Source organism: Haliotis cracherodii, unplaced genomic scaffold, assembly GCF_022045235.1.
Source record: "Haliotis cracherodii isolate W230 unplaced genomic scaffold, xgHalCrac1.p SCAF_22, whole genome shotgun sequence".
In the NCBI taxonomy this organism is placed as follows: Eukaryota; Metazoa; Mollusca; class Gastropoda; order Lepetellida; family Haliotidae; genus Haliotis; species Haliotis cracherodii.
Genome location: NW_027266278.1, coordinates 10,486,640 through 10,558,728, shown reverse-complemented (window position 1 = coordinate 10,558,728; position 72,089 = coordinate 10,486,640). Strand labels below are relative to the sequence as shown.

At 39.6% G+C, this 72,089-nt stretch overlaps 1 long non-coding RNA gene and 2 pseudogenes across 2 annotated transcripts in view; 1 reads left to right on the top strand and 2 right to left on the bottom strand.

Annotated features, from left to right (window-relative positions):
- The window catches only part of LOC139471229 (uncharacterized), a 19,879-nt gene extending 15,411 nt beyond the window's left edge, over nucleotides 1-4,468 (bottom strand). For both annotated transcript variants that reach the window (XR_011653824.1, XR_011653823.1), the window contains exon 1: nucleotides 4,384-4,468. This is a non-coding gene — a long non-coding RNA (uncharacterized lncRNA). The remainder of the gene's footprint in view (nucleotides 1-4,383) is intronic.
- A 17,522-nt stretch (nucleotides 4,469-21,990) lies between these two features.
- LOC139471476 (uncharacterized) lies at nucleotides 21,991-54,105 on the bottom strand (annotated as a pseudogene).
- Nucleotides 54,106-54,279: 174 nt separating this feature from the next.
- On the top strand, nucleotides 54,280-70,785 carry LOC139471475 (uncharacterized; annotated as a pseudogene).
- The last annotated feature ends 1,304 nt before the right edge of the window (nucleotides 70,786-72,089 follow it).

Genomic DNA, 72,089 nt, shown 5'->3' with positions numbered 1-72,089 from the left:
TCTGAATACGTCAATGTGTCAATTTCTTGTTCTAAAAAGTACAGGTATAAGTATTCATATTCGACTTCTTATCATTTGTATTTGTAAGAATTTTTAAATTTTCTTCCGCCTGTTGTACATTACATTTATGGTCGTAGTTTGTTGACTTTGCTAACAATATTATACTGAGCCCCAAGAAATGTTTTGAACATTTGATTGCATTTTAAGCAATTTTGTGCCGTTTCGACAATATTCTTACCAACTAATGTAACAGTGGCAAAAGTAAAAAAAAAAAAAAGATGGCGGATGTAAAATTTCGGAGTTAAATCAGTACTTTTAAAAAATCGGGAATAGTTTCTGCGCAACCTGGGTTCCAGCCACTAATGCCTAAGTCCACTTTTGCCTACAGTTATTATTGCCTACAAATAAATAAAACAGTGTGGAATAATGCCTACACAATGAAAACAACATACCCATGTTAGGAATGAACTCTTTGAAATTTCTTTGAAATCATCAAATATCTGCTGGTGTATATACTATAAGAACTAATGCAGTGATGCAGAAATGATGCACTGATAGTAGGTGTCGCTGAAAATCACTGGTGCATGACTTTGTTTATTGTAGGCCGTAGGCCTTAGTGGCTGTAGGCATTAGTGGACGAAGACGCCACCTGGGAGCAATACTGCCACAAACGTGCAATGTCCCTTTCCCCATGTTGAAGCATATTGAGAAAAGCATACCTTTGTACTTATTATCTTTTGTAAAACATAAAACATTAATACAACATATATCCCCGTGTTATGGGTTTTCGGACGCTGAATAAACATTCATAGTTTTTTCACACAAACAACTGTAAAACATCTCATTCACTTATGAAAGACAACTTTATCATAAAAAAAGTCATTATTGGATTATTTACAATTTCTGTGTGACGACTCCCCCCTTCACCCACCCCCTCCCTTTTTAGTGCAAGTATTCAGGATAGAAAACGTATGATGTCCGGAAATGATCCCATGATTGTGTGATGAAGAATAATAAAGGCATGTTTGATGCTGAAAACTCGAAAACAGGACAATCCGCAACGGTTGTCCGGCAACACGATATTTTCGGAGTATTTTAAAAAAAATATCTTTCATTATATTTTGAAGAGGATTTTTCCAAGGACTGCCGTTTTTTAAAAAAACGCGATTTTCCGCGTTCCGCCTAGATTTGACATTATAACAATGTTTTCCCTACAATTAAACCGACACCTCAGAACAAACCAAATTCAACACTTGAAATTAATAATAAAATAGTTTTCATCCTCTGTGCAATCCACACTGTTGGCTAATCTGCCATGTGCACGAGAGCATGTTACAAATCACATCGCGGCTTCCCGTACAAACGAATCCAAGCTCAGCACAAATTGATTTCAACACTTTCAAAACAGAAGTCACCGCCAAACACCCCCGACAGCTTATCCTCTCTGTGCATTTGACCATAAAGTCTACTCACATACCAAGCACCGCGCCAGGAAAAGTACCAGACGCCTCAATCGCTTACCCGTCAATATCATTGCAAGGAGAGTATGTACTCCCGCTAACAGTGTGGAGTACTAATTAAACATTCCAGTAATGTTACACGCCACAATATCATTTTTTTCTAATTTGCTGATACTATTTTGCACATACAAAACAATTCTCCTCCTCTACAAACATATACAAAGAAACACAGTGCTCAACTTTAAACACTTCAATTTGCACATATATATAATAATTATACACAAATACATAACAATTATCTCCCTTTAACAATATAAACAAAGAAAACAAATTTGGATATACCATATATACAAATTTGTATATTTTTGTATATGTCGTATATACAAACTTGTATATTTTTGTATATATCATCATTCCAATCTAGTATATCCTTTGGAAATATCATCTTTCCAAAGGATATACAAGCTTGTATATATGGATTTTTTTTTGCAGTGTCTGAATTTGTTGAAACTGATGAATTTGACAACAAATTAGGCTAAAGTCACCACTGCCATAACAATTTCTGCCTTGTGTTAATCGCTTGCCGGTCCAGTTACGCGATGCCGTTAACTTGAGTATGAAGCATGTACACTGCTGACAGCAGAATATGTCACAAATCCCCTTAATTATAGTAAACAATGTAGCATACCAATATATCTTTCTGTTAGGTGCTTTTGTGTGAATGAAAGATGCTATATTTCTATTAAGTTTCTTAAAACAGACTTTTTTTTCACTCATATGACTTTCAAATAATTATTTTGTCCCCTCAAGAACTGACTCCTGGCTGTTATATCAAAACTGGTTTGCCATTTGATATTGTCTGAACACTTTTTTCAGCTTTTAGCATGTCTGATGTTGACTGGGGAGGTATATGTGCACTCATGCAGAAGAAGTAGAAGTTTTCACATCCAATTTGGCATTTGGAGAAGCTGATCTGAAGTCCGGAGTTGGCAGTGTGTGATCGACAACACTTGTTTTGCCTCGCTGCGCTCTATTACCTAGTAGAAGTTGGAACTTGGACATGTAGGTACATTTAGTACATTAAAGAACCCCAGTGCACTTGAGGCCCCTCTGTTGCTCACTATCAAGTGCAATAATAAGATCACCCTCATGCTCTAGACATTTCTCACAGTGATCCCTTAATGCCTCACTGTGCAGTGTTTTAGTTTGCAAACATAAAGTAAGGGCTATACACCAGTCCCAGAACCTGCTTAGATGAAAATAATATCCACTGACTCTTTTTGAATGTAACATTATGGTTCTGAAATCATCTGTAAAGAATGTGAATGTGTTCGACAATACTAAATTATCTCCCCTGTTTAGTAAAATGCATTGTATCTTTCATTCCCCTATAAACCCATAAATTATTGGAGAAAAACACTATTTTGAGCTGGTATTGCATGACATTGTTAATTGTGAATAAAAAGAATTACATTTATGTCAGGATAAGCTGTACATTTTCAAAATTATATGCAATTTTAACTTTGTTTCATTGAAACTGGCAAATAACTGATATTAGCAAGTTTAGCCACCTTGAAACATTAAACAGTAAGTATGTTTGATGTCCTGTGAGTATTTTAAAGTCTTGATTAGGTGCGATTTATGTTGTCATACGAACTATGTATCCTTGAATCAGTCATGGAATGAAATAACAATAAATCAATATCTTTGTCTTGTTTGAAAGGAGTATGTCACCGTTATGCTTTGCTCTACTAATGACTGGGGAGTGCCTTGGGAAAATATGGATTGTGTTGATTGTACTGCATCATAAGATCCCGATTTACGTGATTGATATGTCATATTTCCGATACACACACTCCATATTCCCTCCTTTTTCCCACATTTCTCTGTGTACTGCAATAACCACATTTGCTCAAAGTGTCCAAAAAAAGTTATTGGCACAGTCATCATTAAACACAGAATATTTCAGAAATAAAGGGGGCAGTCGGGTAGCCTAGTGGTTAAAACGTTAAAACGGGTACATGGGTACAATGTGTGAAGCCCATTTCTGGTGTCCCCCGCAATGATATTGCTGGAATATTGCTAAAAGCGGTGACAAACCACACTCACTCACTCACTCACTCAGAGCTATTTCGCTACTGTGAAATACATCCCCACCAAATGCTTAAGCTTCCATCATCAGTTGGTGCAGAGATATTTCCTTCTCATTTGTCATGCATGACTCCAATTCCTCGGAAATAATGAGAGTTAAAAATGTTAAGTAGCAGAATATTGTGTTCCCTTTTTTCATTCAAGGATCTAAAGGCTAAGGTAAAGTGGGGTATCACCCACCCTAACTCAACTTAACACTAAGTATGTGTTATCCGATACTAAATAACTATTCTTGAGACATATATATCTTGTCTCTATGATAGTATTTTGTGTTGAACAAAATCTGTAATCGCATTATTCTATGTGTCGGCTCCATCACTTCAACAGGTAGACAGGACAGATCCTTATATGGAAAGTCACGTGGCCATACACGACGTCAGTTCTCACACATCAAAACGACAAAAATGAATATACCTGTACATGAACATGAGGTCAGTTCCCAACGTAAAACTCTCTCCCCCGTCCCATAAGGCGCAGGGAGCAACAAAGAAGGAAGTAATACTGCTTGAACGGTTGCCATGTTTAGTGAAGGACGAAGTAATGTTACTTGAGCCGATGACGGGTGTCTACATGTACAGTCTGTATTGTTGAATTATGATCGGCGCGTTATGATCTGTTTCCCTCCTGTCTTCATTTCAATTCAAATGTGGAAATTTCACAAACATATCCACCTGGATTACTGGACTGTATGGCATGGTTAATCATAGTATTATGGTTTACATCTTTTCCAAACTTGCAACAGTATCATCAGTAAAGACTAAGCGACACTTACCAGCTGTCACCAAGCACTGCCTAAATCCAGTACCAGCTCTATCTCTAAATGCAGCACCGCATTACACCAGTTGCTTCCTTTATTCTGTTATCCTTCAGTTACAATATGTCACATGACCAGACCGGGTGGGCCCAGCCCATACCGAATAGAAATACTTCCCCGTGTTTGTGCAATGCAACAGACAAAAAGCAGAAAACACGTGACGTCCTGCTGGCAACAGATAGAGAGAGGAAGTTCATTTTCTATAACAACGAAACTGTGGCTTAAGCTCACGTACAAGCCAGTACAAAGAACAATCTTAGACTTCAATCAAATAAACTTGCAAATGTATCATCTGAAATTGTTATGACTATGCCTGTTTATAATGTTCTGTACTGAAATAATCAGCTATTTTATTAAACAGAGTTCACGTTATATAAGTGACTGCTGTACATGTATGAATATGTGTGTGTGTGTGTGTGTGTTAGTGTGTGTGTGTTAGTGTGTGTGTGTGTGTGTGTGTGTGTGTGTGTGTGTGTGTGTGTGTGTGTGTGTGTGTGTGTGTGTGTGTGTGTGTGTGTGCGTGCGCGTGTGTGTGTGTGTGTGCGCGCGCACGCGCGAGCCCACCAGCCCTTGTTTGAACTCCTTAATGCCGAGCACCAGACAGGGTAACAACCAGTACTGACTTTTAGCGTTTTTTGGTATGACGGGGGCTGGTGATGAAACCCCGACCCTCCGCTTTCCGGGTAGACGCTTCACCACTAGATCACTCTGTTTGTGTTGTTATTATATTCCAGCTTATCCTTGTTGTTTTAAACTACAGTCAAACACAGTTCTGTCGAAGTTGAACGTACATGAATAACACACAACGGTTATTAACTGTATTATTACGCAATACTTTCCAAAAAAACTTTACTGTTCAGCAGTTCATACAGCGCTTGAATCAGAACTGGTAAAACCACAATCATTACAACCACCACCACTACAACTACTTCGGCTTCGATTTCAGGGGGGTAGTGATGGGGAATCATACAATGTTAACCTGTATAGTGAGTGAGTGAGTGAGTGAGTGAGTGAGTGAGTGAGTATGTATTAGTCAGTGGTAAGGTACTGACCGTATCCATCATTGCAAATGTGTTGAGAACCCTGCAAGACATCACAGGCCAGATAATGGACATCTAAGCTTCACTCACTCGAGAGAATACAACATCTTATGACCTATTGAGGACCGGTGCAGATAGAACCGTCGACCAGGACTTTTCACATTAGACTGGTGTTGAATTTCTGCATCCCGTTATTGGCTTGGAAACAGGTACGTGACTTCTAAACGGTCGAATTATTGGGGTTCCAAAGCCATTATCTTTTCCCCTGGGCCTTCTTGTTGAAATAGATCAAGAAAAACGTAGGGAAAACTTGCATGGAACAATTTGTCGCCAGTTTTACAGTTATGTTTTGCATCTTGTATTTTTGCTATTTATAACACATAATTAACTATTTTTGTTCACAGAGTAACTGGTAAAAAAATATATACAAATGGTCTCGGTTCAAATGAATCCAAATGTGCAATATAACATTCCATGTATGGAGGTTGGCAGGAAAGTACAAGCTATCGCTGATAGCATTCAACTTCTCTTATCTATAGCTGTACAGTTTCCTCAAGGTAATATAACATATCATATCCCTCTCTTCTGGGTAAAATGACCGTGTTCTATTCATGAATCATATTTTTCCCCTGGTACACAGATGTACATGAGATCATGTGTTGTCAAGGCACGCTACGAACATATACGTCAATCTGAATACTGAAAATATATTTCTTGTACAAAACTGAGATCAAGTCGGGATTCTAGGTTAGAATTAGTCTCTGCCCGGGATTGGTGGATCAGGAACTGGATTCTCTGTTCCAGACTGGATTATCAATGGGTCACCGCCTTACACTGAAATGTTGCTAATAAACATAACATAAACTTCGGACACAAAAATGCATAAAAGGTAAATATATTTATTAATATTAATCATGAAATGTTATCACACCTTTCCATTGATTCGATGAAAAATGTTGTTTTCCAAAAATGGAGCTTATTTTCCTCAGAAGCAATTATTACTGCTATGTATGTCCCCCAATGAATTCTGTTGGTCATTCTATCGGACAGAAAAGCTGAACTATTTTTCAATTGTTGATATATCATATTGTTTGTTCAAATGTTCAGCTTTAAATGTTCTCATCAGGTTGTGAAAAAGCAATTTCAAAACGGGTTTGGAGTTACTTCCCCGTTCTCAATATACCCCACACAAAAGTTTGTAGAAAACTCGATAAAGACCCGTCACTATTAATCATGAAATCACAAAGTGTTTTTTTCCCCAAACAGAGCTGATTTTCCTCATAAACTATTATTGCTGGTATTTATTTCCCCCAATGAATTCTGTTGGTCGAACGTTATCATTGTATCGCACTGAAAAGCTCAAATATTATCTTATTGTTGATAACTCTATCCCCATGTTATGCGTGACGACGTGGCGTTATCAGTGTTTAGGCGTTAGCTTGTATCTCTACTTTTGAATATATGAAAAAGGCCACTGTCAGAAAATGTACATATTTTCATAGTGTACTGAGTGTCTCCTGGTACGTTTTGATCTAAGCACACGTTATATGGCACATGTTGGTTATATCCGTTTGGTCAGTTGGTTATATTGATATTATTACGAACGCTCTTTGTAACTATAAATGCGATTATTTATCTGGGTTTTGTGGGGATATATAGTAGCCCATTGAGAAGGATGTTTGCTGATACACTTCTTTGGGTTCTTTACATTGCGATATGACTACATAATCAAGAAATCGAGTCACGCCAAATAAAATGTTTCACAAAATTGATTAAGTAAAAATTAATGTGAAAAAGAGTTTTTCCGTTATTCTGAGTCCGCGATAGAGATCAACACTTGGGGATTCCGAATCACAACTGGTCCCCAACAACCGCTGCTGTTTGTTAGAGGCTTGGCTCTGTGACTTGGTTGATTGCCAACCATCATACCCCGACGTCACTGGACGTTCGACATAATATTAGCCACTGGGTTATCTAGTCCAGACAAGATCATTTACATGTACATGCCACCGTCATATAACTGTAATATTGATGACTGAGGCGTTAAGCAATATTCATGCAATAAAATAAAGATTTAATAACACTACATTCTTTTGAAGAAAAGTTCTTTCACGACAAGTATTCTTGAAAGGTGCTGAATTCTTTGTGACCATGTCCATTACTCAACAACAATAAGCCAGCTGTCTATCGACCCATAACATAACACAATGTTACGATGGTAGCATAGTTAATACAAGGTAAATGGATTTGTGTTTGTTTGTCGATTACGTTTTCTACAAAGAGCGGGTTGACAAACAATTGACGACACTGTTTAATGATGCACTGAAATGAAAGCATATCTCACGCTGTCTGTGTCACTTCTGATAATCACGCCCGTAAGATTGCTATGTAATTGCAAAATGTAACTACACCCTTGACATTAGTTTTTACTTGACAAAATGATAATATATGTTTATTGCCCCTCCCTCAAGAAATCACATGGTCCGGCACACTTGTTAAAGAGTTCCACCTAACAATACACTGTGACACTGTTAGTGTGTCAAGGATGAATGAATAAATATTGCTTTTCACATCATTTGCAATTTTCCAGTTCTTGAAAGTGATACTTTGTCATGAGGTTAATTGTATTGGCATTGATAAAAATTAGGATCCCTATAGCGATCGATATTACATCCTTGTATGTAAGTTAAAATACGAATGGTTGTCCTATGTTCTTTTTTGATAAACAATGGCAGGTTATGCTCACAAACTTGTTTAAAACTAAATCAATATGGCAATTCAGGTGAGGTGAGGTGAAATAGGGTTTAACGTCGCGTCCAAGATTATTGCACTTATATAGCGACGTGCATGCACGTGTGTGCGTGTGTGTGTGTGTGTGTGTGTGTGTGTGTGTGTGTGTGTGCGTGTGTGGCTGCTTGTACTAGTCCGATCTGATGCCGATTTACAGTGCTAGCACATTGAGATACCATGTCGCAGTTTAACATGGATACCCCACACAGACACAGTATACTCCGAGCCGACCAGTCTTTGTTTTAGCCCCTTAATGTCGAGCGCCAGACAGGGTAACAACAAGTACCATCTTTTAACGTATTTTGGTATGACGCGGCCGGGGATCGAACCCCGGAGCTACCGCTCTCCGGGCGGACGCTTTACCACTGGACCACGGAGGCGGTCCTTATGGCAATTCAGATGCTGATAATAAATATATATGAGTCTACAGACAATATCTACTTTCGTTTCGTTTTTTATTTATCTGTCCATCCCTTCTTGTGACACATGTTATTGTAAATGAACTATTGTAAATATATTTAAGAACTTGCATTTATGCTGTTTAAACTAATGAAAAATATCTTTTCACGTTGTGTGAGCGTGTTTAAATGAAGCTCAGCTGTATGACAACATATGATTATGGGAGATACGTTGTTGAGTCATCACGAGTCTTTTTTTAATATGGGAAATGTCAATGTACTGTCAGTTAATCGGTATTTGCCGAGCCTTTGGTGAGGCAAATACCGATACATGGGACAAGGAAAGAAATAAATGCATTAAAAAAACATCAGAACTTGTCGAAATCTTACATATAGTGCGTAGTTATACATGTTATAACTCCTTCTTGGCATATTCTTTAGTTGAGAAAAAATGCTCCTTGGATTATTTTTAACAAAATACTTTGCCGAATAATTGAAACTTTAATAATGGTAATTACAACGCTTTGGTGTTATTTGATTATATCTCAGATATAAATTCACTAATATTTAGCCTTCGAATCAAACCCCACTCTCACTTGGTGAGAATGTCTCGCGGGAAGAGGTCAGAGTATTCTTTAAATGGTGTCACTGTCACTTTCAATGATAATCTTTTGTCTGCAACCGGGCTTTGAGGTTCAACGATTAATCGTTATGCTTTCACCAGTAATGTTGCCAGCAAACATAGTGTTGACACCATCAGAAACATTAATAATTTAAGACCGCTGACTGTTTTGTCTACTGACGATTTGGAGGGGCCGCTCTGATAGACGGGAGTTTCATCAACAAGCTGGGATGTCACAGTGTGGGTGGGATAAAGTGTTTCGTGAAATAATGTTGAATATTTGCCTTGTCAGAATTAATATGGTAGTTATTGTTCACAGAATGGATGTTTTTTGAGACCATCTTCATTATTTGATTTGGCGGAGCATATTTGTCAACTTTTGCACAAGGTGTTTCGATATTTGGTGACTGGCGGCATCACATATCTTTCTTGAGAGAGGAAAATTTGTGTTTCCCAATACGACAGGGGATACACCACCGATTGCAAGGTTCAGGCATGCCTAAAGTGTTTGTGTTAAAGGGGTCGTCGTCTCGACAGAAGTCGAGCGGACGCGTGGAGGCATACAACTTATACACCTGCAATGGGCACCGAGAGGGATCAGCAAAATTAGACCACATTTTGGTACTTACGTCGCGACCATCACGAGTATTCTCACCAGACCTAATCTTTTCTTGTCGCATGGACAGTTCAATATATTCTTGATCGTCTCCATCAACATGCAAGGTAATGTCCCCCCGACACATATTGTAGTGAGCATTGACACCTCTTTACCTGAAATGGATTGTGTTGTAGAGCCATAGACAGTTTATTATGTTCACTGGATTATTGATTCCAATGGATCAGGACTGCCACTGGATCTCTTCATCACTAATCTGGTCGGCTCTCCTTGGTATGTTGCCCCGCTCTTTTTTTCTATGGTTAAGCTTTCCTCCCATTTAATGCCTCCCGTGATCGTATATATGCTAAGGATGGCGGGAAGGAATACTCATACCGCTTCGTTTTAGTGCTCTCTCGATGCTGCTCTTAAACCCCGTCAGACTGTTTGGTTCAAATTTTGCCTCATTTTTTTTAACACTAATTAAGTGTGTCTAGCTCGTTTGCGGGTATTTCATGCTTTTGGCGCATTTCAGTTTGGACTTTTAGAAAGTTATCAAACAGTTTCAAATCGTACAAAGTTTTCTTTGTTGTGTTTTGGTTTTGATTGTCTAGTGTTTCGATGATAAAACGTTGGCCACTGGTAATTTTGCATAATCTGCCACATTGTCTCCAACACCAAAGCATCCATTTTGTTTACAAAAACCTCCTCACGTGCACCGGCGAAAAATGTCCCACTTCTGGTCATCTAATTTGCATATCTAATTAACATGCTTATGTCAATGGTGTATGACATGCATGTTGTTATGTGATAAGCTTATGTCACGGAAAAGAATTAGTTAATGATAAATATATATTCATTGTTAAACAGTTTTCCATATTTTGGTGAAGAGTAGAACATTAAATGTATCCCAACGTGTAGTACTAGGAAAACACATCACCTTGCAGATTTATGTTTATAAATATTGATCAAACGAGAAGGAAAACTCGTCAGAGGCAAATTTACTGACCGTGAAGCTTTTTACTTCCGCAACGCTTTGTTACTACTGCTTCGTGTTACGTTGACCAGGAATCAACGTTTACCATTGAAACCATGTTTTTACGCATTTACGCATGTCTAGCGTGACAGATAAAAGGGCGAATACAGAGCATGAGATCCTGGTTTGTGTGTCCTTTAGTTAACATGCATGCGTTGGGTGTTTAAATGTTTTGCGAATTGTGAAGCGACAAGGTAGGGTGCATGCTGAACTAGATCGATATGAGCAGTGTGTGTGGGAGAGAGAGGCCGTGCTTTAACCGGATAGGAGGCGGCGTGTAGGGCCGGGTGCATTCATAAAACACAGGTTGTATGCACGTACGAGTTACCTCCCTTATTGAAAACAGTTTGTGTCGAACTGTCACGTGGTGCACAACTCACAGTGAGTCAGTGCGCTGGGTATAACGCTGCTTTCATCTATATCATGTTGTGTCAGCTTGAAGTGCGAGGAAAGCTTTAAGTGATGCACGTGTCAAAGCTTCACCACTTTCTTGAAATCCGCGGGTAAACGTGTGGTGCTGACAAAAACAGTATGATAATGAAGAACAATCTGATTTCGAGCCCATGATCATAGGATCCTTGCAGGTCTAAGGGACGTTACTTATCATCCTGCCTTCTTCATCTCCTTTGGTGTTAATTAATGACACACATGAAACACACCCGGTTTCATATTTCAGTTGATTGTTTTCAGATTGTTTTCATTATCAAAATGATATGTACGTTTGGCATAAAAAACAACACAACTTGTAGTACTGATTCGGAAAGAAAACAACTCTCTGTCGAAATATCAACACAACTAGTGTTGTAAGATATATAAAACATATTTCGCCTTGATATAGGTGTAACAATGTTTCCAGTTTAAAATAGTTCCCCAACATAAACCTCCTCTGCAAGATCATTTATACATCCATGTTTGATGGTGTAAAAAAATGAAACACACAATAATTCGACAGTGATATGTTTAATACTGGTTTGATATTTGATTACATGCATAGTATTAATGAGTATCTCACAACAGGGGACGTGCACATGACATCTCAAAGAACACGGGGAAATGAAACAGGTATTGTCATGATCAGTTTAATTTGGCTCACATATATCAGACATTCTTACTTGCGAATATGACCACAACGAACTCCAATGAACACTAAGATTCTGCCTCATGGATGAGTCTCGCAAGTTACGGTCATCCCGTGGCTTTGTTAATCGTGGTCTGTCAGTTCGTGCCCTGTCCCATGTACTGACAGTCTGTCTGTAACGTTCAATCTCTGACGATGCTTGCATGTGTACAGTTGGAGCTTCTTGTAATCTGGGTGTGGTTGGCACCTATTTGCGGCGCTCTCTCTTTGTTGTACAGTTACACGTGTTATATGTTTTGTACTTTTCATTATCTATGATGTTTCGGCAACGATTAATTGCATTCTAGATTATTTCTGCATCTGCATGTTTACAGGTACCTGGGAAATGGTGTTCAGTGATTTTCCACTGCTACTCGAGAATCTTCCAAACCGACGAGTTGTGTTTTTGACTGAAAGGCGGCGATTGTTCAGCAAGGAAACGTTTTGATGAAGTTAGTAATGTTTTAGTCAAATTCATTTTTGAAGAGTTTGCTTTCTTTGGCCCAGTTGTGTACTATGGTAGTCCTATTAAAGATACGACTTTGTGGATCGAGTGGTCAGGATCGGTGACTTGGTTGATTGTGTGTCACCGTACACTCATCTGACGTTGCTGATAATATCACTTGCTGGATTGTTTGGTCCAGACTCGATTATTTTGAGTGTGGTGTTAATCAGTTACAACAACAACAACAACAAAAAACAGAAGAGAAAGCATCACTTCATGTCTTGCTCACCTCTCAGACTCCAAGATCTCCAACAGATAATACGCATTAGGATCATAGCTGAACTGTGTATGGTAATGTGTTCATCTCTGTTACATGTGTCTATTGACTGAGGACGTCTATCAACAGTGTAAGGTAATGTGTTCATTTGTGTTACATGTGTCTATTGACTGAGGACGTCCATCCAATATATTCGGTACTGTGTTCATCTCTGCTGCATGTGTGTCTATTGACTGAGGACGCCCATCGACAGTGTAAGGTAATGTGTTCATCTCTGTTACATGTGTCTATTGACAGAGGACGCCTATCAACATTATAAGGTAATGTGTCTATCTCTGCTACATATGTTTATTGACTGAGGACGCCCATCGACAGTGTAAGGTACTGTGTTCATCTCTGTTACATGTGTCTATTGACAGAGGACGTCTATCAACACTATACGGTAATGTGTCTATCTCTGCTACATATGTTTATTGACTGAGGACGCCCATCGACAGTGTAAGGTAATGTGTTCATCTCTGCTACATGTGTCTATTGACAGAGGACGTCTATCAACACTATACGGTAATGTGTTCATCTCTGTTACATGTGTTTATTAACTGAGGTCGCCTACCAACAGTGTAAGGTACTGTGTTCATCTCTGTTACATGTGTCTATTGACTGATGATGTCCATCCACACTATAAGGTAATGTGTTCATCTCTGCTGCATGTGTGTCTATTGACTGAGGACGTCTATCAACAGTGTAAGGTACTGTGTTCATCTCTGTTACATGTGTCTATTGACTGATGATGTCCATCCACACTATAAGGTAATGTGTTCATCTCTGCTGCATGTGTGTCTATTGACTGAGGACGTCTACCAACAGTGTAAGGTACTGTGTTCATCTCTGTTACATGTGTCTATTGACTGATGATGTCCATCCACACTATAAGGTAATGTGTTCATCTCTGTTACATGTGTTTATTAACTGAGGTCGTCTTCCAACAGTGTAAGGTAATGTGTTCATCTCTGCTGCATGTGTATATTGACAGAGGACGCCTGTCAACATTAAAGGGTAATGTGTCTATATCTGCTACATGTGTTTATTGACTGAGGACGCCCATCGACAGTGTAAGGTAATGTGTTCATCTCTGTTACATGTGTCTATTGACTGATGATGTCCATCCACACTATAAGGTAATGTGTTCATCTCTGCTGCATGTGTGTCTATTGACTGAGGACGTCTATCAACAGTGTAAGGTACTGTGTTCATCTCTGTTACATGTGTCTATTGACTGATGATGTCCATCCACACTATAAGGTAATGTGTTCATCTCTGCTGCATGTGTGTCTATTGACTGAGGACGTCTACCAACAGTGTAAGGTACTGTGTTCATCTCTGTTACATGTGTCTATTGACTGATGATGTCCATCCACACTATAAGGTAATGTGTTCATCTCTGTTACATGTGTTTATTAACTGAGGTCGTCTTCCAACAGTGTAAGGTAATGTGTTCATCTCTGCTGCATGTGTATATTGACAGAGGACGCCTGTCAACATTAAAGGGTAATGTGTCTATATCTGCTACATGTGTTTATTGACTGAGGACGCCCATCGACAGTGTAAGGTAATGTGTTCATCTCTGTTACATGTGTCTATTGACAGAGGACGTCTATCAACACTATACGGTAATGTGTCTATCTCTGTTACATGTGTCTATTGACAGAGGACGTCTACCAACAGTGTAAGGTAATGTGTTCATCTCTGTCACATGTGTCTAATGACAGAGGACGCCTTTCAACATTATAGGGTAATGTGTTCATCTCTGCTACATTTGTGTTTGTGTGTTCCCCTGATTTGACAATCGATGAAATTGATACGAACCCGGAAAGGTAAAGAGAATAGTACTCCAAGCCATAATGGCTCAGAGACATAATGCAATTGTTCTATTTATTGTCACTGGCTACAATCATTACCAACAAAAGCATGCTTGTACATTTCACAAAATGTGTAAAGGTTTTGGATTTTCCCACTCTAGGGCTGCTAACCTTGGTAGTTCCTGGTTTTCACGTATGGTTTGAATAGCCCTGATCAGTATCAGTTGTTTGTCAGCACCATCTGCTCGTACACGTTACTAAAGTGGTAAAGGTTTCTCCCACACTAACTTGACATACCGTGAAATAACTGAAAAACTGAAGTTGAACCTTACTCACAAGTTTCTTATAGTTTGTCGTGCTGTTTGAAGCGTGTCAAGGGAAACAACTCTGTATGTATACCTTACGCAGCCAACATAAAATGTCCAGAGAAGGGACATATACGTTTACAATCTGCATGACCAACGCGCCGTGTTCATCCGTATCTGTCATGTTGGAACTACGACAGCCACCTTTTAATTATATGTGACTTTATACATATTATTATTCAGGTAGGAGAAGAATTCGACCAGCATATGTATGATATAACTTATTTTATGTTTGGGTTTACACTTTCTGAGAAAAGTACACCTTCCAGTACTTTTTGAGTGGAGTCCCATCCCGTATTCGAACCCATGCATTCAGAGTAAGGATCATAATCGCCAGCACACATATTTAAAATGTATACTCACGCGTTTCTTTGGCATCAATAATTGGAAAGCTTTGCCATCGTTGACACTTAGAGACGCATTGTACGTACGCATCAATTGCTTGATTAACACCACTTCATTTATTCATTGCGATAAGATCATATCCCTGACATTTCTTAGCTCCGCTTTTATGAAAGTTTGTCTTAAATAAGAAATTTGGAAAATGTGTATGGCGCTACAATCATTAATTATACCAAACCTGACTACATAACATATGTTGAATCTTTACAATCTGGCGGCTATAAATAAGATTATTCATCAAGGAATAAGCAAGTGTTATCGAGATCATCTATTTTTTAGACTGACATAAACGAAGACATTGATCACTTGTTATTCCAATGCAGAATTTGCCACCATTCACAGAAATCCCACGCACATGAACCTTTTAATCCAAAGAAGACTTATTTTGATAATTACTATTCAAGGTTTTCGTTGTGAGGAATGTAGATGGTCCATGTACAACAGGTCTGTGGAGACCAAGGCATACATTTTAAGGTAAAACACGACAACGGACCACAGTACGTGTTGTTCACAGTGTGAACGTTCGCATGACCAGGAAATTGGATCATGTCACTGTCAGACAGCATAGAGAGAGTCTGTCACAGCAAGATTCATCATTACTGAAGGCCACAGTGACAACAGAAGCAGTTCATTTCCCACCACTTCCTGAATAGCCAGAAATGGGGTGACAGCATACTCGATTCTGTATATACCTGCGTCTTCCTGCAAATCGTTCTTGACACTACATGTCACATGAGAGGTATTTGGTCGAATGTCTAATTTGAACTGAGTCAAATTGATCTTTTATCAGCAAATGGTGCAGGGTATTTATCATTATAGAATGGATATATAATGCAGTGGATAAGTGGCAATGGAGTAACAGAAGCTCCCCATTGATACATAGCTGTAGAAATGTTTTGTCTAGTATGTCTAATTCAGTACAACTTAGCCTTAAGTGACATCCAGTGCAACTAGACAATTGAAACATACATGCCTCTAGCTACCTTAATAAGAAGGTTAAAAGATCTGGTTTAGTCACATCACTTCCCTTTGGGGAAAACAAGAATCCAGTGCAACTAGAAAATTGCAACATACATGCCTCTAGCTACCTTAATAAGGAAGTTATAAGATCTGGTTTAATTACATCACTTCCCTTAAAGGGAAAGCAAGGATACAGTGCAACTAGAAAATTGAAACATACATGCCTCTAGCTACTTAAATAAGAAAGCTATAAGATCTGGCATAATTACATTAATAAGCTACCTTAATAAGAAGGTTAAAAGATCTGGTTTAGTCACATCACTTCCCTTTGGGGAAAACAAGAATCCAGTGCAACTAGAAAATTGAAATATACATGCCTCTAGCTACCTTAATAAGAAAGTTATAAGATATGGTTTAATTACATCATTTCCCTTTGGGGAAATACAACTGTCCAGTGCAACTAGAAAATTGAAACATACATGCCTCTAGCTACTTTAATAAGAAAGCTATAAGATCTGGTATAATTACATCACTTCCCTTTGGGGAAATACAACAATCCAGTGCAACAAGAAAATTTAAATATACATGCCTCTAGCTACCTTAAAAAGGAAGTCATAAGCACTGGTGTAAATATATCATTTCTATTTGGGGAAACAAACAATCCAGTGCAAATAGAAAATTTAAATATACATGCCTCTAGCAACCTTAATAAGAATGTCATAAGCACTGGTACAATTATATCATCTCTATTTTGGGGAACAAACAATCCAGCGCAACTAGAAAATTACAACATACATGCCTCTAGTTACCTTAATAAGAAAGTTATAAGATCTGGTATAATTACATCACTTCCCTTTGGGGAAATATACAGCCGTTCAGTGCAACTAGAAAATTGCAACATACATGCCTCTAGCTACCTTAATAAGAAGGTTAAAAGGTTTAATTACATCACTTCCCTTTTAGGAAAACAAGAGTACAGTGCAACTAGGCACTTAGGCCTGCTTGCTTTGCCACACAGATCTGGACTTGGGGAAGATATTTAACACTGTGGAGAACTAACCTGTTGGATGTACAGGATGTATCACGTGATGGAGCCTAAGAAACCAATTGCCGCTCTCTAGACAATCTGAATGAGTATGGGTTATTTCTAATACTGTATATATTTATAAAATTCCGAATTCAAGTACAAGCAAGCAAAAGCAAAAAACATTAGTTTCTACACAATGGTCATCTACCCATATAGTCTTGTATGAACTCCAGTTGTGAGTTGATGGCAAAAAATGGCATTTTCGACTGCTTCTATGAAGCCATATCAATACATTTGATAGGAATCATGCGAGAAACTCCCTGACACGCCAATTCTAGAATCATATACACATTTTTGCATTTGTTTTCAGTGATATTTTATTTGTTTCCAATCATTGGTAACATGTTATAGTAAAAAAAAGAAAACCACACACATGAAAATACATTTATGAGTACATTCTACCTTCATAAACTTGATACACTAACAAATGGATAAACAATCAGTTCCTTATACTTCATACATTGTTTCAGTGAAATATATGTTTGTTTTGCTTTTTTGACTACAGTATTTACAATGAAAATGACATACCTTGGTACATTAACATGGGTATAGAACAGATTTTGACACCACTGAGGGTGTGCATGTATTAGCTAATTTACTCCACCATTAGCCCAGTGTGTGACGTCAGTAACATACACACACCTGTCTGTCACACAAAGCCTAGTGTGTGACATCAGTAACCAACACACATCTGCCCCTCACACAAAGCTTAGTGTGTGGCATCAGTAACATATACACATCTGCCTGTCACACAAAGCCCAGTGTTTTACATCAGTACCATACACACATCTGTCTGTCAGACGAAGCCCAGTGTGTGACATCAGTACCATACACGCACCTGCCTGTCACACAAAGCCCAGTGTGTGACATCAATAACATACACACATCTGCCTGTCACACAAAGCCCAGTGTGTGACATCAGTAACATACACACATATGTCTGTCAGACAAATCCCAGTGTGACATCAGAAATATTCACACACCTGCCTGTCACACAAGGCCCACTGTGTGACATCAGTAACCGACACACACCTGTCTGTCACACAAAGCCCAGTGTGTGACGACATCTTTAACCTACACACACCTGCCTGTCACACAAAGCACAGTGTGTGACGACATCAATAACCAACACACACCTGCCTGTCACGCACGCAAAGCCCAGTTTGTAACAACAGTAACCAACACACACTTGTCTGTCACGCACGCAAAGCCCAGTTTGTAACAACAGTAACCAACACACACCTGTCTGTCACACAAAGTGCAGTGTGTGGCATCAGTAACCAACATACCTGTCTCTCACACAAAGCCAAGTGTGACATCAGTAACCGACACACACCTGCCTGTCACACAAAGCCCAGTGTGTGACGACATCAGTAACCAACACACACCTGCCTGTCACACAAAGCCCAGTGTGTGACATCAGTAACATACACGCACCTGCCTGTCACACAAAGCCCAGTGTGTGACATCAGTAACATACACGCACCTGCCTGTCACACAAAGCCCACTTTGGTGACATCACTAACCGACACACACCTGTCTGTCACACAAAGCCCACTGTGGTCACATCAGTAACGGACACACACATGTCTGTCACACAAAGCCCAGTCAGTAACATCAGTAGCCGATACACACCTGTCTGTCACACAAAGCCCACTGTGGTGACATCAGTAACCGACACACATCTGCCTGTCAAACAAAGCCCAGTGTGTGACGACATCAGTAACCTGCACACACCTGCCTGTCACACCAAGCACTGTTTTACGACATCAATAACCAACACACACCTGCCTGTCATGAACGCAAAGCCCAGTTTGTCACAACAGTTACCAACACACACTTGTCTGTCACGCAAAGCCCAGTGTGTAACATCAGTAACCAACACACACCTGCCTGTCACACAAAGCCCAGTGTGTAACATCAGTAACCAACACACACCTGTCTGTCACACAAGGCCCAGTGTGTAACATCAGTAACCAACACACACCTGCCTGTCACACAAAGCACAGTGTGTAACATCAGTAACCAACACACACCTGCCTGTCACACAAAGCACAGTGTGTAACATCAGTAACCAACAGATAAACCCATCCATATTACCATTTTACTCCGGTCATAAATCCAAATTAGGCACAACTAACACATAAAATGCCTATTCTATCGCTATATTGGAACAACATTTGTGGAATGAATCTCTGACAAAATATAATATATACAAATATAAGAGTCTATTACACAGGGAAGCAGGCATGCACCTTACTAGAACCTAGAACCATGCAAACATGTGGGCAAGTGTGTATTAACATCATGTGACAAAACAATGTGTTTCACTACGTCCATGGTGAAATCCTGAAGATTCTATCATATAACATACATACATATTCATATATATATATATACACGAGATGGATTTGAGAATGCGGCCATAATCTGTGATGTCATGAAGATCTCACACAGACATATCTAGATTTATTCTTTCAAGTACTTGTCTTTGAAGCAACATATACATTTCGTATCTGTTCTTTGACAAGGTGAATCGTCACGATATGACTCACTCACTTGACAAGGTGAGACCAATACATTTGCAGATTACAAAATCGTCGAGATCATTACAAATATCATACTTGTTTACAAGTCACTGCATGTTAAAACAGGGGGATTTCCAACATATTTTCACAATATGATACACATGGGTATTGTTCATATCGGCCAATGAATAATCGTTTAAACTAATAAATTTGATCGAAACAGTGTTCCATGCACGACACCCACATAAGGCACATGGGAAGATGTCTCCCTTTTCTGTATGTACAGTTTTGAAAACTGTTTGATTATATGTAACTGCTGTCTATCTTCGCGCAACTGTTAATACTTGTAAGATGCAATCACTTTTATTTACATTATGGACAAGTACAAGTATGCCTTGAACATACATGGTCATGAGCAATATCTAACAGTCTTTGAAATGCTGACTGAAAGTTACTGACTGGGACAGTGGCCCCATGGTAGGCGCAGCATGTAGCCAGAACAATCAAACACACAAATTATAAACACTGTAAACGCCAAACAGATAACACGCGTCACGTCCAACACCTTGATAAATGGGAAATAATTCTGAGATGTAACTTGCAAATATTACATATTCAGATTTCATGCAAGATTTATGCATTAGGTGCTTACCCTTTTCACGAACACCTGGTGTCATCAATGATTTTCAGTGAACTATTTATATAATTGTCACAACTGTTTTGCCCTCTACGCCCTATGAAGTCTGTTTCGAGAAGTAATTGGGTCGTTGATATTTTATATTTACCAGAGAGACAGTTGTCTTGCAGGTTAAAAATAGACCATGAAGTGATACTTTCTCAAACGCTTCAGCGTATCAGCGCTTCAGATAGTATATTTTCAAACTTGACGATGTCATTATATATAGTCAATTGATAAAATGTTTAAGGTAGCTAATATTTAAATTATCAGAGCCGGGATACGTTAACATTTCAATGATTTATCGGTAGACAAGTTATCCTTTGAGTGAGTGAGTGAGTGGGGTCTTACTCCGATTTTAGCAATATTCCAGCAATATCAGGGCGGAGGAAGCCAGTAATGGGCTTTACGCATTGTACCCATGTCGGGAATCGAACCCGGGTCATCGGCGTGACGAGCGAACGCTTTAACCACTAGGCTACCCAACCGCCCAGTTATCCTTTAATGTAAAATGGTTGTAGAGAGGCTATGAAACATGTCTGTGGTAAATTTAGTGCAACCATTTTCAATTGATTCCACTCTATCTATTACGTTGGAAGCAAACGATGTATCAATACTGTCAGACATTATATAGAAACATTGCGGAAATACTCACAAAGCGTAAACATGTACCCTCTGGCATTGCACGAGTCCTGTTTACTTCCACTTCTCTACATTTCAAGATTTAATGAAGTTTTAGTTCGAGAGAGCTCTGTTTAGATCTGCGACGTTCGGAAATCACAGTTAGTATCCCTGCACTTTCTATATTGTACGTCATCCACATTTTACAAGGTCGCACCTGAGACGGCAGCATTGACAGCGCAACCAGTTTTTTCTCAGATGTTAGCCACAGATAACACCCGTCCCCATCCTCCTGAAAAGTTCATTGCGCGGTGTTGATAGATGCGTGTACTAGTAATTCTCTCATTGTGCTGGTCATTGTGTAAGCATGCCTTTGTTCTGCTTTAATTTAGTTCCGACCCGCAAAAAATATCAGGATTACATAAAATTGTAGTGAAAATTTTCCGCCCGTTCTTGAAAAGTTCCGGTTGACAGAAACAAATGTTTGGTTTTGTAGCGATGTTCCTGTATATTGTTAATGTGCAACATAAAAAACAGGGAAACTAAGAAATACAATCACAATACAAATATACAAATATATCAAATGATGAAAAAGAAAAACATGAAACAAACATCAGTTATCTCGGGTAATATGGTTGACTGTTCACGGCTTCTTAGTAAATAACTTGCTCGTTGCATTTCACACAGCTTGGAAAGGATTTCGTCCTTTAGCTCGGGCTTCAGTGACTCTAGGAGCCTTTAGGTGTCTCACCGTGCTGATGGGGGAAGATAAGTATCATTTTTTTGTCTTGTGTACATATATCTGCCCCCGACTCGAAGTAGTTTAACTGTCTCACTATGTCCCCACGATGCTGCTAGGTGCAGAGGAGTATCACCATATTTGTTTTGTGTAGATACATCAGCCTTCTTGTCTAGGAGTAGTTTCACTGTCTCACTATGGCCCCACTGGGCTGATAGATGTAGAGGAGTATCACCATCTTTGTTTTGTGTAGATACATCAGCCTTCTTGTCTAGAAGCAGTTTCACTGCTTCACTATGTCCCCGCGATGCTGCTAGGTGTAGAGGAGTATCACCATCTTTGTTTTGTGTAGATACATCAGCCTTCTTGTCTAGAAGTAGTTTCACTGCCTCACTATGTCCCCAATGTGCTGCGGGGTGTAGAGGAGTATTACCATCTTTGTTTTGAGTTGACACATCTACCTCCTTGTCTTGGAGTAGTTTCACTGTCTCACTATGGCCCCACTGGGCTGCACGATGTAGAGGAGTATCACCATATTTGTTTTGTGTAGATACATCAGCCTTCTTGTCTAGAAGCAGTTCCACTGTCTCACTATGTCCCTGCGATGCTGCTAGGTGTAGGGGAGTATCACCATCTTTGTTTTGTGTAGATACATCTGCTGCATTGTCTAGAAGTAGTGTTACTGTCTCACTCTGTCCCCACTTTGCTGCCATGTGTAGAGGTGTATTATCATCTTTGTTTTGTGTGCATACACCAGCCCCCTTGTCCAGAAGTAGTTTTACTGTCTCACCATGTCCCCGGGGTGGAGCTAGATGTAGAGGAGTATTACCATCTTTGTTTTGTATAGATACGTCAGCCTCCTTGTCTACAAGTTGTTTTATTGTCTCATTATGTCCCCACTTCGCTGCTAGGTGTAGAGGGGTATCACCATCTTTGTTTGGTGTAGATACATCAGCCTTCTCGTCTAGAAGTAGTTTTACTGTCTCTGTATATCCCCACGATGCTGCTATGTGTAGCGGAGTATCACCATCTTTGTTTTGTGTTGATACACAAGCCCCCTTGTCTAGAAGTAGTTTCACTGTCTCACTACTTTCATTCTCTGCTGCTAGATGGAGTGGAGTACTTCCACCTGTATTCAACCATTGTACGCATTGTGGATCTAATGGCAGATGCTGGCCATTTTGTTCATTTAAAAACATGTTAGCGTAGTGAAGATTTCCTGTCTGAACTGCCAGATGTAAAAGTGTATTACCTTTTCCATCTGTGATATCTTGAAGGGGGCAGTAGGCAGGTATCAAACATATCAACATGTGTAAGATGTTACACACGACGGTAGAGTCAGGAGTATTTGGATAACTGCTTGAACAGTTACACCTCTGATGAAGCAACGAAAGCTTTAATATTTCCTGACACCTTGATACAATATCCTTGTCATTTGTAAGATATTGTAGTATATGTTTCACTAAGTACTTATTTCCAACTAACACAGTGACTAGGAGTACATCGTACGGCTGAGGTATCTCGGAGGTAATATTCTGTGTCAGACGTCTCTTGATAGCTTGATCAATAGCCGGAGAAACACACAGTGCTAGGAGGCAATCAGACGGAGGTGTTGTACACTTATCTAGCAGCTTGCGCACTAGCTGGTTATCCTGGATATACAGAGCAGGTGCCAGTAATTCTGTTGTATCAACTTGATGGAACACGTCAGACAGTATTTCATTCAGGAGTAACGTCAACCCCTGTAAAATGACATCAGAGATAAGTGAAGCATAGTGGAAAAGAGTAAGTGAATTATGATAAATACCAAAACTTGAATGCACATCATCATCTCCTGCAGAAGAGGGAACGTCCCACTTAACACATTTCATCTCGTGCTTTTTCTGTAGAACTTCAGTTAACTTTTTATTAGACCGCCATCTTTCTACCAGAAACTTCACAAATTCCTCATGACGCAAAGAAGGATGAGCAAGAATGTCACTGTAGCTTTTTGACAGAAGAAGATCTGTGATCTTGTCAGCTAACATGTGAAAATTGTCTCTGGCTAGTACAACGACCAAGTCATTCTTGTTCATCTCCTGTGTATGCATCAATTCCACCAGCATCTTTGGTGGGCAATTGCGTATGGCAATTTCAGGTTCCCGTTAGGAAATATTGATAAATACAACGTCATGTATAGACTGATGCGGGAACTGGTAGGCTTTTCCTATTTTGACTAAATACACTCCACAGAAATCCTCTATCTTTGATTTAATGTGTGTCTGAGTGACAACAGTAGAAATATTGCAACATTCTTTAAGATACTCAACCATGGACTGAAGTTCTTCTTTATAGGTAGAGAGTTTCAGTTGATCTGAGCTGAGTTTACCATCTTTCATCAAAGTGAGAAGGAGGACAAGGTGACCAATTCCATCACATTCCTGCATTCTCATTATTTCCTCAAAAACGAACTCCTGCGGCCTTTTGAAGAACTCCATGCCTTTTGCTTGTGCTTCTTTACTTGAAGAAAAGAATGTACAACACTGGGGAAACCCGAGGACAGTGGGCATTCTAACAATGTCATTACGTTCATGATGAGAAAAGAATTCTTCTCCACATATCTTTTCTATCATTTTAAGTTTTTCTTGTGATGTGAGAGCATATTTTCCTTCATCTAGAACTATGCACTGAATAGTTTTTATGAGTTTGTACTTCCTGATTTTGGCATCACACTGTGAACATATTTCAGATCTTGAGGTAATGACAAGCCATACATGACCCAATTCTACATTTAGCCAAAATCTTTCAAACAATTTGACCCAATTATTCACATCTGATTCAACCAGATAACTTGATCCAAATATATCATCGATTAACACCACATACTTTTTCTGTTCAGTACTTTCATCACCGTGGTGTTTCTCGTGATTTACCTTCGGAATCAGATTCCATTCATTCCATGATGAAAGCACCATTGGCAAGCGGCCTGTTTCTCGTGATGCGTTTGCTACAATCTTTCGACCAAGTGTACTTTTTCCTGAGCCTGACTTTCCTTTTATGAAGACAGATCCATACTGTTTTAGTACATTGTACGCAGACCTCTCAGCGTGTGTAGATACATGCTTGTTTGAATCATTCATTCCATGATGAAAGCACCATTGGCAAGCGGCCTGTTTCTCGTGATGCGTTTGCTACAATCTTTCGACCAAGTGTACTTTTTCCTGAGCCTGACTTTCCTTTTATGAAGACAGATCCATACTGTTTTAGTACATTGTACGCAGACCTCTCAGCGTGTGTAGATACATGCTTGTTTGAATCGGCCTTCTTGATAAGGTTCCATGCATCACCTGCAGTTATATGTCAGTGTCAGTATTTAAGTAGTTCTTGTCTGATATTGACATTTCTAATACTTTCAAGCATGGTGAGTGAGTGAGATGGGTTTAACGCCGCTTTTAACAGTATTCCAGTTATATCACGGCTGTCAACTTAATGTGGGAGGAAAACCCGAAGTGATGCAGGTTTCAGACGTTTACCACCTCGGTGAAACCCAGGAGTACGGGTATGATGCTGACAGACCTAGAAACATAATCGGGGCGAACCGGGATTCGAACCCACAATGATAGGTTTCTGGCCTGCCCTAGGGACGCAACTCTGCACAGCGAATCGTGGCGCCTTAGACGGCTGGGCCACCCGTGCCTCCCTTTCAAGCATAACTCTGTATAACATCCATAATTTGAGAAACAATAAATACCCTATTTGATAAAACTTCACCACATAATGGTGAGAAGCATAAATATAAAGTATCAGTTTGTTTGTAGTATACCTTTTCTGAGAAAAGTGGAACGGTGTAGGCAAAGCCAGCAACAAAATATGTCAACTCCCTTAGATTTTAAACATGTTTTTTGCTACCTCTTTAAAGCTTTTCACATTTTTTTGTGTTGCCCCAAACAACAATTTCACTTTGATGGCAAAACTATTATGCTCCAATACAGGGATCCATTGAAAGTATTCATCATTTATATCTAGTGAACTTGACTTTTCACCTTCAAGTGACTTCTTATTGTCTCATGATTCTTATTTTTTCCATTCTCTTGTTTGTCTGTTTCAGTAAAGGTGTTGTTTAAAATATTCGAAAACTTACTTAGTTCTTCAAATAGCAAATTCTTAAGTTGTTCCACTTCTTACACGCCAACATTATTATGTTGGGAAATGTCTACGCTGAATTTCATAACATTTGCAGCAATAAAAGGACGAATACTTATTTTTCTAACATCTTCCAGCCATCCTTATACTTAAACAATCTGTAGTCTATTTGTATCAATCGCCATTTAAACACAATTTCAGCTTTCTGAAAATCGTGGTTCTTGAAAACATGATATTATACTTTATTGAAAAAAACATTACATTATTTTCAGTAAATAAAGTAAAAGCAAGGTCACACTAATTTGGACATATATTGGTGTCAAATGTTAAATTCATCTTTAAAATGATGTCCTACTTAGGGCCATTTCATCCTCATGAACATATGCAGGTTTTTATTGGTTGGAAACGAGCATGTGACGAACACTTTCATTGGACCAATTCCACACAAACGGAGCATGAAATAAAGTCACTTGATATTCAGTCATGTGAGCTTAAAATTGAAGGAATCCCAAGCTAAGACCATTTCACAAAAGTACATAATTTATAGAAACAATTTAATAAGAAGAGTGTATGTACACAGAGACATCAGTGCTGGTGACTGGATGTATTGAATCAAATGGATAATTAAATTTTTGCTGGTCATTTTCCAAGTATCACGTCCTTGTCGAGTGTGGGTATTCTTTTCAGTATAACTTTGGAAGCAGTCTCTTTCTGTATCAGTCAGTATGCTGCCCCCCCCCCCCCCCCCCCCCCCCCCAATTCATTCCTTAAATTGTGCCTGTAGGTCTTCCAATCAACTGAACTAACTTGTGCTTGCTTTCACAGATTAAACATTTCAGTACTTACTGACTAGATTGTCCAGTTCGAAATTACTGCACTTGTCTGAAACAAAAAGATTGTTCGATTGTATTCTAATAAATGCTCTACATTTTAGATACCCATTTGATGTAACTGTTTTACAGGATCAGTTGCCATAACCAGTTTCAAGTGGATAAAGTCGGTCTCTAGATCTGATGTGTATCACATGTTAAAAAATTGATTTGTTGGTAATATGTCATGTACACCTAATAGTCACGATATGCCTGGAATATTGTCAATGTATAGGGATGGTCGTCTAGCTAGTTCTAGTTTTCAGTTTAAGATCTAGTTAGTAATTACGTTTTAATGCTACTATTCAAGAAGTCATAAGTCATAGAAAATGTCTATCTACATCATCTGTTGATTATGTTTGAAGTTTCGTCCGAAGATCATATATAACAAACACAGAAAATGGTGAAAAACTAAACAAAGACACATGGTATTATTGTAAGTAGTAACCTCCCAATGACATGTCAATCACAAATGTAATCAAGAAGAACCGAAATGAGGCCAATGCAATGGAAGAAAAGTGAGGGCTCGAGGGGAGGTAAATCTAACCGCTGTCTAGCTGGAGAGCGCCTTCTAGTAGAGCGACACCTTTTGGTTCTGTGTTAAAGGATTGTAGATTGAAGGATATTTGCATATGAACACTGTCATAGTGAGAGTTTAATATATCTCAAAAGAAGAAATAGTTTGGTATATTATCAGTTTTATATCTATGGATGAAATGATTTTGTATGTGTCTAACAATATGTAAGAAAATACAAAACATTTTTGTGCAATTGGTCCTAGTTAAAATATGAATCAGAAGTAGTGAGATACATTCTTATGCATGTGGTATTTCCCATACCCTCATATACCACACCAGCGATAAACTGCTTCTCCACATTATCCCCTCCTGAAAACAAAAAAAAGAATCAAATCGTGTCACCAATATATAAGAGGTTTCTTCACATTATCATAATGTTCACAAAAACCTGGAGTGAACATAATAATGGTACTGTAATTTGAAAAGAAAAGGCAGTAATCATTGGTAATTGAAGACATGTGGGAACATATAAATCTTAAGCAGGTAAATAAATACTGATTAAACAGATTCAGGTGAGGCAGCTACCAACAAGGTAGCTCTATCTTGAACAAAATATACATTTTCACAAGTATGGCGCTCAGGGGATGTATACCTCTAATTTAGATTTCATTTGGTTCCCTCATGTTTTCTTCAGCATCCTTTAACCATGGCCCCAAATACTGAAACAGAAATCATTTAGAGAACTATATGAAACTTGGTTGTTGTTTCACTCCGAACGTTAATAAAATTCTGAACCAGAAAAAAACACTTCTTGATAATACACCCCACGCAGTTGTCTGTTCTTACCTGGAACTGAACTATTTAAACTATGTAATATTACTTCAATTGTGGTGATCGTATCTGTTGAAGATCGTATCTCATGAAGATTCGGGGTAGAATAGGTCTTCAGCAAACCATGCTTACCTTCATCATATCCCAACTGCGTGGATTGATGCTCATGCTGTCAATCATTGGATGATTTGCATTGTAAATACTTGATATGTTTTTTTAATTTTTCAAAGTTAATTGATTTATTGTTAATATGCATTAGCTTGACGCACTTAATAGTTTAAATTAAAATATTGGTCTTTTAGTTGTTATGATATAAATGTAAGAAAAAAATCATTTTCATTTTTTTAATGAATATGATAATTTGGTTTTAATGCAAAGTAGAAAAATGTCTTTTAACTGTGTGATAAAAAAAATAAAAGAGGGTTTGTCGAAATAATGAAAAGTTGAGGGAAAATGATCACTTACTCTACTCTTGAGAAGTGAATATTGTATACCAAAAACCTTCTTTAGCCCCTGCAAGTACACAACATAATGACAAAAAATACTTTCACAAATACCTAACGGCCATATAAAAATGCTCCAAAAATGTATGTGAAACTTTCCTTTTTATAGTAAATTGTAAGGATGATACACTTATTTATCAATATTTGTTGTTTTATTATCAGCGATGAGCAATGGTAATTTTACACTGTGTATGCACTTTTTTGTATTTTTGCTCCATGAACTATGTACATTAACGGTATTTCTAGGCTATGCAGGAGAATGGTTCCGCTGTGCAGTATAGACACAAAAGATTAAACAGTACACACCTACATCAAGTCTGAAGGGACCAAAATGAACATTGATGAACACGACTATGTACAAAGATTGCACCTCATTTTCTTAATTTGTGTTTTCCAAGCCTTTTGCCAATAAAGCCAAGTTAAACAAATAAGGTAACCAACATTTCATATTTTCTACAAGCCAGTTGGACCATTCTGATTAAAGATTACTTGTCCGGCATAATGCTTATTGTCTAGTGAAGCAGGAAATGTTGATATTTCACACAAATACTTTCATGTAAAAGCATCTGTTGCAGTCTCATCAAAATCGGATCTTAGGGCTTGCTACAGCTTTTTAACAGAAATTGTGCAGTTCCTTTCTGACCTGAAGTGGGTAGGTGATATAGAATATTTTGTCTCACATATATTTTCAGTGGATATAAGTATATAAACAAGTTTGCCAGATTTGTTCTGAGGTAATATATAATAACAGAAGCACCCAAACATAATGCACAACCCATCCATGGAATGCAGTATTTTGGAAAAGTGTGAATTTTACATTAAATTGTATATTTGTATACTTATCCACTTATCCTATCTCACACTATGCATTTGTCTTTCCTCTTTCGATCCTAAGTGACACGTGCCTCAGGAAAGTTTTCAAGCTCCTAAAATACAATTCACCTGAACACACCTAGCGTCACCATGATCACAACACCTACAAAGGCAAAAATTGTAGGATATACACGAGGACGCTAGAGCTAAACAGTGATACAGAACAATATCAAGTAACAATGTCTAGTGTCATGAGACAAAGCTCGTGGATATGGAAGAAGCACTCCAAAAAGTGTTTTGACTCTGATACTTGTACAAATGACAAACATGAAGTTTGGAACAATATGTGAAAACTGTTCGTACGTAAAGGAGCCCAAATGTAAAGCCACATGATACAATGCACGACTGCTAATCGATTTGAAGATAGCAACTCCAGCCAATCGAAACTACAAGACAGGGGTATCACTATCCCCCATGGATGATAGGACAAGCCAGTTTGTTTTCTTTCTCAACACATTGTCAAAACCATCAATCATGCCTCTGGGGTTATAACGATAGGTTAAGATGAGAAGAGGAACACAGCAAGATACGTAGCTCAGGTAGAACCCTTAAGCTTACATGATGATCGGAGATGAAGAAGGTATTCAGCAATTTGTTGTGGAGAATCAGTAGTTGGTGTAGACATAAAATGTGCATGACATTAAGCCTCCAAAGCCTTCCACTTATGTCGTACAGGGACTATGAGCCTCGGAAATGGTCTTGGCAACCCTACTGGAGTAACCGTTGGCATCAAGTGACTTCTGTAAATGCGCCAGGCACAGATTGAGGGTTTGGGCAACGCAAGAAGGAGCTGGGAGTAATGTTGAAGAAGAAGGTCGACCCTTAGAGGTAGATGATGAAATCTTCTGTCTGTGAGTTAGATGAGCACGGGGAACTCCTAGTTGGCCAATAGGGCGCGACCAAAAGCAGTATGAGGTGAGAGTTGGACGACATCTTCCGCAGAATTTGAGGTAGAATATCGGTTGGGGGAATGAGTAAGCGTGTAGGCCCACGCTCGAGATTGCGAATGCATCTTGATTCCAAGCTTGAGCATCTAAGATAGGGGGTACGAACTTATACAGCTGTGTGTTGACGCACGTTGGAATAACAAGGAAATCCACTGTCAGATAATTGGTTTGTCGGGACAAGGACTATGATGTGGAGATGCCAGGATGTGTCTCGACCCAACTTGATCGTTGAGTCAGTCGATCAGCTGAAAAAAGTTGAGCACCAGAGACAGTAGTGACATAAAATTGGTGGAGCCAATCTTTTTTATCTACCAGATGACAGGTAGGTTGTCCAACTGGATCATCAAAACTGGAGGTACAAAGAAGAGTCGCCCAATGAGACTACTGCCAAGATCCCTGCTTTGAATTCTAAGTTGTTGATGTGATGTTGGCTTTCTTCAAGAGACCACCACCCTGCCACTTGTAGTTCCTGAGTGGTTGCGTCCAGGCATGTGGTTTTTGGTTACCTTTATCCGTTACCTGAAATCTTGCACTTTGGTATTGTATTTGGCAGTCGTTGACCATTTTGCGGTCTCATAAAAGCATCTTTTCAGTATGACATAGGCATAATTAACATATTTTTCAGGTGTTGAGCACATTTTCAACATAATCAGACCTACTGATCATGACGTTTGTCGACACATTTTCATGTGTGACACCCCACATGATCTTCAACAATTATGCTTGGTATATAGCAACGACATTCGGCCTTAATTTCACATATGGGTCTGTACAAAGAACTTGTTTTGACGTTATTGACATAAACTACTTTCATACATTCCTTAATAACATCCCCGTTCAGCAGTTTGAACATGTGTGATTTATTGACGTATATAACCCTCTTTGAGGCCCAAGGTCACTCAAAATCCAACTACTGACGCTTCTGGTGACAAATGCTCGACCCGAATTTAATGCACAGTTTCCCCAAAAGGGCATTCTAGTACATTGTTCTTAATACAGACCAGCTTTGATTCTAGATGGCGTATAATGGCGTGATATGAGCTACAGCCACTACCACTACCACTACCACTACCACTACCACTACCACAGCAAGCATTGGCTTCTAACTAACAACTGTGGTTAGTGACAAAGTGAATATGATTTTACGTAAAACCACCGCTAGGGAAAGCACGAGAGGGAGAGAAGGGTTGGTTTACACACGTGCAAGTGTTAGTGAGAGGGTCAATTGGGTGAATGAGTATGTTAGTTTTCAAAAATATCCCAGTCATGCACCACACGACAAAGGCAGACATTATTCATTACATTTAGAAGGTTCCAGGTCATATTCAAATGTCTGTATAAAGGAAATAGTGAGCGGACTTTCCAGCTCACACGAATATCAGCACGCATAAACACAGACGTACAGCATGGTTTGTTGTCATGTAACGTATACGACTACGGTTGTTGATTTGGCTGGGACACGTGGGTCACGACTTGGCTGCAATACAAATCAGCTCGGAATACCTTCTGTGTTTCAAAAGGTAGAACTTAAATGTAATGTGTTTTTTTTTTCATTACGCTTGAAAAGCTTCATCTTATATGATTAACCACTCACTTTTATTTTACGGCTACAATGCACCTAACGGGAAAGACAAACTGCAGAATACCCGAACATTGCGAGCATGCAGAGAGTATGTGAGTAGTGTATGTGTGTATGCAAGTTTATGTTAGTTTGTTTGTTTGTTTGTTGATTAACGCCTAACTCAGCAATATGCCAGATACATGTATATGACGGCGGTCTGTAAATAATCGAGTCTGGACCAGACAATTCAGTGATTAATATCATGAGCATTGATCAACGCTGTTGGGATCGATGACATGCGTCAACCAAATTAGCGACCCCGACCACCCGATCCCGTTAGTTGCCTCTTACGATAAGATAGTTGCCTTTTATGGAATTACTGAAATCTAATATTTGAAAGAAATAGCTTTACCAGAACAAGAAAACTAAACAGTGAGTTTTTCAATTAAAAGCTAAACAATGAGTATTGTTAGGGTATGATCTTACATCAACAAGTGACCATGTTATTCCAGTTGTCAAAGCAAGTAATGTTCAAGGCAACACTTGAAGTGTGAAACTGCTTCTTTGAATATATCTTGTTTTGAATCCACCCCCATCCCACTGCAAATGAACATGATTGTTTTGAAAAATCCGAAACATGTTTATTTCAGAAAAAAAAAAATTGTTGTCCCCAATTGACTCGTCTTTGCATGTGTTTGTGACATGTGTCACCGACAGGTCAGGATACACTTACCTTTCGCGAACTCCTTGTATCATCACTATTTGATAATGATTCATAAACACATGCTCATTGCTCATGATATCGTTGGCATCGTACTTTGGACTCTATGTTTGGCAGAGATGTTTTGTGATTATGGAAATGGGTGTGTCGCTTTTATCATATGTTGCCATAACTGTTGATGTATGTCGGTTTAAATGTTGACTGGTTTTAGTGTTGACCGGTTGAAGTACTGTTTGCTTGTTGACTGGTTGAAGTGATTTATGGTTTAGGGTTGACTGACATTATGGTTGACTGGTTTAAGGATTGATTGGTTTACGTGCGGACGGTTGAAGCGTTTACTTGTTGACTGTTTAAGTGTAGGCTGGTTTAAGTATAGACCGATTATAGTGTGGACGTGTTTAATTGTTGACTGGATTAAGTGTGGACTGATTTAATGGTTCACTGGTTTAAATGCGGACAGGTTTAAGTGTTGACTGGTTTAAGTGTTGACTTGTTTACGTGTGGACGGGATTAAGTGTTGATTGGTTATAGTGTGGACTGTTAAGTGTTGAGTGGATGAGGTTTTGTCTGTTTTAACTGTTGACTGGTTTAAATGTTGACTGGTTTAAGTGTGGACTGGTTTAGGTGTTGGCTGGTAGTGTGGACTGGTTTAAGTGTGAACTGGTTTTAGTGTTGACAGGTTTAAGTGTGGACTCGTTCGCATGTTGACAGGATTAAGTGTTGATTGGTTTAACTGTTGACCGGTTTAATTGGTGAGTGTTTTAGTGTAGACTGGTTTAGATGTTGACAGTTTGAGTACAGACTGGTTTAAGTGTTGACTTTTTTAATTGTTGACTGATTGAAGTTTGTTATGGTTTAGGATTGACTGGCATAACTGTTGACTGTTTGAAGTGATGACTGGGTTAAGTGTGGACTGGTTTAATGATTGACTGGTTTAAATGTGGAATGGTTTAGGTGTTGATTGGTTTAAGTGTAGACTGGTTTAATTGTTGACTGGTTTTAGTGTTGACTGGTTTAAGTGTTGACTGGTTTAAGTGTGGACAGGATTAAGTGTTGACTGGTTTAAGTTTTGACCGGTTTAATTAGTGACTGTGTTAAGTGGACTGGTTTAAATGTTGACTGGTTTGAGTACAGACTGGTTAAAGTGTTGACTTTTTTAAGTGTTGACTGATTGAAGTGTTTTCTGGTTAATGCATAATTTTTTAATGATTATTCCCGAAAGCAAAGTTGTTATCAAAATGATTGAACATCGTTTGTAGAAATGAAATCCACCAGTATATTTTGTTTATTTAGAAGTAAAGTAAAAGACTGTATCATCAATAAAAAACATCTTAATGTGCGTATTCTGTTATCCGTGTGTGAATGTCCTTAATCTCAGGCAAAGTTAGATCATGGATAAGTTTCCAGTTGCCATCATATTTCCGATGCACAAACCAGACGCCTTAGATAACGCTAATAATTACAGGGGCATTACACGATAAAATGTTTCCTCAAATTATTCATGTTAATATGTGTTATGAACTTCGTTGCAAACTTCTTTTTCCAGTAATGTGCGTTTGTTTATACGGCGGCCACTTTGTGAACTTTAAAATGGCACTTGAGTGCAGTTGACAGGTGTTATTAACTCCCTGCAACCCTCCCAATAGATCACTGTGACGAATGACTCATGCTCTGCATGAGTCATGCGCCATATAACTGTTCCTTTATGCGGCTCTTAATACTTAAATAGTTCCAGCTTGTTAATGATACCAGATTATTTATTACCTCTCACCATTGAATGAAAGAATCTATATTTTCTGAATGCACATGCTTCTCGCATAGTGTGTGTGTCATTCACTAAAACCCCATTAAAATGGATTATTTCACAATTCATTTCACACATGAATATTCCCCTGTACAGCTGTTGATCTCAAAACTGTACATAGCAGTTTGTTGATGTTAAGGTGACACATATCGGGTATTTAATAAGATTGAGGAATGAATCCCACATCTGCGTAATTTCCGTCATGACAGACAAGGATCTGGAAACAATCATCTTCACTGGTAGAATATACTCACCAGATAATTGTCTAACGTTGACTGCATACCATACTTATAAACAAAGACGTGCTAGATAAGTTCATGTCAGCTGTAAGCATTAAGCGCTAATTGGACAATCTATCTTTATACTTTATACTTTCCGGCCGACAACGGATTGGCACTGGACGACCAGTGTCATTTTGACGGACCTGCATCCTAGGCTGTGACGTCAATGGTGTCAAGGTCACAGAGTATGACCACAACTGCGGGGGAGAACAGTTTGGTTTTGTGACGAGGCACGTGTATGCTTCGTCGTGCGGATGGTAAACATAGTGTTTACAGGCGGCGCGGGGAACCTTATGCACGAAACTGCATACAGAAAGTGAACATATATTGGTCTCTAATGGCGGCCATCCAAGATATTGAGAACAGATAATATGACATTCACCTTGAGCATCTACTGTACCATGTGTGCCATATGGAACCGCGGTCAGTGACAATCATGTGTGCCAATTTTAAACAATTGATTACCATCTGTTGATTATTTATATGATATTTGATATATACATCTAACATCACTTTTGCATTTCTTTTTTGGCAAAGTATATATTGCCGCCAAGACGGAGCGAGTGCCTTCCCTTCTTCAGCCACCTGTGTGTTCCATCTACTCCCCCTTTGCTCGCCCATTGTGATGGATATGTAAGGAGGAAGGAAACAATTCGTTTTTCTGTATTCGAGGATCACAATGATGCCTTTCTGTAGATTAAGGTCTGCACTTTATGTTCTGCGCGGAGAGTGTGCGCCTATGTTTCGAGCTTGCCCCTGTATTTTCTTAGAACAAAAGGTAGATCTGTACATATCGACACCTTTCTATCCCTTAACATTGTAGACTTTGTAAAACTAGCTTTCCGCACACCCTGTCTATCAGTCATGTGTAAAAATATCACAACACCAGGTTCAGGAGAGTTTTTTGTCCGCTCCTTTGTAGTGTGGCGTGGCATCCGCTCAATGTTTACAACATTCAATGCGGAAGTAAACCCCATGTCCGAGAAAGGATTCTGACACGCAACACTCGGCTGTTCACTGTCGAGGATGCTATAGCCTAAGACGTGTTGTTGTCGGGAATACAGTTCTTGTGTAAGCAGCTTATTTTCCATTTCTTTTCTGAAATCAGCAAAGTCTTGCCAAATATTTTCAGATTCGTTTCTGTTACGTGCGATATGCTCAGTGTTCATCTCGACATTTTGTACTAATTTATCAGTGACATCACGAATTTTCCTTATTTCCTCATTTGTTTCTTCCATTTTATGTGTGAGTTCTGAAGTTTGCATTCGTAAAGTTTCTTTTATGAAAGTTTTCATGTCGTCATTTTTCTCACTCACCGCTTTTTGCTACATTTGTCGTGTTATCATTAGTTTTTTTGTAGGTATTCCCCCATTCTGCCTGCTAATGATGTTTCACATGTTTTACTTTTTACACTTCCTTTTGGTGTTGCTTGCATTGCATGTTGTTTGGATTGTGGCAGATTTCGGGAGCTGGTAATTCTTGCTTCCTGCCGCCATTTGAGTTCCACCGGATGTTCGAGATATATATATTTAGTTGTGAATTTCGGTTACTTATTATAAGTATTGTTTTCTGAAATATATATTATATAAATCATATTCTACCATGAATTTGAAAATTACTCGATTCTGATTAGAAGGTGAATGTATTTTAAGTTTTGGGGACAACAGAAAGCTTGGAATTTGGCGCTGTTCTAGAAACGATTGTGACCTCATATCTCTTGCGACACAATGAGCGATATGACGTCATAATGGTGACGCGCGGCGTAAAACGTAAGCTTGCTTGGTTTTCTTTAGGGATGCCTACTTCATGTTAGCCTACGAAGTTGCCCTGCTTATATGCTTTCAATGCCTGTCATATGTTCGAGTGAAGTATTACAGTGTAAACAAACTGCTTGAGCGAAAACAGCGCCATATTTTGCTTAAAGGCTGTTGTCGGTGATTCCCTAATTCAGATCAACAACACACTCACAACAATGGACTCAACCCGTGCCGCTTCACTCAGTATGTTTGCTAACACGTATGTGTTAGTCGAATGGAGATAAAGATGCTGTGTTTTCAATGCGCGTTTGGTTTCAAATTCAATTTAGCTCTGTTAACTCTACGGGTAACCTAGCTCTACATTGAAAACACAGTACGTTTACCCCACAGAACAACCTTCACTTACTTCTTGCTGAACCCGTAAATTGACACAGAACAACCTTCACTTACTTCTTGCTGAACCCGTAAGCTGACACAGAACAACCTCCACTTACTTCTTGCTGAACCCGTAAGCTGACACAGGACAACCTTCACTTACTTCTTGCTGAACCCGTAAGCTGACACAGGACAACCTCCACTTACTTCTTGCTGAACCCGTAAGTTGACACAGAACAACCTTCACTTACTTCTTGCTGAACCCGTAAGTTGACACAGAACAACCTTCACTTACTTCTTGCTGAACCCGTAAGTTGACACAGAACAACCTTCACTTACTTCTTGCTGAACCCGTAAGCTGACACAGAACAACCTCCACTTACTTCTTGCGGAACCCGTAAGCTGACACAGAACAACCTCCACTTACTTCTTGCTGAACCCGTAAGTTGACACAGAACAACCTTCACTTACTTCTTGCTGAACCCGTAAGTTGACACAGAACAACCTTCACTTACTTCTTGCTGAACCCGTAAATTGACACAGAACAACCTTCACTTACTTCTTGCTGAACCCGTAAATTGACACAGAACAACCTTCACTTACTTCTTGCTGAACCCGTAAGTTGACACAGAACAACCTTCACTTACTTCTTGCTGAACCCGTAAGTTGACACAGAACAACCTTCACTTACTTCTTGCTGAACCCGTAAGTTGACACAGAACAACCTCCACTTACTTCTTGCTGAACCCGTAAGTTGACACAGAACAACCTCCACTTACTTCTTGCTGAACCCGTAAATTGACACAGAACAACCTTCACTTACTTCTTGCTGAACCCGTAAGCTGACACAGAACAACCTCCACTTACTTCTTGCTGAACCCGTAAGCTGACACAGGACAACCTTCACTTACTTCTTGCTGAACCCGTAAGCTGACACAGGACAACCTCCACTTACTTCTTGCTGAACCCGTAAGTTGACACAGAACAACCTTCACTTACTTCTTGCTGAACCCGTAAGTTGACACAGAACAACCTTCACTTACTTCTTGCTGAACCCGTAAGTTGACACAGAACAACCTTCACTTACTTCTTGCTGAACCCGTAAGCTGACACAGAACAACCTCCACTTACTTCTTGCTGAACCCGTAAGCTGACACAGAACAACCTCCACTTACTTCTTGCTGAACCCGTAAGTTGACACAGAACAACCTTCACTTACTTCTTGCTGAACCCGTAAGTTGACACAGAACAACCTTCACTTACTTCTTGCTGAACCCGTAAATTGACACAGAACAACCTTCACTTACTTCTTGCTGAACCCGTAAATTGACACAGAACAACCTTCACTTACTTCTTGCTGAACCCGTAAGTTGACACAGAACAACCTTCACTTACTTCTTGCTGAACCCGTAAGTTGACACAGAACAACCTTCACTTACTTCTTGCTGAACCCGTAAGTTGACACAGAACAACCTCCACTTACTTCTTGCTGAACCCGTAAGTTGACACAGGACAACCTCCACTTACTTCTTGCTGAACCCGTAAATTGACACAGAACAACCTTCACTTACTTCTTGCTGAACCCGTAAATTGACACAGAACAACCTTCACTTACTTCTTGCTGAACCCGTAAATTGACACAGAACAACCTTCACTTACTTCTTGCTGAACCCGTAAGCTGACACAGAACAACCTCCACTTACTTCTTGCTGAACCCGTAAGCTGACACAGAACAACCTCCACTTACTTCTTGCTGAACCCGTAAGTTGACACAGAGCAACTTCCACTTACTTCTTGCGGAACCCGTAAGTTGACACAGAGCAACCTTCACTTACTTCTTGCTGAACCCGTAAGCTGACACAGAACAACCTTCACTTACTTCTTGCTGAACCCGTAAGTTGACACAGAGCAACCTCCACTTACTTCTTGCGGAACCCGTAAGTTGACACAGGACAACCTCCACTTACTTCTTGCGGAACCCGTAAGTTGACACAGAACAACCTTCACTTACTTCTTGCTGAACCCGTAAATTGACACAGAACAACCTTCACTTACTTCTTGCTGAACCCGTAAATTGACACAGAACAACCTTCACTTACTTCTTGCTGAACCCGTAAGTTGACACAGAACAACCTTTACTTACTTCTTGCTGAACCCGTAAGTTGACACAGAACCTTTGCTAAGGAAAGGTAAGTACTCCTCTCTAACCCTACGACTGTCTGAAACTAACCCTGTGGGGTAACGAATAATCATCATCCATTGTAGCAGCCTGGTGTAACTGATCATTAAGATAATGTACGAATGTCCGTTGAGACAAGCTGCTAAAAATCCTCCAGCAAAACTAACTGTCTGAAACTGTCAAAGTCACCTTTACAAATTACTGCACAGCAATTACAATGACAGTATGTGATAAAATGGTACTGCAATAGTCAATGGCAGTGCAAGTACAATGGCAATATAAAATATGAGATGACAATGGGGACAGCGAAAGTCCGTGTTAATAATATTCAGTCACTTACATGTAGCAGTGGCAGTGGCCAAGCTTCTGAGATTAGCCAAGGCTGAATATTAAGGGTGAAAAGTAGTACCTGTGATATTGATAAATGATGTATTTTCAAAATACTTATTCCAGTCAGACCCTCACACGTTAGGAGATTTTAAAAAACAGTTAGTAAATATTGGCTCACTGGACTAGGTGGCCTATCTTAGAATAGTACTCACTTATCATTTAGGAGAGGTTACTATCCATCTTATAAAGAATATTGTATTTACTAAGCTTGTAGTTAAGTTTTACAACACGTCTTGGTCATTCTGCGCTGTCTGGTGACAGCTGCAAAATACAATTTGCAAAAAAAGTAAATAACAAATGACATAAACAATACATGTGAAAGACAACACATCCTGATTTGCAGCTGCATTCAAGGCTGATCCGAAATTCAATCGTTGAACCGAAAAGGTCTAAGCTATTTAAACGATGGTTAACATTCATTCAAAGAAACTCTAGCACCTGAAATGTTCAAACAACATTGTTTTGATAACCATATCTAAAAAAGATATTCAAAATGCTATTCTCATCTGATACCACTGTGTGAGTCGGCCTAACGTGATGCACATGTTTAACAAACCTTTCGCACCTACATTATGCTCTTTGACGACTTTGGCGGTGTCCCGTGGCCAGTGTAAAATTCATACAGGACAAATTTAAGCACATATTAAATAAGTAAAATGTGTAAGTAGTATAATGTATTACACTATTATAGGGGCATTACGCTATAACAGGAGCATTACACTATTACAGGGCCATTACACTATTACAGGGCCATTACACTATTACAGGGGCATTACACTATTACAAGGGCATCACACTATTACAGGGGCATTACACTATTACAGGGGCATTACACTATTACAAGAGCTATAACTATTACAGTGACATTACACTATTACAAGGGCTTTACACTTTTACAGGGGCATAACACTATTACAAAGGCATTACACTATTACAAGGACATTACAATAATACAGGGGATTACACTATTACAGGAGCATTACGCTATTACAGGGGCATTACACTATCACAGGGGCATTACACTATTACAAGGGCATTACACTATTACAAGGACATTACAATGATACAGGGGATTACACTATTACAGGAGCATTACGCTATTACAGGGGCATTACACTATCACAGGGGCATTACACTATTACAAGGGAATTACACTATTACAAGGCCATTACACTAATACAGGGGATTACACTATTACAGGAGCATTACGCTATTACAGGGGCATTATACTAGTACAGTACATGTGTTCAGTTAGTGCATATTGATGACGTTGACGGTGCATGTCCAAACATTGATAACATCTGCTCGATATATATTTCCTCGATTTCACTCTATACATATTTGTTTGTTTGTTTGTTTGTTTGTTTGTTTGTTTGTTTGTTTGTTTGTGCGTGCGTGTGTCTTTATATGCACGTGCGTTGGCGTTTTCCATTTGGTAAGTGGTCATTGTTGACAATATTCCTGAATCCTCGCGATGTCGAGACTCGTTAGTTTTCCTGTAGTTGTTTATAGAGTGAACGTTTTTGTGCCCACGTAAAACCTTTGGACAAGGAGCGGCAGCAGCTTACTTTCATGAATGATTTAAGTATTACAATTCATGTATGGAATATGTGTTTTACACGGTCCCGTTGACCCACGAAGATCCGGGTAGAGAATAGATCCTCAGCAACCCATACTTGCCGTACGAAGCGACGATGCTTGTCGAAAGAGGCGACTAACAGGATCAGGTGATCAGGCTCGCTAACTTGGTTGATGCATGTCATCGTATCCCAATTGCGTGGATCGTTGCTGATGATGTGAATCACTGGATTGTTTGGTCCAGACTCGATTATTTACAGACCGCCATCATAAAGCTGGAATATTGCTGAGTTAGGCGTTAAACAACAAACAAACCAACTTACATAAACTTGCATACACACATACACTACTCGCATACTCTCTGTATGCTCGCAGTGTTCGGGTATTGTGCAGTGTGTCTTGCCCGTTAGGTACATTGTAGGCGTACAATAAAAGTGAGTGGTTATTCATACAAGATGAAACTTTTCAAGCGTAATAGAAAATACATTACATTTAAACTCTAACTTTTGAAACGTTAACATTCCCGTTATATTGTTAGTTGTTTAGTTTTCTTTGTAACAAATGCCCTCAATTCATAAAATGTGTTAGAAAATGTATCTCAATAATGAAAGTGTGACGCGTGACCCGAATAGTCTACTGCACTTATTTCACGAGTTTCGATAATATGAATTCAGTGAGTACGATGGTAACCATATATGAGGCAAAACAATTACATTTGACATATATTCCTCTTGTTTTCATCCGAAACTTTTTAACATGTTTCAGAAAAGCCAGTTCCCATTTTATGAATTTTTAAAGTTATCCCTAACTCTTAATATTACTTTTTGTGTCTTACAATAACCAAGAGCGCAGACTTAGACACAAAATATTGGCCACCTCTGGTTGAGTCCTACCAGTTTGAAGCATGCCAATAGCCATGTGGCATTAGGCCTTCATCATTCGTAATCTTAAAAGAAAGAATGAAGGGCTTACTTGTTATAATGATTACATCTTGTACGAGCTTGTAACAGTATATCATCAGTAAAAAGATCAGCGATACTTACCAGCTGTGACCAAGCACTGCCGGACTCCAGTACTAGCTTTAACTGCAGCATCGCATTACCCCAGTCCCTGACTTTATAGTGTTACCTTTAGTTACAATAGGTCACATGACCAGACCGGGTTTGGCCACATGCACTGTATACAAATACGCCACGTCTATGCAATCCAACACAAAAGGAGAAACTGGTAACAGGTGGAGATATAAACTCATGTTCTGTGACAACAGCACTGGGCCTTACTCCCATGAACGGCTCTGTACAGTGTTTTACTATAATTTAATAAATTTGTAAATACATCGTACCCAATGTATACGACTATGCCTGTTAGATGATCAGATTATACATGGCTGCTTTCCTGCAGTTTTAGTTAATCTTTTAGCAGTTGTTATTGACGCGTTCATCCTTTCTAATGTATCATGTAGTGTAACTATTCAATTCCAGCTTATCGGTGTTGTTTAAATCTATTATCATGCAATGCATTCAATAACAAATTCCCCTTTACCAGTTTAAACCTGAGTGATGTGTTGACCCATACAACACTATTTGAGGCCCACATACTACCACCACTGGCAATCAAGATGTCCTAGTTAAATCATGATTTCACAATACGACATTCTAATACATTGCTCTCATTTGCAGATCAGCTATGATTCTAGTTGAATTGCCATGGGATGCTATCAGCAACAATTAAATCAAAACTAGTACTACAATAATAATAACAATTTGGGTGTCGAAATGTCACATCAGTCCAGGGGGGCGGTGATTGGGAATTAATACAATGTACACATGTATATAGAGGGGATCGACTTGTCATATCAGTACAGGTGGGCTGCGATTGGGAATTATACAATGTACACATATATATAGAGGGGATCGACTTGTCACATCAGTCCAGGGGGGCTACGATTGGGAATTATACAATGTATACCTGAATATAGTGGGGATCGACTTGTCACGTCAGTCCACGGGGGTGCGATTGGGAATTACACAATAAACACCGGTATATAGAGGGGATCGACTTGTCACATCAGTACAGGGGGGCTGCGATTGGGAATTATACAATGTACACATGTATATAGAGGGTCGACTTGTCACATCAGTAAAGGGGGGGGGGGGGGGGTGCGGCGATTGGGAATTATACAATGTATACTGGCATATAGAGACTCGATTTGTCACATCAGTCCAAGAGTCTGCGATTGGGAATTATACAATGTACACATGTATATAGAGAGGATCGACTTGTCACATCAGTACAGGCGGAGTGCGATTGGGAATTATACAATGTACACATGTATATAGAGGGGATCGACTTGTCACATCAGTACAGGGGGGCTGCGATTGTGAATTATACAATGTATACTGGCATATAGAGACTCGATTTGTCACATCAGTCCAAGAGTCTGCGATTGGGAATTATACAATGTACACATGTATATAGAGAGGATCGACTTGTCACATCAGTACAGGCGGGGTGCGATTGGGAATTATACAATGTACACATGTATATAGAGGGGATCGACTTGTCACATCAGTACAGGGGGGCTGCGATTGTGAATTATACAATGTATACTGGCATATAGAGACTCGATTTGTCACATCAGTCCAGGAGTCTGCGATTGGGAATTATACAATGTACACATGTATATAGAGAGGATCGACTTGTCACATCAGTCCAAGAGTCTGCGATTGGGATTATATAATGTACACATGTATATAGAGGGTCGACTTGTCACATCAGTACAGGGGGGGGGGGGGGGGGGGGGGTGCGGCGATTGGGAATTATACAATGTATACTGGCATATAGAGACTCGATTTGTCACATCAGTCCAAGAGTCTGCGATTGGGAATTATACAATGTACACATGTATATAGAGAGGATCGACTTGTCACATCAGTACAGGCGGGGTGCGATTGGGAATTATACAATGTACACATGTATATAGAGGGGATCGACTTGTCACATCAGTACAGGGGGGCTGCGATTGTGAATTATACAATGTATACTGGCATATAGAGACTCGATTTGTCACATCAGTCCAGGAGTCTGCGATTGGGAATTATACAATGTACACATGTATATAGAGAGGATCGACTTGTCACATCAGTCCAGGGGGCTGCGATTGGGATTATATAATGTACACATGTATATAGAGGGTCGACTTGTCACATCAGTACAGGGGGGGGGGGGTGCGGCGATTGGGAATTATACAATGTATACTGGCATATAGAGACTCGATTTGTCACATCAGTCCAAGAGTCTGCGATTGGGAATTATACAATGTACACATGTATATAGAGAGGATCGACTTGTCACATCAGTACAGGCGGGGTGCTATTGGGAATTATACAATGTACACATGTATATAGAGGGGATCGACTTGTCACATCAGTACAGGGGGGCTGCGATTGTGAATTATACAATGTACACATGTATATAGAGGGTCGACTTGTCAGTTTCTGGCGTGTCGAAGAGACGCAACTCTGCACAGCGAATCGCGGCGCTTTAGACGACTGGGCCATCCGTGCCCCCTCCGAACACTGCGAACATTCCGAGAGATTGTCTATGAGTAGTGTATGTGTGTATGCAAGTTTATGAAAAGCGTAATATACATCGGAGAATGATGATACACGATGAACTAGTCACAGACGCATGATTAGCAGATCCCCATGACTGTGGACCTCGCTCATTTGCCCAACATATAAACTGTTTATGGGTCAAACTATTTTCTATATTTACATGCTTACAAAAATCACATAGATCTGATTTTACCCTCCTTGAGAAATACAAATACATCAGGGTAAAGGCCATGGTAACAGGTTCGAATCCGTTATTGATCTGTTACGCCATGAATTGATACACCATTAATAGACTATTTGTACTTATTTCGTTCTTATGGTCTGGTTACAAATAACGGTTTTTTCTATTGAACAATGTTTGGAACTATCATACAAGTATATTATGCATTATTGAAATTTTAAAAAGTTGTAGTTTGAATCCCTTAGTCTTTCAAACATCTCTCTTTTTCTATGAATAGAAGGGGTGTTTAGAATGGGTGTTTATGCCTTATAATGGTTTACTCTAATTATGAGTAGCTTGGATTGTACCAGCAACTGACTTCAATACTGTAATGCATTGAACACGTTTGCGCTACTTGACAAGATTGACCTGCCAACACAACAGTAGCCGAGGAGATGAATGTTGAAAGATACAAATGGCAACAGACTGATCAGTATACTTTCCTATCCCGGAGAAAAGCTTGAATTGTGTGTCTCCTTGGATAGACAGGTAAACATTTTCACATTGCATAAATCTGTTAATGGTTATTTCCAAAAGCAAAAAAAATCCGTGTTAACCGAAATAAAATCCATTGTTACATTTGGTTTATTTAGAAGTAACGGTAGAAGATTGTATCAACAATCAAAGCCTTATCTTGCTTCTATTACTTGTGAGTGTGAATGTCCTTAACTTTCCAACTTCACTGTATATAATATCCTTTTCATAATGTTTTCATCGCAGGTTTGAAAGTCATCTGTATCCGATGTATCCATCCTGTCGCGTGACACAGTCACTGCTGTCTGCAAGTCTATTAGATCGGAAAAAAATGTAACACATATAAGGAGAAGCATCAAATAGGAATATTGTACCAGCACATCACATTTACACACACGCACACACGCATGCACGTCAGTTTATAAGAGCATTAAACTTCGAATTTCTTGTTAGTATTCAACACCCCAGTTGTAAATAATAACGTTGGACTGAAAACATATCACCAGAATTGTGTGCAGATTTACTGTTACCATACATTGAACAGTTGTAACAGTGTAACAGTTCGGGGCGCCTTAGATAACATTGATAATAACATGGACATTACACTATAAAGTGTTTCAGCAAATTATTCGTGTGACCTGTCTGATTTACTCAGTAGCAAACTTCGTTTTCTTCCTGTAATTTGTGTTTGTTTTTATCTTTGATATTCAAGGCAATTCATACGACGACCATTTTGTGAACTTTAAAATGACACTTCAGTGTAGTTAACAGGAGGTATTAAACTCACTACATTCCCTACGTATCAGGAATAGCCACTTCTCCTGAAGACGTAATGTACCACATACCTGTTCATTTGTGCGGCCCATAATGCTTAAACATGCCCAGCTTGTGTATAGTACCTGGTCATATAATGCCTCTCACCACTGAATGATAGATTCTATATTTTCCGAATACAAATACTTCTCGCATTTAGTGTCCCATTGACTGAAATCCCTTAAAATAGATTCTTGCACAGGCCATTGCACACATGAATATCCCCTGTACCGCTGTCTAACACGTGTACATAGCAGTGTGCTGATGTCCGGGTGTCACATGTCTTAGAGTGAGAGGGAGAGAGAGCGCGAGCGAGGGAGAGAGAGTGTGTGTGTGTGTGAGAGAGTGAGTGTGTTGGAGAGAGAGCGAGAGAGTGCGAGAGAGAGTGTATGTGAGAGATAGATAGTGAGAGCGAGAGAGAGAGAGAAAGCTTGAAAGAGAGTGTGGGAGAGAGTATGAGAGAGAGAGAGTGAGAGAGTAAGAGCGAAAGTTTGAGAGAGAGTGTGTGAGAGAGAGTAAGAGAAAGAGTGAGAGGGAGTATGAGAATGAGAGAGAGAGTGTGAGAAAAAGAGTGTGAGATAGTGAGAGAGAGTGTGTTTGAAAGAGAGAATGAGAGAGTAAGAGAGAGTGAGTGAGAGATTGAGAAAGTGAGAGAGTGTGTGAGAGAGATAGTGTGAGAGATCCTTATTAGACCTGTTTATCTTCCACATTAGAGAGAGAGTGTGTGTGTGTGTGTGTGAGAGAGAATGAGAGACAAAGTATACAAATACTTCTCGCATTGTGTGCCCATTGACTGAAATCCCTTAAAATAAATTCTTTCACGGACATTGCACACACGATTATCCCCTGTACCGCTGTCTAACACGTGTACATAGCAGTGTGCTGATGTCAGGGTGTCACACATCTTATAGTGAGAGAGAGCGAGCAAGCGAGCGAGCGAGCGAGAGAGAGAGAGCGAGAGAGAGAGAGAGAGAGAGTGAGTGAGTGTGGGAGAGCGTGAGTATGAGAGACAGTGTGTTAAAGAGTGATAGAAAGGATGAGAGAGTATGAGAATGAGAGAGAGAGTGGGAGAACGCGAGTGTGAGATAGTAAAAGAGAAAGTGAGAGAGTGTGTGTGTATCTGAGAGAGATTGAGAGAGAGATTGTGTTTGAGAGAATGCGAGAGTGTAAGAGAGGGAGTGAGTGAGAGCGATTATGAAAGAGTGAGAGAGCGAGTGTGTGAGAGAGATAGTGTGAGAGAAAGAGTGAGAGTGTGAGAGAGAGTATGGGAGAGAGTGAGAGAGAAAGCTTGAGAAAGAGAGAGTGTGTTTGAGCGTGAGAGAGAGAGAGAGTGAGAGGGGGAGTATAAGAGAGTGAGCGGTGAGGTGAAATGGGATTAACATCGCGTGCTAGCACATTAAGATACAATGCCGCAGTTTAACATGAATACCCCACTCAGACACAGTATACTGACTCCGAGCCAACCAGGCCTTGTTTTAGCCCCTCAATGCCGAGCGCCAGACAGGGTAACAACAAGTACTATCTTTTAACGTCTTTTGGTATGACGCGGCCGGGGATCGAACCCCGGACCTTCCGCTCTACCATTAGACCACAGAGGGGGGTCCACGAGAGTGAGAGAAAGAGTGAGAGAGAGTACGAGAATGAGAGAGAGAGTGTGAGATAGTAAAAGAGATGGCGAAACAGATTCCGAGAGAGAGATTGCGTTTGAGAGAATGAGAGAGAGAGTAAGAGAGGGAGTGAGTGAGAGAGATTGTTTTAGAGTGAGAGACAGAGTGTGTGTGAGAGAGATAGTGTAAGAGAAAGAGTTAGAATGTGAGAAAGTGTGTGTGAGAGTATGAGAGAGTGAGAAAGCGTGAGAGAGAGAGAGAGTATGAGAGTGAGAGAGATAGAGTGAGAGAGAGTATGAGAGTGAGAGAGATAGAGTGATAGAGAGTATGAGAGTGAGAGTGAGAGAAAGAGAATGAGACAGAGAGTGAAAGAGTGTGAATGAGAGATTGAGAGAGATTGAGAAAAAGTGAGTGAGAGAGAGAGATCCTTATTAAAACCGGGCTATCTTCCGGGCTTTCTTTTGAGAAAGTGTGTGGGAGAGAGTGAGAGAGAGACCGTATGAGAGAGTGAGAGAGAGTGTGAGAGAGAGAGACTGATAACGAGAGGGAGACCCTTATTAAAACCGAGCTATCTTCCACATTAGTGAGAGAGTGAGAGAGAGTGTGAGAAAGTGTGTGGGAGAGGGAGTGAGAGAGACAGTATGAAAGAGTGAAAGAGAGAGAGAGTGATAGAGAGTGTGAGAGGGAGACCCTTATTAAAACCGAGCTATCTTCAACATTAGTGAGAGAGTTAGAGAGAGTGTGAGAAAGTATGTGGGAGAGACAGTGAGAGAGACAGTATGAAAGAGTGAAAGAGAGAGAGTGATAGAGAGTGAGAGGGAGACCCTTATTAAAACCGGGCTATCTTCCATATTAGTGAGAGAGTGAGCGAGAGTTTTAGGAGAGAGAGTGCGAGAAAGTATGTGGGAGAGAGTGTGAGAGAGAGTGAGAGAGACAGTATGAGAGAATGAAAGAGAGAGTGTGAGAGAGAGAGAGAGACTGATAGAGAGTGAGAGAGGGAAACCCTTATTAAACCCTTTCCACATTAGTGAAAAATTTACACTGAGTAAGTCCGTTGGGACTTATGCATCTCTAAACACTGTTCATCTTTATCATGGCGTGTCAGCTTGTTGTGTGGGGAAATCCCGTTGTGATGAATGTATCAAACGTTTACCACGGATGCGGTATTTGCTGACAAAACATGTAAGATATGGACTAGCCTATGATCTTGGGATCCTTGTACGCCTAAGAGGCGTGACACTTCATAGCGAATGGCGACGCTTTGGACCCGAATTGAAAGCATGCTGTCTTTTTTTCCAGTCACATTCTGTGGTGTTAATCAATGACACAAATGAAGCATAACATATATCTTACCACAGCTTATTTCAGTTGATGCAAAATAATTTCATATTATTTTTATTATCAAAACGGTTTCTTCTTTCGGGGGCATAAAAATATAAGAAACTGTAAGATTGTACCAGGAGACTTGCTTGATTGCGTGACATGGTGGCATACACGTATGGTAGGAAAACATTAACAATTGATATGTGTCTCTATCGGAGAAGACAAATGACATGTACCAAGAGTTTTTTACAGTTACAAAGATACGAGTCGTTTTCTGTTACATGAGTCCATTGAAGTAAACCCGTGCTGTAATCAGAGTCCTTTGTGCGATTCCGACCACATCATTAGATTGATAATGGAAAGGGTATCCTCTATTGTACACCAAAATCTGGAGCTGATGGAATATCCCTCCACATAAAGGGAAAGTTGACTATTGGAAGTCACCCCTCTTGTCATACAGTTTTGTGGAGAATCACAAAAGAAGCAGGCGACAACTCTAAGCGTACCCCATTCCCGTTTTTTTATATCTTGCCAAATGGGACATTCATGGTCATCGTTTTGCTATTCATTCGATGTCCTCTCCTAATTACTGCAGCTGGGAGTAACTTCCGAGAATGCAACAACAGCCAACATCTTTGTCCACTGCATTGAGGAAGACCTGTTTAGGTAATTATTTCTTCATTTGCGTTGTTAATTTGACAATGATACTTTACTTTTGCTTAGTTTGTAGTAAAGTTAAAACGGTTTATATAGCATTTTGAATGCATCATTCTCCCAAGGATACACGTAGAGGCTAGTGAGCTGAGGATCTCTCTTTCATTTAACATTAATCACTGGGATGACTGCATTCACATTATACTATTTAAAGTGGCATGCATCATGTTCTCCAAACTTCTAAATGGCTGTGAAAGTTTTTATTGCATCATTTTAAACACAAAATAACCCATCCACAGAATACGTGCTGCAGGAATGAGTGTTTGTTAAAATGTTTACCAACAGTTCTTTATATTTTCGATGACATAAACAAACACGCTATATTTTCTTTTGCTCCATGGGTTTATATGTCACATCATGTGGAGAAACTCACACTATGAACCGCACGTAAAATAACCATTAAGGTCCTTATCATGACGCATGGCTCGTACCCGACTCTCAGGCCGCCTTACGTCAGAACGGCCAGTGAGAATGCGCGTTAGGGTATAGGTACTCGGTCAATATTATCCCGAATATGCGTTTGCTTAAATTTAAAAGCACGATTCACGTTTATGTTCAGGAAACGGCTCACTTGACTACGACATCCGTTCATTTGGCTTTCCAAGTTGAAAAATGTATTAAAGCAAATAACAAATAACCAATTGTAAAACAGATTATTCACGTACCTATTTATTTTATCAAGTGATAGTGTGTTGCGTACATTTTAGTCCCTTTGTAATCTTACAGATTCGATTGTGTAACAGACCAATTTTGATAATGCCCCAGTAAAGAGTTCTGTTATATGAATCCATTGAAATAAACCCGTGCCGTAATCAGCATCCTTTGTGCGATTCCGACCACTTCATTTGATTGACAATGGAAAGGGTATCCTCTATTGTACGTCAACAGTTGTGACACCAAATTCTGGAGCTGATGAAATATTCCTCCACATGAAGGGAAAGTTGACTATTGGAAGTCACCCCTCTTGTCATACAGTTTTGTGGAGAATCACAAAAGGAGCAGGCGACAGCTCTAAGCATACCCTATACCCGTTTTGTTTTCTATCTGGCCAACAGGGTAATTCAAGGTCATCTTTTTCAACAAGTTATCCAATACCATATACTTTCCTTTATATCTTCATTTATGCCTTTTTGAGTATGTAATCACTGAAAGTATGTGTACTCTTTGTAAAAACTGATAAAATTAGTCCACGTGGTAATAGCGATTGTAGAAGCATAATGAGTTATAGCGCCTCATTGCTAACCAAGCGTATTTAGTGCAGACTGTGCATATAGTCTGTGTCGTACTTCTTTGTCTTGCCAATGTGATTTTGCGCTTAATCATGACTGGCGAAAAAATTTGATCTTCGTGCGATCAACATTTAATGGTCTCCGACATACAATATGCGATTTGTTAAGATATCTCCGGGCCAATGTCACTTGATTTGTTTTACACTCCAGTTTAGATTTTAGAAGTTGATGAGGTTTTTGCTTTGTCGAAAGTGAATTAAGACCGTATATTAACATGCCCTTAGATGACACGAAGTGTTTTCACTGTCTTTGCATAGTCTGTTAAAGAGTGAGTGAGTGAGTACGGTTTTACGCCGCTTTTAGCAATATCACGACAGGGGACACCAGAAATGTGCTTCACATATCGTACCCATGTCAGGAATCGAACCTGGGTCTTCGGCGCGACGGGCGAACGCTTTAACCACTAGGCTACCCGACCGCCCCGGTCTGTTAAAGAAGTGCTACGATTTTAATTTTATTAACCTGTGTGATGTACAGAAAATGGACGATATTTTGTCAGATAATATTATATGTCCTCTTACCCCCAAAACCTTCAATGACATTTTACAACAAAAGAAGTGTTTTACACAGCTGCTGCTACTGCTACTAGGTAGAGATCAGAGTTAAAGAGAAGGCTGGTGATTAAGAGGAAAGACAGGCCGGCCTTTTTCTCTCTCCCAGTGACACCCGTGGCTTTGAATTAGCAGACCAACCAGGGTCCCCAGGAAATGAAGACATGATTGTAAGAATGAAGTTCCAGAACTCTACAGGTGTAAACGAGACGACGAATTAGCAGAGCAGTTACTAAACAGAGAACAGTCTCATCCGGGAATTACTTGGGAGCAACAACCGTTATTTCAACATAGTTTGCTTTGAATACAACCTGAGGAAGGACCATCGCTGTCTCTCGAACAAAATTTTCAATCACATGTACACTCACTTCATAATTTACCCACCGCCGTTTCACAGGTGGAATATTGCCGAGTGCTGCGTTAAAGAACAAACACAACTTCATAGCATTCAATATTGGAATTATTTATAGTATATTCTAACATGGATTCAAGCTCATTTCATTTTCAGTATCCTTACCGCAAAATACGGGAGTTCTGCCATACACAATACCATTCGATTTTAGTAGTTAATAGGAATAAGTGAATTCTGCTTTGCTCGAAAGACATGGACGTAATGAAATCGGTCCTTATGAAGCGCACGTAAAATCACGCCGAATGTGTTTAGTTTGAGCAATGACCTGAATGAGTTGTTACGAAGGCTCGTCCTCTCAAAAGATGGTTAAATATGTGAACTAAGATTTGGAAATTACTCGATTGGTCAGATCAGACGTATCAACCTCCACTGATTGGAACAGCTGACGTGACGACCAAATCATTGCGGAAGCAATTATTGATGGAAAATCAGACCGCCTCCGTGGTCTATTGGTAGAGCGTCCGCCCGGAGAGGGGAAGGTCCGGGGTTCGATCCCCGGGCGTGTCATAACAAAAGACGTTAAAAGATGGTACTTGTTGTTACCCTGTGTGGCGCTCGGTATTAAGGGGCTAAAGCAACGACTGGTCGGCTCGGAGTCAATATACTGTGTCTGAGTGGGGTATTCATGTTAAACTGCGGCATGGTATCTCAGTGAGCTAGCACTATAAATCGGCATCAGTCCGGACTAGTACAAGCAGCCAGACAAACACACACACGTACATGCACGTCGCAATATAAGTGCAATAATTTTTGACTTGACGTTAAACCCCATTTCACCTCATAGAAAATCACTTCTTTCTCAGTTATTTGTTTTGTCGGTAGGGATAATTAAATAATTCTATGTACGATTAGATCTAATCAAATACATATTTGTGGTTACTGAAATATTCAAAGTGTATGTGGCAAGACATTTTGTAAAAAAAACGGACAGAAATCATATGAATTTTCAGGCGCCACAGAGAGCTTGAAATTTGGCGCTGTTTGATACGACGTCATAATATTGACGTGCTGTGTAGAACTAAACCTTTCAAGGCTCGCAAGACTTGATTCATTGCGTACTCATATTAACGGTTTTATGGGATAAGTAATATTGTTTTGTCCTATTTGGCGCCGTGTATTCACCCAAAACAGAGTGATCTCCCTTTCGTTGATTCACGAATAGCATGGCATAGTCCTATTCGAACATAAATCAGCCGGGTACGGCATGGGTATCAGTTAGTGGTAACGAACATCCGAATAGGAAGGCGGGAGCTGCATTATAAAGCATGTGATATACATGTACAACATACTCACACACGCCATTTCCCAACAACAATATCAACCATAAACAATAAACCCATATGATATACAACCCTTTACAAAGTCAACCTGGTCTGTAGCATGGGTTCCCAGCACCCCCTGTTTGTCTCTCTGTGCAGATGGCGGAGTTGAAAGAGTCTCCCAGCACCCCATGTTTGTCTCCCAGTACCCGTGTTTGTCTCCCGGCACCCCATGTTTGTCTCCCCGTGCAGATGGCGGAGCTGAAAGTGTCTCCCAGCACCCCATGTTTGTCTCCCCGTGCAGATGGCGGAGTTGAAAGTGTATCCCATCACCCCATGTTTGTCTCCCAGCACCCCATGTTTGTCTCCCAGCACCCATGTTTGTCTCCCCGTGCAGATTGCGGAGCTGAAAGTGTATCCCAGCACCCCATGTTTCTCTCCCCGTGCAGATGGCGGAGCTGAAAGTGTATCCCAGCACCCCATGTTTCTCTCCCCGTGCAGATGGCGGAGCTGAAAGTGTATCCCAGCACCCCATGTTTGTCTCCCCGTGCAGATTGCGGAGCTGAAAGTGTATCTCAGCACCCCATGTTTGTCTCCACGTGCAGATGGCGGAGTTGAAAGTGTATCCCAGTGCCCCATGTTTGTCTCAACGTGCAGATGGCGGAGTTGAAAGTGTATCCCAGTACCCCATGTTTGTCTCAACGTGCAGATGGCGGAGTTGAAAGTGTATCCCAGCACCCAATGTATTACTCAAAAAGGAAAATGGACGTCTATGAAGTTCCGGGGATGTGATGTGTGTAATCGTGTGACGTGTGGTACCTGACATTGTGCTAAAAGCGGCGATTTGCCCCGATTTTGATAATTGGTCTGCCAGTTCCAGATCCGTACTAATGGGTTTCACCAAAGTGGAAAACGTCTGGGACGTGTCACTGTGGGCTTTCCCCAACATTAAGCTGGCACGCTCTTATATAACTAAAATAAAGATCAAAGACGCGACAAGCCCAACTCACTCACTCATGCAACCTGCATATCTGTATCTGTAGCTACAGATGGGGATTCCGGGTAAGAGTAGGTCCCCAGTATCCTATGTTGGTCGTAAAAAACAACTAAATGGAGAATCGGGTGATTAGGATCAGTGATCGGTGGCTTGATTGAACCCAAATGTCATTGTGTTCTTTTCCCGCGAAGATCAGTGTTAGATTAGGGCTTCAGCAACTTGAGGCATGTCATCGTATCCCAATCGCGTAGATCAAAGCTCATGATGTCAATCACTTGTTGTCTGGTCCAGACTCGATTACTTACAGACGGCCGTAATATAGCTGGAATATTGCGGAGTGTGGCGTTAAACAAGAAACATACCAAACATTCTGTCCTTAAATCGCACGATATCAACCCACTTACATCGATATGCTCTGTTACAACCCTTAATGTAAAAATTACTCTTATAATGTAAAAAAAATAAATTTTACATTAAGGGTTTCGTGTTTACAATAAGAGTAACAAACCGCAACCCTTAATGTAAAAATTAATTTTTTTACATTAAGGGTTAACACGGTACATATCGCCCCTTTATGTAAAATATTCTTAAAAACAAAGCCTGATTGGAAATATAGGATACTTTTTGCTATTTTCACGATTTTTTGTTGTTGCTCGATTTCTTGCAGTTATTCGTTATAAGCGACAGCATGAGAAACTGACATTGCTCAGATCTGAGAAGAAGAGGGGCTGTTATAAGAATGGCAGGCTCGTTATTGAGGACATGCCAGCGACTACTCTGGAAGGTGATGAGCATCAGTTGTCGCGATCGGCTCCATTCGCAGATTGCGACTCAAGTGGAACATCGTCAACTGTGGATCAGGAGAGGGCGCTGCCGTCAAGGTCGAAGGTTATGCAAAAGCATATCTTACATTGCAAGAAATATAGAAGATTTAACCAACAAACTGTCCGACATTGGCTTTGTTTCTTTTGTAACTGAAAATTGTTGCTTTATATGAAACATAGTCAATAGAAAATTACTTTAGGGACATTTTTTCAGTATATAAACTTCTTTGTTTACCAGCCACAAAGGTCCAAGTTCGGAAGGTATTCGGGAGGAATATTTTTCATAAAATATTCACTAGTAAGATATGTTATTGATGTTCGATACAGAGAACATGTTATTACTATTCTGTTGGATAAAAGTGTGTTTGGTTTCAGTAGACATACATTATGTGTGTTTACATATATCCACCCGGAGAGATCGACCTGGTATGATAACACAGATAGACAAAATGGGATAGAGATGTTGCTGTTTTTTTATTGAGTACACTGGAAGAGTACCCAGCTGTTTTTATCATTGTTCTTGGATTTGTTTGTTTGTTTGACCGTCTGTCGGTCTGTCCGCAGAAAATAACTTTCCGAATAATTGCTTCCACTCTAATTGACTGATTTCAATTAAACTTTGTACACGTGGTCACTTCAACATGTTGTTGGACACACCAATTTGGGCGGAGTTATTGCTTTTTATTACTTCGTCATTTCGATTTGTCTTGACAACTTCTAAACTACCACATCGATTTCTTTCAGATATGTACGTAGGTGTGGCTACGGACACTGTACGACATCCGTTCATTGATTCCCCATAGGACAGTTCTTATTAGCTCCATTTTTATCCAAAATGCAAGATGTCCGAAAGGCTTATGTGACGTATTGCCATCCGTCTTTGTACGGCGTAAGTTATCCGTCATGCGAAATCTATTCACAATCCAATACGATTTATTCATAAAATATGTCGAAAAATAGCATTTACAGCTCACCTGGTACGAAGTTCCGTGGTGAGTTTATGTCAGCTCCCCCAGAAGATAGTGACTATATTTGACTCGGCACGTTACTTGGGAAACCTACGTTTTGTTATTTTAACCAAGCACCATTGCATTTGAATTCCTGTCGTTTGCAATAACATTTGATTCTGATGTATGCTTAACTGTCATTTCCGTAATACTGCAACAAAATGTCAATTATTTTATGCCTAAACCTCTGTTAATGGACAACCCACCATCATCTGCAACTTGGTCTGATCTGCTTGGCCTGAGTCCTCCTTTTCGTCGCTACGGTATTAGGATATAAACGAGGTTACCTTGCAGAGTATCGAAAAATAACCTTTGTAAAACAGTAAGTTTGATAAAAATCGGTTATGAAGCCTGAATATAACAACCAGTTGTTCGTTGTAGAGTAGGAATCGAAAAATGATTAGTCATTTGCACATCTAGACAAAGTAACGATCAATTAAATCTGCGAAGTTTCATGAAAGATCGATAAGTATTATTTCATAGTGATAACCCTTAATGTAAAAAGAAATTATCTATCACTTCAACCCTTAATGTAAATTTTTTTACATTAAAAGTATTTTTTACATTAAGAGTTGTAACAAGAATTAACCCGTAACCCTTAATGTAATTTTCTTGACATTAAGAGTAATTTTTACATTAAGGGTAATAACAATGCTCTCCTACCAGAAACATTCCTCATCTCCTCATTCCCTGAGAGTGCATTGCGAGGAGTGCAACAGCACCACAAATACACTAATATGAATAATATTATAATACTCATAGCACACCCGTATGTAGATTAAACCAATGGGCAGATGATATACACATACAGGTCGGTATTATTGGAACACGCTAAATTAATTTAAAATAACACAGATATGTTGAGGTAAAGGAAAGTCAACATGTTGTGTTGGAGCCCATCGTGCTTGTCATATTTGAAACATATCAAGTTGATGTCAAATGTCAACACCCACTCGTCTAAAACTCGAATCAGATCAAATGAAAGTGGACTCACAAGGAAGATTTAATCATGACTTGGTTGTTATCATTGCGCACAACGCTATTAAATGTATACAGCCTGGATAATGTGTGGAAGATGCAAACCAGTGCTGACCATCCAGGTCTTATGTTTGAGTGAGAGGGTTTTAACTCTATGGCTAGCTTTAGCTATGTTTGAGTAAGGGAGATGTAGCACAACGACTATCGTGAGACGTATTGAGTAACAGAGTTGTAACGCTATGGCTATCTTTGGTCTATGTTCGAGTTAGGGAGTTGCTTTGGGAACTTGAAATCATCCCTCTTGTCATACAGTCTTGTGGAGACCGTGTTGTCACTCTGAAGCTTTATGCATAGGTCTAAATATGAAACAGACGAGGTGGTGTTTGAGTGAGGAAGAGGTAGCACTACTATCGTAAGTCTAGAAATAAAAGAGACCAAAAATTTCGACACATCTGTTTCATTTTAAGAATTATAAGATCTAAAGTTTCAGAGTGACCAAAAACTATTCACAAACTGTATGTCAAGATGAATAACTTTAACTTGCCAATTGTCATCTTTCTCATTAGGCTTCAGCATTTGGTGATCTCAAAGAGCGTCAAATGACTCTTGCTCTTGGTGGTCGGCTTTATTTGCATGTGTAAAACTGGCAGGCTGAAATAACAATGGTAGGCTTGTACAAAAAGAAAAGAAAAGTGACCAAACCCTTTTCATATTCATAAGAAATCTCAGATAAAAGTAGAGTCGATTCCGACTATAACATGAGCATATGTTTATGAATCACTATCAAACAGTGATAATACCAGGTGTTTGTGAAAAGGTGACCGTATCCTGCCCCCTCCAGTGGCACCCGTCACAAACACATGCAAAGGCAAGTCAATTATTCACCTGAAAAAATACGGGAACATATGGTTCATGTCAAAATTGTGAATCGCATCGGACAAAGTTTTCGTCACTGATGCTTTAAATATGGAAATGTCCTCCACGTGTCTACCATAAAACGTTTTGAAAGCTTTAGTGAGGAGGCCTTGAATGTTGTAACCTTGATCAACAACTTCTGAGCAAAAGTCGTTTGACGCTCTTTGACATCTTGGTAGAAAGAGCATTGTCGGTACACATACAGTTGCATATCTCATAATTATCCTAGATCGAAAGGAGAATTAAAAACGTACTTTGTCACAAAATATAGGTTATCACCACAGAGTTAAAACGTTAATACTGGACGCTACAGTGATAAACCTAGGTCTCGAAGATGATGGTTTTTTCACTTCTTTTCTTATGGCAGTGGCGAATATCATCTTCAGCCTCATGTCCCATAAATGATGAATTTTGAAAGTCGTTTGGAAAAGTGATGTATATCATGTCTATTCTAGTTTTGTCACAACTGCATCACACTGATTGCAAGAAAGGTTTACAAATGCGGACAAAACAAGTTAACAGGTTAACAGCTAAAAATTCATGTGAAACAAAGGTGAGGTGAAATTGTGTTTAACGTCGCGTCCAAGATTATTGCACTTATATAGCGACGTGCATGCACGCGTGTGTGTGTGTGTGTTTGTGTGTATGTGTGGCTGCTTTACTAGACCGGACTGATGCCGATTTATAGTGCTAGCCCACTGAGATACCATGCCGCAGTTTAACATGAATATCCCACTCAGACACAGTATACTGACTCCGAGCCGACCAGTCCTTGCTTTATCCCCTTAATGCCGAGCGCCAGACAGGGTCACAACAAGTACCGTCTTTGAACGTCTTTTGGTATGACGCAGCGGGTCGAACCCTGGACTTCCGCTCTACGGGCGGACGCTCTACCTCTAGACCACGGAGGTGGCCCATGTGAAAAAAAACAAAATAAGATGCATATCATGTGTATTCCAGTTTTGTCACAACTGCATATCGGTGATAGTAAGAAAAGTACACAAATGCGTCCAAAACATGTTAAGAGGTTAACAGGTGAAGATTCATGCTTGCAGGGTGTGAGTTAGTTTTGACGCCGTTTTGATCAGTACTTCGGTTGAATCACGGCGTAAGAAACCAAAGATCATACTACGAGTCAAGGATCCCCGGCGAATTGTGGTGCCGTAGACAGGACGACCGCACACCCTCATCAGTCTAGTAATAGTGTATTTGTAGCCATATCCTTTGTCGTCCTTTGTAATTTTTATTGTTTAACTCTGCGCTCAGCAGTATCCCAGTGTTGTGTATGCACATGTGTTTTATCATCGATATCTATTATTTGTGTTTTATTGTCGATATCTATTATTTTTGTTTTAAGAAAACGGATGACATATTTGCATAGTAATACATAAGTACTTATTCGAAATATTACCCAGTAACCCAGTTCTGTGAGTTTGTTGATTGGGTGTTATCGTGCCCCGCTCACGTGGGTCATTGCGCATGCTTGTAATCACTGGTTTGTCTGTTCAAACTCGATTATTAACAATTCACAGTGATATTTATTTGCTGTGATATAGCTGGTATATAGCTACCGGTAAACTACACTCACACAACAATTGTGAGCTGGGAGTTGTGACTATATAACAATGCAAGTGTCCCCAAACTCTGTAAATCCTGAGAACCCGTAGGCGACTATCATGTATTCAACTACAGACATCCAACACTGATATGTCCCCCGATAACCAGCACTGAATGCAATGATCTAATATCCTTCATGCTCGCTCTAGCACATATCGTGTAATAACATCCTCATCAGCAATCTCTTCTAGTCCCGTTGTTAACTTGCCTTCCGATGTATCCGGTAAGTTTAGCCTCTACAACCCGATAGATACTGCCCGGCTCGCTCCTCGTAATGGCTGTTCCTCCGTAAACATGTCAACACGCTTATTGCTGCAGCAATTCTAGCGTTAAGGAAATTTCCTCCTAATAAGCTCTTTTGTATGACAAATATCCTGCAATCAGTCTGTGAATATGTATCCGTCCTTATCGCGAGTATCCTTGGTTATATTAGGTTGATGGATGGTTGAGATATAGGCTGCAACGTGGACAGAGAGGGCGCGGGGAGGTCAGGCATGACGTCTGGTGGCCAATAAGCATCTCATTCAGGAGATTCTCTTCGTCTGGTCGCAATGTCTCTCATGAAGGAAATGTACCAGTCATCTTGTCAGTGTGAATACAGATGGACTATCAAGGCGGATGACAACAATTAAGGTGAAATAGAAAAAGGATCTTTTAGAGACAAAAACGACACAAATATTCATATGTGAGAATACATATTCATTTTATCCGTAGATATTAATTTTATGGAATGTAACTTTATATACACACAGTCTCTCTACATCACACTGTCTATGCAACGTCAAAGCCCGGAAATCTTTGTCTTACAATGGAGTTTGGCATAAATATTTCAGGGGTCTTCTGACGACGTTACCACGGACCAGTCGCGATGATATTGATGCACGGGTGCAGTGAGAATTAAGATGAATGAGTATGTGTTTACGTCGAAACTGAATCGAAACTGAACCTCCGCGCCAAGAACAAAAGATTGCCCCACCTAACTAACCTACCACCACATGTATCTAGTTGATGAAACCCTTTTAAAAATGCTGGATCCGCCCTTGAAAAGGAGCTCAGCGAATCTCTTTTTGCAGAAACGTCCACACATCGTCTCACCAATTAATCAGCACACATCGTGGTCATACATCACGGTTCCGACTTACTTTACGGTGTAATTATATATAATTACATATTGTAGTGTCTGGAATGATGGAGACCCTACATCCCCGCCCATTCGACTATCACCCACATGTCTGCCCAGTTCTATATTAAAGGTCAGAAACTGTCAGATCACCGAATTTTCACTTAACATGCTGGTAGTCAATAAAGATGTCCGGCCTCCTGTGAAGAGGAATCACTCTACCAGTCGCTCGACCCAGGGGGCATCCCTTGCAACACTCCCCCTGTCAGACTAGCTTGCCGCGTATTGCCCACAGAAATGCCTGTCCGTCACAAGAAGGCTTCTGATGCTTTCACTGGCTTCCATCTGCAGAGGGACAGTTTACTGTTCAAGTGGCCATGCCCCATTTATGAGCTGAGCTAATTAGACTCTCCAAGACCTTGTTAAGGCTGGAACGACCATATGACCATTCAGACTGTATTGCGTTTTGAGATGGAATGCTGGCATTATATTAGCCTGATCGCTGATTAGTACACAGAGGAGTAAAGTGTAGTGCTTCAGTGCCAACATGTCTATTTGTACAGTTATGGATGATGTCGTCCCTGCTTTCAGTACCTCATGCTGTTTCTCCTGGGTTTTGTTGTCAGTTACTTGATGACTTTTTGATAACGCTGTAAGTTACTAGAATGATAGAGGGTTTTGCAAAGATAGGATTTACATAAGGGAATTCTTAGAATGTCTATATCTGAACATGTCTGTTTCAATTAACACAAAAGAGTTTCCGAAAACGTCTAAATTTTACAATGCTCGAATAAGACAGTTGACATATCTCGTTTTTAATTCAACTCATCTAGCAAGTTTACTTATTTCTTTAACGTCCACACTGCCAATATCTTATTGTCAGTACTCCGCACATGTTACTGCCAACGCTGTCAATACTGTATTGTCAACATTCAACACACATAGTCATCACTGCAAGCTCCGTTTGGAAACACTGGCAATGCCTCATTGTAAATAATAACAATGCCTTTTTAGGCTTGATGCCACTTGGAAGAGGTCTCTTTGATATCTGTTATGGACAATAGCAGTGACAATGGACATGTCACTGAGAAAGCGCTATCCTACTTTTGTACTATACGTGTGTGCACAATTCTCGATTTCATGTCTACAAACTTGGGATTTGACAGGAGCAAGATTACACGATATTTGTATGCTTTACAAATACGGATAAATTACTCCACTATGCAGTCGTTATGTACCGTTTCCCAAATATTTGGACTGACGCCTGGCCTGGTGAGCTACGAAATTGTATCCCTTGTATGAAAAACCCCAGGAAAATGTACAAAATTTTGTCAATGAATACCAAATATTGTCTGAAGGTTTTTCTCCAATTTCACAAATCTGTTGTCAATCACGAAGTGCATCAACTGACATACATGTTTTTGCCGTCGCAAGTTTTGATTGGGGAAACATTTTCTGGCTTGATGAATATTTATAGATCAATTGAACATGTCAGTTCCCATTGTACTTAATGCGGATCTGTAGAGGTCGTTTAGGACGCAACACCTTTCCTGATGAATGTCTTCTGGAGTTGGTGATTCGGAAGGATATAGTATATGATATACAATGAACTTGGTTATTCGATGTATGTGCCCAGCTGTTGTTTTTCATCCAGAATATTTGTTTGTACATTTCATTCGGTGTAGCTACCCAGAGGAATCAACAGTCATTGGATTCGAAGACAATAAGTACGTGAACTCTCGTACACATTGTTAATAGCTCTGCTGTAGTATGGACACGCAATGCAGCCTCACGTTAGGGATATTTCTAATTCGCTTGCTCCGTCATGCCGAAGACCCTGCACCTCCAGCCCCAACCATGTTTGTCTAGTTAACTATACTATATGATGGAGGTGTTTTAACTTTCAGACATCTACTTTGTTAAATAACATTACTTACTGTTTTGAATGAAATATAAGGCTATAAGGATGAAATACTGCATATGCTTGGTAAAGAATTGACTCATTAACTCCTTATATTGGCATGTGATACCCCTTCATAGTATAGGGGACGGAAGGTTCGTAGTTCGATACTCTGACCACTTCATACCAATAGACGATAAAAGATAGCCCTGGCGTTTGTCATTAAGGGTCTAAAACAAGGACCGGTCGGTTCGGAGTCAGTATACTGTGTCTGAATGGGTTCATCGTGTTAAACTGCAGTGTCTCAGTGGGCTAGCACTATACAAAAAAGGCATAAGCCCTGATTAGTACAAGCAGCCACACACATACGTAAACGTACATGCACGTCACAATATCTGTGCAATAATCGTGAACCCGGTGTTAAACCCCATTTCACATCAATATCATGTTTGTGTCCAATGTTCACAGTGACCCTAAATGTTCAGTGCAGGGATTTCTCTCAGCTCTCGCACTATATCAGTGTGCTACTTTACCTATATTAAATTTGTCAAATCATCTGAAAAATCTGTGAAAATCTGGCATATCTACCATCAAATTTGTGTGAGAAGTGGAGATCAGTTGCTCATTGTTGAAGCCGTGTAATTATGTTAATATCGATCTGTTAAGTCTGGTTCGTTATGGAAGACATTGAATGCCTTGAAATCTTATCTCAAACACAAATAAACCTCCCAGCCACGCCTACCCACCCTCATAATTAAGTTGGTTTTGATTGAAAACGATCAGTACTGAATGCATATGTTGTTATACCCTTGTTCCATTTTTGAGCTGAATCAATTGGACCATATTCTCAATTGTTTTCTGAGATAGAATGCTGGTGTTCCGTTAACATATGACTGATTAGTACACAGAGGAGTAATGAGTAATACTTCCGTGCAAACATGCCTATTTGCACGTTTAAAGATGCTATCGTCTCTGCTTTCAGTTTCTCATCATGTTTCTTCCGGGGTTTCATTTCTTTTGCTGGACTATTTGGGAAGCACTGTACATCTTAGGTTAAAGTATAGCATTGTGTAGTAAGAATAGATTTACACATGGGTAGTCATCAGAAGGGCTGTATGTAATTTCAGTTAACTTATTTTTTATGCAATAAGAAGATACATACCTATCATATAGTTTCGACACTTCATCGACATCAAATAAAAGATGAAGACGAACATTGGGGTCATTACCATGATAAGACCAGGAATGATCGCCAACATGAAGCGACTATACATACACTAGATGATGAAGGACATGCTGTCAGCTCTAAGGAGGAAAACGCCACACGTCATCGAGGACGATGCACTGAGCATGGCGCTGGATGACCGCAACCAGCATTAGTCGATGAGAATTCAGATAACACTCAAGATGACAGGCTTCTGCCAGAATTAAAGGAAGTCACGCTCCAGGAGTGCATTGACGTTGATAGCGACAGTGTGGTCACTGAACGCCCCACTGATGACGGCATTGTGGTATCTGTGACTGAGGAACTTGGCGGAGTTACACCTTTCGATTTTTAAATTGAGGAGATCTGATGACAACATGATTCTCTACACATTGAAAGACTTTCTCAACACCAAGAGAACTACTGATCTCAAGGGTTTCAATTCACTGGTTGATCTCAGGAGTGCATTGACGTTGGTGCCGACAGTGTGGTCCCTGAACGCCCCACTGATGACGGCATTGTGGTGGGAGTGAAATCCAATGAGGCGGAAACTGTTTTCTCAAGTAACGAACTGCAGAGATGAGGGAACTACCTGCATCAGTCCCTTGGAGTTCGCTATATCTTGTTTTTCTGTTGTACATTTTCAAAAAGAGCGTTTCATGGAGTCACAAAGTAAATAGTTCAGTTACTATGAGAAATTAGTTAGTCTTTATTTTCGCTGAAAATAGCTTCCTTTTAAAACAAAAATTGAACATAGTGTCCTAATATATTTGCAATTTACAAAGCTGAAACAACAAATATATTGGTTTATTCTGTGAAATTTAATTCATCAGTATATAATTTGACACTCTTGTAGTTTGAACTATGACACGCTGTCACGCTCGGATAGGTCACAACAGTACGGTGTCACGGTCACTCTCGATGAAAACCGGGCGCCTTTTGTCTGGATGTGGACTTCGTTGACACCACCTGAAACCTGGATAGTTTGAGATTGCTGATTGTTGTCTGTTCACGTTTCAGGAACATCAAGCTGAGATGTAACTGTGTTGGATGGAGTGTGTCCTGAAATTACATTAGATCAATTTTGACCAGGATTTATGTGACAGCAATTATCCACAGAATGGAAGATCTTGTGACCAGTTATCGGCATGATTTGATTTGGGCGAACATTGTTGTCATTCAACTTATGGATAATGAGTTTATGCGCATATAAATTCGATACCGTCAATTTGAAATATGTAGTAGCAATTTGGTTACCCTGATATTACTGTAGCTCTGCATTGAAGCACGGTATGTTTTCTACTTCATAACATAAGTACATTAAACGGGAACTCTTCGACGATTATCAGTGCAGCAGCATAGGTCGTATGAAATGACTTGAGTGGGTTACCGATTTGAATAAATGCAAGACCGACAACCGCTTTTAAAGAAAGCGTGTCGCTGTACATACACAAGGACATTTTAATGTAATATACTTTAATGACATATATCAGATACATTTAAAGTTTATGGCACAACTTCGTATTGAGTGATTACTTATAAGAAAATGATGCTTTGCCGGGTTCGTTCTTAACCGTACGGAACTATTATGACATAAAGTATTTCATTTGAGTTGACATTGCATTTGGACTTATAATCACCAAACATCAAGGTATTCTAAAAGAGCCAATTGGATATGAAAATTATTTACGAAATGAACCAAACATTTACAAATCAGGATGAAAGTTATGCGATGTTTCATATGAATGCCAATTTGAACTTACCAATTCACTCACAGCGGCGACAAACTTACCCATTTACTCACAGCAGCATTTAACTTACCCATTCACTCACAGCAGCATTAAACTTACCCATTGGTCACAGCAGCATTAAACAAACCCATTCACTCACAGCAGCATTAAACTTACCCATTCACTCACAGCAGCATTAAACTTACCCATTGGTCACAGCAGCATTAAACAAACCCATTCACTCACAGCAGCATTAAACTGACCCATTCACTCACAGCAGCATTAAACTTACCCATTTACTCACAGCAGCATTAAACTGACCCATTTACTCACAACAGCATTAAACTTACCCATTCACTCACAGCAGCATTAAACAAACCCATTTAGTCACAGCAGCATTAAACTTACCCATTAGTCACAGCGGCGTTATACTTACCCATTCACTTACAGCAGCATTAAACTGACCCATTTAGTCACAGCAGCATTAAACTGACCTATTTAGTCACAGCAGCATTAAACTGACCCATTCACTCACAGCAGCATTAAACTTACCAATTCACTCACAGCAACATTAAAGTGACCCATTTAATCACAGCAGCATTAAACTTACCCATTTAGTCACAGTAGCATTAAACTTACCCATTTAGTCACAGGAGCATTAAACTGACCCATTTAGTCAAAGCGTCGTTAAACAAACCCATTCACTCATAACGGCGTTAAACGTAGCCAAATACTCACTCATAAGCAACATTTAATTACATTGACAACGTGACTATGCTAATCATCATCATAATCATTACTAGTAATGCACACTGTTTGACAACCATACGTAATCGTTCAAAGTCGTCCTTCGCATCCTCAGACATATATATTTATATCTTAGCTAGCTAAAGCATCTTGTGATCACTCATATCTAAACATAGACTACATGTCAAACATAGCCTTCAAACACAACCTCCAAGTTGAACTACCAATTAATGAAGCATTTATCTTCTGGGAAGTATTATTACCAAATATTCTTTTCGCAGTTAACCCATGTTAGGCCCACGCAATCACTCACCATAAGTCTTCCGCACAACGACCTTCAGATGAATTCACTGATATTTCTGGGAGGGCTTTTTTTATTCGTTTTACTCTATCACAGATCACCAAGTGAAGTATTTGGGCAGAAAATCCTTCTCTTTACATTGCCTAGACTGCAAACTGTAAGAGAGAATTTATCCCATTGTATGAGTCATTTATCCGCACACAATCAGTGTCTTTACACCATTCTGCCACCTCTACAATAGAACACGAATCATGGCGTGACTTTGAAATAAGAACATGAACAAAAGTTTAACCTGGCGCTTATAAATAGTTTAAATGTGCACTCTAACATGAGCTTAAATAAATTGCACTTATGCCTATTGAATGCGCAAAGCATCCACTAGTATAGTCATTGAAGGATTTTGAATTAAATCGAAATCCACTGCAGTCGAAGATGCTCTTTATTGAAGAGAGTCTAAAATATGCTCTTCCTGATTGGAAATTTCCATCAAATTGCATCATGTGTAAAATTATGTAAAAGTTAGAAAACAAATTGAAAGAATAGGAAATGACCTGAAAAAGGATTCCCAAAATAGGAAGTATCTTTCCTTCCGAATGTCATGTAGTTATTTCTTTGAGTAATACCGAAATCAAAGTGAAACTAAATGTAACTTTTCCATGTGTTTTCCACTTTGTAAAATGTTGTTATGGATATTAACATCATTATATTTCTCATCCAAGGTAATTCTGTTAACTTTTTCAGTTTATAGACAGTAATAAGCAGTGTCTAAAGAGTAAAAAGTTCCGCTAACAGCTTCAGTTGCAGAGCCATTTGTGATGTCATTTGATTGTGACGTCGTGTATTTTCATTTGGCCTTTTCCTTATTATCACAATATACTAAGATCATTTCAAATTGTCGAACTATCAGCGCTAACATAAAAAATACACTCGCAAATATATTCATTCAACCAAACTGAAGAATTGTACTTTCATTGGTTTCAAGATGACGGTCATTAGTTTCATATAGTTTTTATAGTTTGAATAGTCTCGAGAAAATGTTATTGTCAAAGGCGTTAATCGGATGGTAGACGATACTTTCTTCTTCGTAGACAATAATATCATGTGCGTAGATGAAAGCGTTATCTATGTATCCATTAAAAGATAGAAAATATTAAGGACATTTATATGACTTAAACACTGCCATATCTATCACCAACCTAATATGTTACATGATATGAATATCCTTCATATTTTAAGTATTTATTTGAATAACAACTGAAACGAGTATTGGCATATGAATATCTTGCAAGCAGAAGGTATGATATGGTTGCTACACAATGCAACAGTATTGCTGTGAGAATATTTACGCTCATAGATACAAGTCAACAGCATGTAGAACTGAGAGAAAACATAGTTATGGAATGTATCGAGTCGTAAAGAGGTCGTGTAGCCGTATGCTTCCTGTGCGGATATCTATCAAGAGAAATGTCAAGAGTCCGTAAAGTACAGCAGATGGATTGTGCATAAAATTAATGTGGTGGCAATTCTTGTCCTAAAGGCACAGTGTTATAGGTGAGCATACTGTCTTAGAGCTTAAAGTTTTTCAGTTCCGTGAACCTAGGGCTAATATGTTCCAGACAATCAGACGCAGGAAATTATCTCTCCCTCACAATATACAGCATTATATACGTCTAATACGTACCAGGCAATCAGATGCAGCAAGTCTTCCCTCTGACAATATACAGCATTATATACGTCTAATACGTACCAGGCAATCAAATGCAGCAAGTCTTCCCTCTGGTAATATCCAGCGTTTACTGGAATTTTGCTCACTGAGCATGTTTAATACATTCTCAAACCTCGATTTTATTTTTAGAACCTGCTTGACAGCGACGATGATTGGCAACCTGAAGAAAGGCGTGGCATGCCACTTCCATCCACAAACCGGGAGACTGGGGGCAAAAAGAAACTTGGCATGGACAATGAGATGCTATTTGAATACTTCTGTTTCATTACACTATATGATTTATTATTGTGAACTTGTCCGGATTTAAATAATATATTGTACTATTGCCAAATTTAATGTCTGAATAAATGGTCTCACATCCTAAATGGCATTTATAAATGGCATTGTGTATTCATAGCTTTCGGCCATAGGAGCCGTGTCAATTTACACTTGTCAGGGGGTACTCAAAGTACGTGATCTAGACTACCAGTTGTCGGACTGTCATTTTTTTGTGGAAGCATCGGTGGCTGAGTGGGTTAGATCGCTGACTTTGTGTGCTGGCGATTTGGTGCCTCACCCTGGCAGGTGTGGGTTCGAATCCCGGACGGGACTCAACCCAAAAAAGTTCAAGAATCTGTACTTTACCAAGAAAGTGTTATCCCATATTTAACATTTCTTACATCCCTTTCCTAGCAACTCTCCCAGATTATCACTATTATCATGATTCTAATTAAATGCCTTATATTATTTCAGGAAGTAGATGCTGACACCCGTCACACCACCCCACGTGTGCACAACTCATCTCAGAAGACAAAGAAGAAGGGTGCAACTGCTGCTCGGGTCCGCTGAAGGCTTCAGCTTGACCAGGTTCGAGTACAGGTAATAATTAGAAAAATGCTTTTGATTACTGCTAATTAGTAATTTGTATTGACAGTTTTTTTTATCTCAAACATGTGAACAATGGTATAGTAACTGAACACAAAATGTCACCCTTTATTGCAAAATAATATGATATCCAGGTAACATTATTAAATTACATTTCTTCACAGACTGACATGTTACTTGACAGCGAAGATTAAGAGCAAATGGTGCAGACGACGTCGAGAAGACGAATTGTTGGAGCAAGGTCCACTCCGCGTCAGGCTGTCGGTGCACCAGATGGTCGATCTGTGGTGACATTAAACCATTAAACGGTCAAGGTACCTTATTACAAGCATGTACAGCTAAGAATAATCATCTTCCCGAGGCAGGAGAGTTAACTGACTTTAAAAGTCCTGTTTCCACCCTTGCCGAACTAGGCTGGAATTCCTGGGCTCGATCGTAGCGCCACCTGTGGCTATTACAAGTTATGTCTTTTCTATGCCTCTCCTATTGACCAATCAGATTCAACTTCTCGTATCACTTGCATTTGCTTCAAACAAAACGGTGGCGCCCAGAGAAGACGATCTGATTGATAATCAAGATCTATATTGCGATAAAACGAGTCTTACATCGCGAAGTGCATCAAATCACGTGAGCACCTTGATTAAAAGCATGAAAATTTTAGAAAATATCTGTTGACAACCAGTTAGCGGTGCACATGCTTTGCAAATCCTGCAGTCGACCGAAATCTGCATGACACTTTACGAACCGGATTTCGATTTCGGTGCGCGATTTTGATTGGACTATGCATAGACTCGTTAGTTCAGCCAAAATGTAACTCCATAATACCAGCGTAGTTCGGCAAGGGTGGAAACTGGACTTTTATAGTCAGTTAACTCACTTGCCTCGGGAAGATGAAGAATAACAAGCTTGTTGATGTTAACTAACGTAAATTTCTGGTCTAAAAGATATTTAAACCTGATAAAACTTCATTTATATTTATGGAGTTGTTTTAGCTTGTCTCAAATTTAGTCAAATTGAACATGCTGTATACTTGCACTTCCAGTATTTAGCGGCAACTTTGAATATAACAGAGCTTCAGATCATAGTGACCGAGCTGCAGTTCAGAGATCAGGCATCATTTGAGGATTATCTCCATGGATACAGACCATGTGATAATCCACCGAGTCAACCACAGCCAGAGGACCTACCAAGACGGTGTAGATGCGGCAACTGCCGACCAAGGCCGTCAGCACAAGAAAATAAAATAAGTGTTGTTGGCAGACTGGCTCCTCCCAGTGTGTCGTGAATTCGCCAAACTTCTACACCGTGATCACACCTGCTATATTGGACCTCGCCATGGCGCATTACAATGACTTTTTCGTTCACGATCAAGACATGAGTTACTCTGCATATCGCCATCAAGCGTACAGACAGTTCATTCTCCAGAGATTTGGACGACTGGGCATGGGTAATAGACGTGTTGTGTCGCACTGGCCATCAGGTTGAGGTTCCCAGACCCCAGGGGGATCTACTCGGGATTCAAAGCCATGTGATGCTTCAGTGTTATATATTTATTTATCAGTGAAAATATGAACAATTATTTAAGTTGTATGTATGTATGAAATAGAAATGACTTTCTCTTTAACTTGTCTCTTGTCATATATTTCTTGGTCCCATGTGCTCCTGATATCTAGCCAGCCTTGGGGCCTCATCCATCCATAAAGGCTTTGTAAAGGCAATTACTTGAACTGTTATCTAATAAGTTGATTACTAATTGCCCACACGTTATGTCAGTAACACCATAAATGAAATGTGACATGTAACATGCTAAATGAATACACACAGCCGTGTCTTCGGTAGATTTGTGAGATCACACTGGAATGACTTGAACTGTTATCTAATACGTTGATTGTTTGTAACTAATTGCCCAGTAAACTTCAATAACAATTCAACCAATTCCAGTGTGATCTCAAAATGAATTCAAGACCCAGCTGTGTGGTATGTTACATCACCTTTATAAAGTTACTGACATAACATGTTAAGTGTACACAGTTTAAACAATCTGGAGACCTTGGAGTCTTATATGCGTGCATCTCACAACCTGAACAGGACTTTAAAAAGTAAAATACATAGTAAAATACACAGCAATTTATAATACTATAATCTTCTTAATTTTTAATTTTAATTCAATGTATATCTGACATATTTACACTGGATAGCCCAGTTCACTATCCTCTTTCCCAATGTATCTCACAACCTGAAAATGATTTTAAAAAGTAAACTAAAAGTACATTGCAAGTGATATTATAATCTTCTTTATTATACATTTTAAATTCTAATTCAGCAATCTATTCAACATACACATTGCATGTCTCATTTATCCGCACACAATCAATGTCTTTACACCATTCTGCCACCTCTACAATATAAAACGAATCATGGCATATATGGCGAATATGAACAACAAATTAACCTGGATAGTATTAAACTAGATAGTTTAAATGTGCACTCTAACATGAGCTGAAATAAATTACACGCATGTCTAGTGATTGCGCAAAGCATCAACTAGTATGGTAATTGAAGGATTTTAAACATATTAAATCGATATCT